This window comes from Stegodyphus dumicola, chromosome 11 (genome assembly GCF_044657685.1).
Source record: "Stegodyphus dumicola isolate Sdum_Otavi_A_Nest chromosome 11, ASM4465768v1".
NCBI lineage: Eukaryota > Metazoa > Arthropoda > Arachnida > Araneae > Eresidae > Stegodyphus > Stegodyphus dumicola.
In genome coordinates, this window is record NC_140778.1 from 116,538,308 (window position 1) to 116,610,396 (window position 72,089).

At 33.7% G+C, this 72,089-nt stretch overlaps 1 protein-coding gene across 1 annotated transcript; it reads right to left on the reverse strand.

Moving 5' to 3' along the window:
* Positions 1-392: 392 nt before the first annotated feature.
* Positions 393-48,389, reverse strand: LOC118183560 (fatty-acid amide hydrolase 2-A-like). The gene is made up of 7 exons (XM_035353154.2): positions 48,067-48,389; positions 13,815-14,034; positions 11,976-12,185; positions 8,773-8,892; positions 7,418-7,575; positions 4,529-4,627; positions 393-1,851 (listed from the first exon to the last, which is right to left on the reverse strand). The coding sequence occupies exons 1-7, from the start codon at positions 48,280-48,282 to the stop codon at positions 1,258-1,260; spliced, it is 1,617 nt and encodes a 538-aa protein (XP_035209045.1). The 5' UTR covers positions 48,283-48,389; the 3' UTR covers positions 393-1,257.
* Between the last annotated feature and the right edge of the window lie 23,700 nt (positions 48,390-72,089).

The following is a 72,089-nucleotide window of genomic DNA, read 5'->3' on the forward strand; positions in this document are numbered from 1 at the left end:
TTTTCCCATGTGTGATATGAAAATGACCCCATTTCCACTTAAGTTCTCCACGAAGGCAGCCCTCTCCCTCGCCTGATTGCCCTCATATGCTTTATTGTATTAGAAAAACTTAGCAAAATCAACACAAGTATATTGAACTCACGCAAAATTTAACCTAAAAGCAAATAATTACGGCTCCTTAACTGAAAATAATTTTTAATGTAGAGATAGTCATAGGGATTTTATTTGTAATGCGTAACGTTTTCCCAATTAATCATTTTCTGCAGTCTTCCCCCCTCCTCCATGAAACTAAAAATATGGTAGCTTGAGTTTCCATGTATTGCAATTACGATATCAATTAAATAACTGAAGACTAACAATACCATGTCTTAAATAAAACTCTAGAGACAATAAAGCATAGCAGAGAGTTTAATAGGAACTTTAGATCACATTACAATATACAAAGAGCAGTGCAAATGAACATTTGAATAAAATCGTTAAAAACATTTGAACTGAACTGTTAAAAAACAAAGCTATAGTCCTTCAGTTCTGAAGGTGTCAAAACAAGACCTAAACGTAACAGTGAATATAACAAGTTATCAAAAAGATAAAAATATTGTCTTAACATAACAAATGTAATGTAGCATTAATTACAACAGAACACAGTCAATTTTACATATTAATGCTATGAAAACTAAATAACAACAGTTCAAAGATAAAACTAGCAGGCGAGTTCACAGTAAATAATGATAGGATATAATATTGTCATTTTGAAATGTCACCATTCTACTAAAATTCAAACAACTAGTCATCCAATAATGTACATGACACCCAATGTTAAATGACTAAAGGGTAAAAGTGAGATGAAAACCTGAGAGATTTATACAACAGTTTATATGACTGACTATAATATTATATCTGAAGAATTTGAGACAAAACCAATAATTATAAGGAGTGTCTAGTCAGAAGATTAGATCAGTTCTATATACAAGCACTGAAACTTTCAGATTCTAGCTATCCTGATGCTAGCATGTATCAAGTGATATTACATTTCCATGGTCTTGCATCAGACTGGAAGAATCTAGCCGTAAGGTAATTCCAACTTCCATCGTTTCAAATCTGACTTGAAATCGTGCTGTTTGCCCATGTTTCGAAAGAGCTGATGAATCCAATCCTTCAGATGGATGATACTGCTCATTTTCCAAGAAGTGAGCAATTAGTGAACCCTCAAATGTTTATGACACAAATTCACAGTTTTGAATAAGATACAACCTGGCGTCAACCTGGTCGTGTCCATCCACCTAGCTTTTGCTCCAAGTGTTCCGCAAGGGAAAGAGAAAACCGATCGTTCCCAGGTGCTGTTACAATCTGCATTCCAAAAGGCATGCCTCGTGATAATCCTAATGGGCATTGAGTAGCAGGCAGTCCCATGGCATTGAATACTACAGCGTATCCAGTGTTGAAAGGGTTGGCTAAAATCTGGCCATGATACGCGGCAACGTGAGGAAAGGTCGGATACAAGAAAACTGCAGGCTCCGGTTCTAACATTTGCTTCAGTTCTTCCTTCAACTTGTCCCCACAGCGGATACAGATATCAAGAGGTTTCTTTAGAACAGGAGCTAAGTGGTCCTGAGCACAAGCATTGAAGATGATGGGGAAGGTGTGTTCAGATTTACCAGAAAACCATTTTAACATTTCTTGTTGAAGTGTTTCGTTCTCGTCCGCAGATTTAGTTAATCCCTTCATTATGTTCGATATGCGCTGCTCTTTAACGGTGGAGAGGTAAGCACACCAGATTAGGAATCCAAGTTTAATATATTCTAGATTTACTTTCTGAACAACTAAACCTTCCAAAGAGAGCATACTAACAACCTGAAAAAAAAAAGGAGGTTAGTATTATATAAAACATTTTCGAATTTTGAAAACTGAGTATAGCATGACCAAAAAATTTACACAGCACAAACATTTTAATCTCGATCTTTGGTCATACTTCAGCTTACTAGAAGCATCTTGTAACATATGTAGCTTTTGAATTCGTAATTATAGCAGTGCTAAAATTTATTAGTTTTAAACAAAAGCGTTTAGTTTAAACACGATTCTGAAGCATTTCCTGGACAAAGACTACTTCTGTAGTTTTGCTTGTACTTTAATCATTCAATCAAAGAAAAGTGTTTCTTAGTACCATACTGCCTCTCATTTTTGTTATTTCCATATTCCAATAAAAAGCAATTTTAATAATTCATGGTTCCAGGACATCAGCTTTTCAACTCTTCTATTAAGCTTTTCTCACACATACAGGCCAGAGTTTAAATTTCAGCTGTTATACGTACGACAGAACAGTGCTTTTAATTATAATTCCACTTCTCCTTTAAGTCGGTATAGATGTATTACTTTCTTTACTTACAACCTTGAAACTTGATTGAAATAATAAGAATCAGAATTTTCATATAGCCACTGTTGCAAGCTACACAATCTGTAAATCGCAGATTGTGGAAAGAACCATGAACAAAGGTGCTTATATAATAAGGGATATTTACCTGTGGCGTGGCTCTAAAAAGTTCACTCTCAAGATTCAAGACTAAATTCATTTGAACACTGCTGGCCATTAAATTGGCAACATCATGAACAAAAGCAAATACAAAAAGATTTAATGTACATAAAACAATACGGCATGAAGACAAAATGATTGAATTTGTAAGCCGCTTGGGGGTTTACAGGGGTGCGAAATTAGTAGAAACAGCTGCCATTCCCGACAGTAAAACGGCCTTTACCCGGTTAGGCATGAAGAACTGGGTTTGGATGACAGAAACGGGCAACTCATTCCATGCACACATTTCATCAACCGTATTAGTTGATGGGTGGTGAGCCTGTCTCTCAGCAAACCATGATCAGATGTTTTCAATGGGTGACAATCGAAAACTCCGTTTATCGAGGAAGGTCGGAACACGTGCAACATGTGGTCTTGCATTATCTTTTTCGAAGATGACATCGGGTAGGCCTCGAAGATAGGGCACGACCACTGGACGTAAAACATTAGAAATGTACCGATCTGTGTTCAAATTACAGTCAATCTGGACTACAGGTGCGAGTGTACTGTACCCAATGACTGCCAAAACCATCACACCAGGTAAAGGTCCCCTATGCCGACATCGAATGCAAGTAGGCGACGCGCTGTCTCTTCGAAGCCTCCAGACACTCGTACGGCCATCAAAATACTGCACGCATAACCGGGACTCGTCTGCAGAGACTACATTATGCCACTCCTGTATCTAGCTTTGTCGTCCGACGCATCACAGTCGCTGTCTCTCTCTATGCTGCATTGTCAAAGGAAGTCGAAGTAATGTTCGCCGTGCTGGATAGTCCACGCTGCTGCAAACATCAACATTCTGTTGGAGCAAATACTGGGCGTGCTGAAACATGCCCATTTTCTGAGTAATGCTCCGTGATATGGTTATAGGGTTTTCATGGCTGACCTCAAAATATGTGTCCTCTTGGGCGTTAGCCATGGGAGGGCGTTGAGATCCCGCATGCCGTTCAATATGATCTTCAGCAACCCATTAATTCCATATTCGCATGGCTATGTTTGGATGTCAACCAGTGCGACGGGCGATATCACGGAACGATAATACAAACTCTGGACAGGTAACGATCCTGCTTATATCGAATTACGACACTTGCTGGTAAGCATTTCGTATTATTTGAGGCATAACACGATAATCTGATCAAACTCCGACCTTACAAAGAGCTTTCCGAATGAGGAATCCACTACACAACTTTTCTTTTATGCAGTGCTTCGGATGTCGTTTTTCCCTTTCGAGTCGTCTAAATGCATTGAAATACTAATCATTTGCATATCCCAACTCCTTCCTTTCTTGTAATTTTGACGTTCGTCAGATCATCCCTTTCTGGTGTTGTAATTTTAATGGCCAACAGCGTATTTAAAGTCAAGTGATATTTCTGATTATTATACAAGCACAATATTCACACAAGAGAGGCAGGACCTGGAAACGTTTTAAATAGTTTAAAAACTCATTTCGTAGTTTCTCAGTAATATTTGTAAGTTAAAAGTCTATGAAAAGGCGATTTCTTGAAATATGAAGAAACCCAGTTAGGTAACTAAATACAGCTTTAATAATTTTTAAATTTTAAACTTTCTTTCCTAAGATTAATTCTGATATATTTTCGCACTGTCTCGTATAATAAAGAAGTTTAAAAAAGACAGTATAATTAAAACTGGCAAAACATTTATTCCGTAAATAGTTTTACTTACGGCATACCTTCTCAATTAAAGTCAATGATGAATGAAAATTACGTTTAATATAAATACATCTTCAATTATATTCAAAATACGTTACTAAGCAATTACAAGTATATGTGTAACAATTTTATTGAATAAGCATTTACAGCATGGCATGCAGTTTTAGCTGTGTCGCCTTGATAAAGCATTTTTCAGCCGCAGTAAGCTCCCATCTGCTCCAGTCTCTCAGCTACTCAATCAGAAAAAGGGATAAAATTGATATTTGGATCGTCTGAATTCCGATACACTTACCTTCTTCATAGCCTCTTGAATTTCCGATGAAACTGGAGTTGGACAAGGAAATCCTCCGTCATCCAACATGTAATAGACTTTCACAGATCGGAGATCAACCTTGAGAAAAGAATTATTTCACCGATTCATATAAATTTAAAGTCTAGATTTAATATAGAAGAAACTGTAAATGTATTTTCTTACTCTAAAAACCAATTTTCTATAAATATAAATTCGTATAAAGAAAAGTTTGACAATCATTTATCTAGATTGGAAAACGTTAATTTTAACTTACACCGAAAGATAAGTAAACGATGATTACTATTGATAGTTAATACTTGTTTGCTAAAGCACCGAATTTATTGCACTTTATTTTGGAATGTTAAAAACATTTGCAACTCTGAAGAGAAATCTATAAAAAAGTGTTTTATATTGTTTCTTCTTTGAAATATTGAAAATTTATGGCATGAAAAAGATTTCGTACCAAGGTTCTGATCTTTTACAAATTTAAAATAACTGGTTTTAACATTAAATTTCACTCCTTAAATATTTACAATTTGCTATCACATTCAAAATACAGGGCGATTAAAATTACTTGGGAAATATGTAAAGGCGGGTAGAGAGGACCAAAAAGAAAATTTTGCAATATAAATGCCAAAATGAGGTAGCACAATCTGTACACAAAGGTGTAAGCGATCTGTTGGCATAAATAGTCATTCGCCGAGTGGAATTTGAATGTTGTATCGCACAGTATTTATGCGAATAGAGTTGCCAGTTTGACAGAGCATGCGCGCTACATCTTAGATCCTGTTTTTAATGCTATGTTCTATCTACAGTAACATCGCCTTGGCGCAGAAAAACCGAGCCATTCATCCTAGAAAATAATGACTCCGCCGCTTTCCAACGCTTAATTCGCTTAACGATATTTCTTCGCTTACCAAAGAGTCGCTTTACTGGAGTCAGATACCTTAAATTATTTTATGTTAGGTATCATTAAGCTCGTCAACATGTATCATTACGCTCGTCAACATGTATTATAGAGCTCGTCAACATGTATCATTACGCTCGTCAACATGTATCATTACGCTCGTCAACATGTATCATTACGCTCGTCAACATGTATCATTACGCTCGTCAACATGTATTATAGAGCTCGTCAACATGTATCATTACGCTCGTCAACATGTATTATAGAGCTCGTCAACATGTATCATTACGCTCGTCAACATGTATTATAGAGCTCGTCAACATGTATTATAGAGCTCGTCAACATGTATCATTACGCTCGTCAACATGTATCATTACGCTCGTCAACATGTATTATAGAGCTCGTCAACATGTATCATTACGCTCGTCAACATGTATTATAGAGCTCGTCAACATGTATCATTACGCTCGTCAACATGTATCATTACGCTCGTCAACATGTATCATTACGCTCGTCAACATGTATTATAAGAGCTCGTCAACATGTATCATTACGCTCGTCAACATGTATCATTACGCTCGTCAACATGTATCATTACGCTCGTCAACATGTATCATTACGCTCGTCAACATGTATCATAGAGCTCGTCAACATGTATCATAGAGCTCGTCAACATGTATCATAGAGCTCGTCAACATGTATCATAGAGCTCGGCAACATGTTATTTTATCTACAGGAACAGACGAAGCGGAAAAAGAGAACTGCAGCTCTAAAATGTATTCGGGAATCCTTTGTATCCATCACCTTTGAGCCAGCTGCTCAGTTTCTTTCCGCAACCCCATAGATAAAACTATATATTCTCAGGACCATATTTCTATGGTTTTGCCCCTTGCTTTCATTTTTCAGCAGTTTAAAAGTGGGCAGCGTATATTTAACCTCAGTAGTGGTGGGCTCACTTATGTCGGAACGGATAAGATAGCTGAACACTGAGTAGCGGCACATTTCAGCACTACGTATCTTTAATAGCTTGTTCATGTTTTTCGAAGAATTATTCAAACTACGCACGAGGCAAACATGGAATTAGGTAGCAAGTCCGTTCAGTAGCTCAGAATGTAATAAGGGATGCAGTACTAGTAGAGTTCAGACTCATCCATCCATTCAGCTATTGATGAAGCCAAGAGTAGAAAAACTAACTTATATTCATTAGCTAAAGCTAAATGAATTCTATGCGGTGAAAGATATGCAGGGATTAACAGAACTACTATTTTTCAGTTCATTTAATTTTAAAGCAATGATATTATGTAGAAGACAAGGAATTATATCGATAATATAACTTTCGGCAGTTTTACGTCCCTATTCACAAGGTGAAGTGAAGGTCTATAGTAGACAGCAACGTAATGAATTTTGTGCAAAGAGAAAAATCACATCTTAATTAGAGGCGTCTTGATGTATATATCCTTTACTTTCCTAAGATAAACCAATTAGCCTTGCTTAAAATTTATTAGACCATCTACAGAATTCATATAAAAAAGTTTGGTAAAACTTTACAATTGGGTGCCCCTTGTTTGGCGATTCCTTTATGACGCCAAGATCGGCGCCAAGAAGGCACAGTTTCAAGGTGGCCGCTACACAAAATCAAAATAAAAAGTCAAAGAATTGCATGAACTCCGTGTCCATGTACACATCGATCTATTTTCACTTAAAAAACAGAGACTTGCACAAACTAGGCACTACCTTAACTTTGTCCACGTACACGTCGATCTATTTTCACTTGAAAAATATCAGGAAGTTAAAACCAAACTATTATATCTGTCATGGTAACCAGAAATGGGGTTTCATTGCCAAAACTGAACAAAATTTGTCGCTAATTGAAGGGGCACCCAATTCAACAGTGGAGCCAAAAGTTTTTATGCTCTCGTATTAGTGCGCAAAATATATAAAAAACACCAAATGCTGAAATAATAAATAAAATATAAGCTCACAGGAGCATTTAACTGAAGCCGTTGAGTTTCTTCTTTACCAATGAGGGCAGAAAGGACAATCTTCAGATCCACAGCATATCTTGTCATTGGTCCGACAACCACGTAAGGTTGAACTTCTTCCAAAGCTGGCGGAAATTGGCCTGCAATTGGGACTACTCCTATACGGGCAAAAAGCATTTAAAATACAAAGGCAAATATTAGAATTAAAACAGATGACTTCACTGACAATTTTAAAACAAGTATGGAAAATATAAAAAATTCAATATCCTAATTATATTCTTGTATGAAAACGTTTGTATATCACCTTTATGATGAAAAAATAAAGCTTATTCTATGCAGGACTTTATTTTGATCTGTGCTGTTACTTTTAGATTACAAATATACCGCACTTTATGTAATTATGAAGTTAAGCGGCTCCTTATTTTCTCCTTTTTAGTCTCCCTACACACTTCAGTTTTTCATATGCACTCGTAAAGGTTATTAGTCTTACCAGGCAATTAGAAGTCCACGGTAATAACATCAAAGATCTGTTGTATTCCCAGAAAGAAATGACAATAAATGAGTCTATGTATGAGCAAATCTTACTAATGAAGAAGCCAATGCCGCTGACACAGGAACATCAGAAAAGCAGACGACAACTGCTAGCTTAAAATACAATCTCAGCTCATTTGAAAAGGAATTTCAAAATTTTAGATAATAGAATAAGAAAAATCGTGCTAGGTACAAGACAAGGAATAAAAATTCTATTAGCCTTGCTTTCACGAAATTTCAAGTTATAAAAAAGTAAAGAGTCGTCAGACCGAAATGTTATATTTTATAAAGTCAGTGGCATCGAAATAACCCCGTTTATATACCATTTTAGCGCTATTTTGTAACGATATGTCTAAAACCTATTTTCTTTATCACAAACTTTTATTAGCCCTTAGTTAAAATTCTTATATTCAAAGTTAGACCCCGTACTTAAGCATTTCGGGGCATTTCTTCCGATACAATGAAGAAATCTTCGCAGAATTCATTGAGAATTCCAGTTTAAGCATTAAAGTTTAAAACCTCCAACTATTAAAATTTCTTGAACGTCCATAATTAATTCTAAAATAGCTGCATGTCAAAGAATCAATGCGCTCAAACTTTTCAAAGCTCTAAATCTTATTTGCGCAGCATAAAATGTCTACTTTAAATTTTTAGCTTATTACACAAAATTTAGATAGACAGATCTATGGTTAATAAAGTTTTAATTCCAGCATCAAAGTTATAGTACCTGGAGAGTCTAACCAACAGACTTACCAGATATTTTTTAAACATGTTATACATCTAGCTACGTACCTTTTAAAAATTAGGGTTTCCTAAATACTTACCTTGAGTTGGTTTATGTCCGAAAATACCGGTAAAGAAAGCAGGCAGGCGAATACTTCCACCTAAGTCTGTGCCCAAACCAATAACTGAACCAGCTGCTGCAATCAAAGCTGCTTCACCACCTAGAAAAACATTGGATCTTATATTTAGGATGAATCGGAAAATAACTTATTCAATCAGATTAAATTCAAGAATATTAAGCAAATGTGTTTTCCCTAAATTTTATGGCCGAATTTGCAGTAAAATAGGTGCTGGCTACATGATTTCACAATTCTAGAAAATGCTTACAACTCATTCCATACATGCAGCCAAATCCAATGATATTCTCAAAAATAAGTCTAATAAAAAAAGATTTAATCCTCCAGTAATAAATACCTTGGTCAATTCATGGTATTCTGAATTCAACTTCTATTCATTCAATTATCCGTTTTAATTAGCAATTCGAAAGTAAGACTGCCAATTAAATTCAATTCTTATAAAATACTGTAAGTAATTAAATAAATAGGAAAACATTTACGTATTCCGTTGACTAAAAAAGTAAACTTGCGACTGAATACAACTACAGATCCACAATACGAGCAGAAGTATTTAACCAGAGATCAAACAGGTTTCGACCATAACTCAAGTTTTAGAATTCAAAAATGCGATACAGAATTAGAGCATATGGCGGAATTTAAACCTTCTTCAATCGACAATTAGTAAAGGTGATTTGCGATCCATTTGGGGTTAGACTCTCATCAAAACAAAATTCATGCATAGGATTTCGAATTTTGTCCCTAATCAAAGATTTTTCGAATTTTATTAAAAAGAGCAAAGTTAATTTGAGGTATACCTCATATTAGGTGAAGTGAAAAAGAAAGAAATTATCAGAAAGAAATCTAATCGAATCTATAGGCTTTTATTAAACGAACCAATTGATAATTAGCACACGAATTTCAGATTTGACGTGGGTTTCGCAAGTTTCAAACTTAAAAACGTTACTTAAATTAACCAGTTATTTATAATTTCAGCCTTTCCTGTAACTTTTCAGTTTCTTCATAAGAAAGTAAATGAAGTTAGTACTTAAACTCAGTAGTTAAAATCGCAATAACAACCTTGTATTTAGAGTACATATGTTAAAACAATCGATTTCGAGGGCAGCTAAAGGTTCCTTCTCATCAGGAGAACGAAATTACTAGAGAGGAGAAAAAGAAAAATAAAGCATTAGCAAAGGAGTCTCAGAAACACGTGGTCGTTATCAGCACACGCGTGGTCGTAAACGGATTTTGAATCGGATTTACACTGGCCGCCTGCTTTTACTGAGCCAGGCTATCTGATCAAACATATAACACAAAGACAAACGCAAACAAATGAAGGAAATCACCAATACTGAACACCTCGAATTATTCGAGGCTCAGTCTTGGGTGCGTGAAGGTGCAGTTGCACCTCACTCCCTATTTTCTGATTTCCTTGATTTGTTTGCGTTTTAGTCTTTGTGTTATATGATCAGATAGCCTGGCTCAGTAAAAGTAGGCGGCCAGTGTAAATCTGATTCACAATCCGGTTACGACCACGTGTGTGCTGATAACGACCACGTGTTTCCGAGACTGCTTTCCCAATGCTGTATTTTTCTTCTTTTTCCCCTTTCTAGTAATTTCGTTCTTCTGATGAGGAGGGACCTTTAGCTGCCCTCGAAATCGATCGAGTGTTTTAACATATGTACGCTAAATACAAGGTTGTTATTGCGATTTCAATTGTCATGGCGTGTTTCTCTTCTATTCTACTTAAACTCAGGTTGTTGAATTGCAAGGCAGTATTTTTCTGTTCTGCGCATGCACTTTACGTTTGGTTCCTGCCATCTTTGATAAGTGGTAATTATTCGGCTTTGCGTTATTGCTGCTGACATTAGAATTTGATACGCCGGTTAGAACTACTGAGTCAACTCAAAAGTAAAATTTAACTGCGTAGTCCGACTACCGTACTACGCTTTAAACTGAAATTTATTATTCCTTTAGTTACAACACCACAAGTTGCGACTGATTTTATTAGCACGAGAATGTACATTTATATTCCAAGTCTTTTTTAAATAAAAAGGTTTACTTAAACCTTAACATTTGTAATTACTTTCAGACACAGCGCATGTTATGGGTTTGGGCCTGCTTAAATTTTATAAATCAAAGGAAACCTCATAAGGTACTAGTTGATTTTGAGGTATCGGACTACAGTAAATTTCACGAAATTCAACACAAACTCTTGACAAAATGGGTCGTTTTTATCGAATAAGATGTTCGATATTATAGCTAAGTAAATAAAAGTTCTAAAAATAAGTAATAAAATGTAAGGGTTGAAAACATGGTTATTTAAATGCTTGAACTACTAAAGCTCATAAGACTAATTTTTACTCTTTAGGGAAAACTATCGGGTGGCTCAAGATAAACTGAATCGGACATGAGAGACTTCAGTTACTTTCGGTTTGGTTTACCTTCACCAGCTAAAATTTTAGCATTGGTAATCCAATATTCAACACCCAGGTTAGGTGAGATTAGTCTTTTCGATTCAAAAAATTTACACCAATTAGTGACATCACCAATTAGCAAATAACTCAGATGCTGTTGAATAGAAGCTTGTCATAAACCTTAAAGCCCATTATGTCATGTCATACATTAGATTACATTATTTGAATATAGATAAGTAAACGAGGGCAGTCCTTCGTGCAAAGCTTTCTAAAGAAAACTGGTTCGTGCCTACGTTAGAGATGAGGAAAAAAGAAAACCAACAAACTAACCAAGCTCGTTTACCTGGGTTCATCCAGGAAAAACTTCCAGTATTCAGTGATTTTAACCAATCGGCCACTGGTGGAGAAAGCACTATTACAGTAAAGCGACATTAAAAATTAGTACAGAAGACACAGCTGAAGATTCTTTCGTAATAACTTATACATTTAAAGGAACAAGAACAAGATGATTCATTGTTTAATATAGTTCTTAGTTTATTTGCGAGGAGAAAAAATTAAGTTCTTAAACCATTTATAAAAATGCGAAAGAAATATTAAAACAAAGACTCAAATTTGATTCAAAGTAAAATACGATTATTTTGTTGAAGATTCTCCCAAAATATTCTCGCAAGCATTTGATATTCGATAACTCGGTGTACTTTCTGAAAAACGTTGAAGTCAATAAGGGAAAAAAATGGTTCTCGCATAAAATATAACAGCAAAGATTCTTACCACTACTACCACCAACAGTTCGCGTGGTATCATAGGGATTGTTAGTTCTCCCATGCAATTTATTGTAAGTTTCCCACCACATGCAGATTTCGCTTGTGTTCGTTAGGGCTAAAGGTATAGCACCAGAAGCTCTCATTCGCTGTACTGGCTCGCTGTCTTCTTCCGCCTTCAGTCCTTTTCTGCAGACTAGACCACATGTGCTAGACAAACCTGCAAAAATAAACATAATAAAATTCGCAATACAGATTTAATTGCAGAACTATAAATAAAATTTCGTTATTAGAACATTTTAGCAGCCGCATTAAATTAAAATTTTTGCAATTTGCCAAACTGCGAAAAGTTTTATAACATAAAAGAAAGTGAAAGAGATTGAATGTGCACAAACTGAACTAAGAAGTCTTTCCATTTATGCTTTAAAATGAATAGATGCAGAACTGAAGGTTCTAAAAATTGGATTTGCAGTTTCAGAATTTTTAGCAAGCGCTGTATCTGCATAAATGTTCTCATAAAACTTTTACATTTTTGCTGAAAAGTTAAGGACTATCAAAGCTCAAAAGCCATTATAAATTTCCACTTTGTCTATTAAACCACATACGACTCTTACTTTTATCTATATAAATTTTAAGAAGCCTTACAAACGGCATCTTCAAGCTTATTTTAATAAGCCTCTCGTTAGAAAGCGAAGCGACTCTTAAAATATGATTAGATGCAGAAGAATCTTATTTCAAGTTTATTAAATCTTACCAATAATGGGATTTAAAAAGTAAGAACTAGTATACAACCCAAAATAAGAGCTAAAATTAGCTAGTAAGAAAAAAAAATTCTCAACCTAAACATTACAACCTGCCGCCCACACGGTATAGTGGTTAGGGATACCTGACTGCGATACCGAAAGGTCCGGTTTCGAATCCCGGAGAAGGCATGGATATAAATTGTCTATCCGTTCATAGGAGGCACAAGTGACCCACCTATTAGGTGCCTCCATAATAAAGAGACCACCACATTCGGCCTTAAGAGTGGCCAATGCCGGCATAGGCAAGTTCCCGCCATTTAAAAAAAACTTCGTGTTCTATTTTCAGCCGCCCAGATGGTATAGTGGTTAGGGAACTGACTGCGATACCGAAGGGTTTGGGTTCGAATTCCGGAGAAGGCATGGTTGTAACTGTCCGTCCCTTCATAGGAGGTAATAGTGGCCCACCTATTAGGTGCCTCCATAATAAAGAGACCACCACATCTGGCCTTAGGATAGATTAATGGACTCTGTTACAAAGTTGTAACAGTTCACAATCTGCCATTGGAAAAAAAAATCAGATTTAGCAATCATTCGCTGGACTAAATATTAAGATACCGCTGAATCCAGATATTGAAATTAACCCAGTGATCTTGAACACTGAAAACGTAATGATCCAAAAGCATCGAATATATTAACTCAGTTGATCAAGGACTTTGTTGCCGATGAGAGTAATTTGAAAACCATTATACCATTTTTGCTTCCGTTTATCGTTTTCAGTATTCGATTTCAGAGACTTCGTTTTGGGGATTTATTGTAAATGAAACGAAGGAAAATTCCCTAAAAGATAATCGCTTGAGTGCTTTTTACTTTATCATTAACATGTCTTTATGCTTCTTCAAGGACTTCATGCGCAATTCTCCATTATAAATTGAACCTTGTTCTTTTTAAAATAGTAAATTATTGATGATGGCCACACAGAATCTTTATTTTAAATTATCGTAGTACTAATCGCTCTTGCTGAAATGACAGGGGTATCCTGGACTCCTTTTTGAATCACTTGATGTGAAAATGTGACGTATATATTTTTTATGAATAAGGAAACTTACCTTTAATAAGTAGGGCTTCTTTAGCGGTGAATGGGACTCCCAAAAGTGGGTATTGTTCTGCAATCTCTGCCTCGGTCATACATCCAGAACGGACAAGCTGATCTGCTAAGCGTGCTTCTGCTATGGCTTCAATATACCGACCCTCTACTACAGCATTGATGAGTCCATTGATTTCACTTATACGATGAATGTAGGCTTTTACAACTTCTTCGCTTGAAATCTGAAGAAAGAATTTAAAGGAAACTTAAGACTTGCTCATCACCTTAAATTTTAATAAAACTGAAATTTTTGTTTTATTTTCAAATAAATTAAGTATTTCTAAGAAACGCAAAATGATTTTTCAGAAGCGAATATTCTGCGCGATTTAGCAGAACAGTTTTCTAATCAAATTCACGAACGAAATACACATCGAAATTCCAATAAAATTTTACAATAATCACCATTTTAAAATATAGTTCAGAAGCGTTAGATCGTTGATTTCAAGGATAAACAGCAAGTATACTAAAACAGATGCAAGAACACATAGTTAAAACTTTATTTAACAACAACCATTCTCCGTTAGAATTTGCGATTTATTTCATTTCGTTGTCTTATGCAAAGAACAGTAGTTAAATTACAAACTAATCCATTGGCTATACGCTGCAACACAATTTATAACATATGTAGAACAATATTTCTGAATGTACAATGCAGTTTCCTTTATTATCAATACATCATTTTCTATGGCTGCTGCATTTTATTAATATTTCAATTTAAAATAAACTTAATTTTATTAGTCCCATTATATTCTATAATCGAACATCAACGATTATGTATCTATCCGCGACTAAACCACTTTAATTAAAACTCGAGAAATACTATAGCTTCCACATGTAAAAGCAAATCACCAGTTTATTACATTATTTCATTATTTAAAGACAAAATCAGCTTTACGTTGTAAATAAATGATGCAAAAGTAGAACCTGAAATTCCTGCTTAGAAAACAAGTCAATTAAAAATTGTACTTAAGTTATTCAAGTAAAATTGTACTGAAAATGAAGTAGGAAAAAATCCCAAATTAAGAAAAATTTTGCTAGAAGATAAATTTTACAGTAATTTATTAACAGTATCATTGATGTTGATAACGGATATTAAAAGGATTTGATATTTTAATAATTTCATGTTTATAATTTGCTTCATTATAAATATATATATATATATTTTTTAACTGTACAACTAATTACTACACGAGTTCCCAGATAGACCGATGGGACGCGAAAATTGGTAATAAATATAGAAAATTTCTGTTGAATAAGAGAGTATGAAAAATATTTCGTCTAAATCTACAGGTAAACCCTATTGATCTACATGTAAAAGTACAACCTGCAAGCATTATTTAGCAGTAGTTTACCATTTTATTCATTCAACCATTAACTTACTAAAACCAACTACAGTAATTCAAGGTGATTCCATTTCATTTATATAATTTATATAAAATAAAAAACAAGGTAGGAAATGCTGAGCTCTAATGCTCAGGCCCTGTTCATGAATTAGCCTGAGAATTTTATCTTCACACTGCAGCTACCGAATATAGTTCAGTAGTTTAAACAAGAATTTATTTGTGCAATAAAAAGCCAAACGATTAAAACCAGGCTTTGCGTAAGAGTAAATTGAGGTTAATTGTAGTCACAGCAAAGCTGCGGGTAAATGCTGGCTAAAACTAACCAATACGCGTTTGCAGTTTGTTCCACTACATATCGAAATGCGAAAGTTCTCTTCAGGCGACTGCCACTGCAATTCAACTTCCAATAGCACGACATGCTTGACTACATCGCATAGAAGTCCAGAGAATTTTCCAAGTTCCAGCTATTGCTTACAGCTTTTCACAGTTTTTTCTCCGAAAACTATCGTATTTTGAAGATATTCCTAGTTACTTTATAGTGGATTATCTGATACGGAAGTTAAAACTGTTTTTAACGTATTCTCGCATTTACTACTGATGTTAATGAAATATTCATTTTTAATCAGCTTAAATCTTACTTTGAATACTGATTCGATAAACCTATATTTGTATCGTAAGTTCCAGTACTTTATCAAATTTCACGATTCATTTTTGAAGGTTGGGTTAAGTAATCGATTAGATGAAAAACTCAAAAGCTAATCTGCCTTACGAGAAAGGTTTAAGAAAGAGGAGTTAAACTGGCTGATATGAAAAGCTTATGCAGCTGTATTATACAGAATCGAAATCGATAAGAAATTTCTTTCAGTCACTTGGCCACTTTTAACACATTGACAGCGGCGCGGATATTCATTGTTCCTTTCGTGCGGCGGAGCTTGAATCAAAGAATCTGTAATCTGAATTAGCGGTCCGTTTCGTGGTTCGTCCGTTTTGTGAATATCTTAGTAAAGTAAAAAAAAAATTTTTTTTTTTTTTTTAAATTTGTACGAAGGATCCGCGAGGAAGACGAGAAAGCGATTCAAAAGAATGCTATAAACGCTTAACAAGCCTAAAAGGTTCGCCACGAATAGAGTAAAGAAAGTAACAACTTAACTGCGATAATTGTGAGGGCAAGCTGGCACATTGTTTAGCCTGCTTTAAAAATTACGAAAAACGTTAATTAAGTTTAATTTATAAGTTACATATTAAGTTATTTGTTTTACATTGAATATTTGATTATAATGTTTAAATGTTAATGCATACTATTGAATAATTAAAATAAAATTTTGTAATATATATTTTTTATATATATAAGCGTGACCCATCGGTGAGTCATGCTGTCCCGCGAAACAATCAAGCATGACCCACAGGTGGGTCAGACCACCATCAACGTGATTGAATTACGAAATTTACTCGATTGCTTCTTAAATAATGCAAAATACACATTTATTCTAAAGGACGTTATAAACGACTTTCACTTAGAAAACTCTTCGCACAACCAGCAGCGCTTACACCAATTGTAATGAAAGTTCGCAATGGTATTGCAGTATTTGGAACTTTGTTCTGTATATTGTATTTTAGAATGAACTGCAAAAATTCAAACGAACCAACCACCATTTCGTTTTCACTAACAATAACGGAAATATTCTAATGTCACCGACATCATAATATAGTAGTTTTAGTAATTTTCGTTCTAAAGTTTCGACGTAATAAAAGTAAGAATAGGTTATGTATCTATTGAAACCTCGTGATTTTTTTATTACTTTTACCTCGAGTAAAAACTTATTTTCCTTCAGTTTAATTCGGAATTCATTTTCATTTCTCAATTCTTCAAAATTTTATTTTTTACGTGCCTCGACGATCCACATCATTAACACTACAAAATGTTTCATGCAAAAAATTGTGTCGCGCCCTCTCTGGCTTGCCACTGCCAGTTTTGTAAGTAGGAAATGCCAATTCATATAAACGCGATGTTGAAGGGGGAGAAAAAAAAGTCACTTATAAAAAGTCTTTCTGAACGTCAAATTCGAAAATCTCGTGGTACATCTGGTAAGTACTCACGGCACAGTTTGGTTTGTCTAATCAATTATGGCAAAACACGCGAAGGCTACCCGTACCGGTTGGGAAACACCTCATTACAGAACAACCAAGAAGGTCAATAGCTTCCGATTTGCTCTTGGGGGTAAATCCAGCACCGCAAGATTACATCAGTACTCTCGAAAGGAAAGTGGCCATGAACCCGTCTCTGAAGTAAGCTGAACCTGCTTAGAAGTTGCTTCAGAATCCAAAGAAAAATGAGTGTGACGACATTCACGAATTTGTTCTTCAGACCCTGTTACCGAATAACATACCAAGTGGCGTACTATGGAAAATCAGAAAAAAATTAGCTTGGGAAAAATTAGCATGGTTTAAAGTTAACGATAATAATGAACATTAATGGAAAGCGAGCGAATTCTTTTAGCATAGATTAGATTTGCCGAAGTGCATTTATAGTAAGTCTGTAGAATTTTTCCTACAGCTACAGTTAAAGTTAATCATCTTTCCAATGCATTTATTCAAGCGAATATTTTCTGTCTGTATTAAGAGTGTTTTAAATTTATCAAATCCGAATTCGATAATTTTAATGGGTACATGACTGAGGTACTAAAAATTTCCTGTCAAAATTTTTCGATATCAGAAATTTTTAATCAGAATCAAAATTGTATAAAGCAGTGGTTCTTAGCCATTTTTTTGCCCTAGCAGCCCTTTCTTTTACCTTTGCTAAACGATAATTACCTCTTTCAAGAAACCAAAAATACAGTTACATCTCTATATTTAGATTAATGTATAAAACACATTAAAAACCAAAAAAGTTTCGAAAGCTTTCGGATTTCAAATTACGCCCCAAAGGGCTTTTTGAACGTTTTGTGTGTTACCTTTATTTATTATATATCATGCTTTTCGCACTTTAACTACACAAAATTCAATTCAACAGCAATATGACAAGCTATTTAAAAACATATCTTTAGAATTTCTGATACGCTGGAGATAAAAATATTTTTCCGCACAGTGTTGCCATTCCTCGCTTTGAAATCGTCGAGTTTGTTTATGAAAAATTCGTTAAAATTGTACAAAATTCGAAATAGATAATAAAACAAATTTGAAATTCAAAATTCGGGCTTCAAGTGCCCATGTTCGGTCGGAGGATTAAGTTATTCAAAATTTGATGGTTCTAGGTACCGTTGTTTTTTCACAATACAAGAAACATTCATGCAAATTCTTCATTATTTAGTTTCTTTAAAACTAATACATGGAGATAATATTTGTTGGCAACAGTCTGAAAAGTGAATCAATGCAGAAAGTGAAACGACGCAAAATAGGCTCAAAGGGCTATTAGTCTCAAAGTAATGACGTAATCCTACCCCTTTGGGCCTAACAAGAAAAAGTAGACGATATTGATAAATATCAAAACTTGAATAAAAACGTTTTTGCAGACAAACTAGAACTGAAATTAAATACTTAAGTAAATAAAAGGCTGACCGCATTCCTCCTGCCTGAAAACTTGAAAAACTTCTGAAGGGGGGATGCTCTCCTGGTTAAGAACCCTGGTATAAAGCATTCGGAGAAAATTTTTAGTGCTTTAAAAATGGAGAAATACAAAGAAAAATATTAGTCTCTCAGAAATTTTGAATATTAAATATATTGGTGCATACCAGGCCAATGATCAATTATTTTTGCTGCAGGAAAAAATTAAGTAAAAGAATTCATCAACTTAAATTTCTGTAGGATAAATTTAAATTATTTTACTTGGCTCCCGCTCAAACTTAAAAATAAACAAATTTCAAAATGCTAGAAAAAATTGGATTCGGTCTTAATACAGAATGAATAAAAAAAATTAGTCATTAAAAATTGATAGAATTTTATCAAAAAGAAAATCTGATTTTAAATTACGTCCAAAGAGCTATTTTGCGCGTAACCTTTATTACATATCATGTTCTTCGCACTTAAACCATAAAAATTCGGTTCAAGAGCAATATCGCAAAATAATTTTAAAATGAGCATATCTTAAGAATTTCCGATACATAATCTCTCGCGCGCCGCAGATAATTTTTTTTTTTTTTTTTTTTCCCTTTTTTTTTTTTTTTTTCTGTACAACGTTGCCATTGCTCGCTTTGAAATCTTAGAGTTTGTTAATCAAAAATTCGTTAAAGTTTTAGAAAATATGAAATCGATAATAAAATTCCAAATTTGGGCTTCCAGATGTCCCTATTCGTAGTAGGATTACGTCATTCAAAATTGGATGGCTCTAGGTACCGTTGTTTTATCACAATGCCAGAAACATACATACATTTATGCAGATTCTTCTTCAATTTCTTAAAATATGATACAAGGCGATAATATTTGGTGGCAACAGTTTGAAAAGTGAAACGCACATTCAGAGTGATTCGGCGCAAAATGAAAACAATAGTTCGTCAGGGACAAAGCTCCTTTGAACTAAAAATGATTTAAAGAAAGATATGAAATGGATTTGCCCACAGAAAACGCAAATCTAGCCCTCAGATTAGCTCCTTAACCCCTTGCCATACAAATAAAATACGCGTCGACGGGTCCGAAGAATACCATTTAATTCGGCTCAACTGTGGAGACTGGTGCGCAAGCTTGGAAACAACGTTTTATTTTTAAATTTACATTACTATACAACAGTAATATACTGCGCGACGTTCGCCGAATACAATTCTTGACGTCTCTGAGACGTCAATGTCTACAATGGACCATGAAATCAATGACGTCTGGCGGACGTCATTTTATGTAAAGGGAAAATGAATCAAGGAGCCAAAAAACAAGAAAGGAAAGTAGGAAGAAAGAAAAGCAGTTGGTTGCTTAAATGGATAGCACCTTTCATTCAGCGTAAGGCAGTTGGATAGGGATTATAAGACTTTAAGGGCCGTAGAAACGTTTTGATGCTGTAGATTAAATCTGAAAATTCTAGGTTACACACTTATTTATACAGATATTAAGCAAAGTATTATCTTGTATGGATGTAGCACATCATCCATATTAGGAAATTATATTACACATGGTTCCTTTACCCAAAATTATTCTCAAAGAATGACTTACAGTAGACTCCGTGCCGATGGCAGTATCACTGCGCAATATATTACAAAAATATATATGTAAAACCATTCTATTCATTTTCAACGGTGACTTAAGTTTTTCAGGTAAATACGGTGTCCAAGAGAAAAGTCTTTGCCGACTCAAATTTGATTACTATATATCTTTTAGCCATTTTGCGGTCATTACTATAAAATAATAAATTAGAGAAACTGACAAAGATTATTTCGATTTAAAGATCTGCAAATTGCCACATTAATTTATATTTAGACTACATCATAGACCATCAAATCATTACACTCACTTGAGAAAGATCTTACGAGATATTTATATTAAACCCATAAAATGGCAACTTTAATGAAAGGCCATCTTGCATTCGGCCAATACGATAATATGAAATCAGTTCATACAATTCTTTATGCATCGGAATCGGTTAGAAAGTGATCAACGATAATCACCCAGGCATGCAAAATATTTTATTTTAAACGCGCACGAAATGCCAAACCACAAGAAGTCAACCGTTCAAGCACGGAACCAACTTTGGATTCGATCTTTTCTAGAATGAATTTCAAATTTTCTAAACAATCCATTTTCTGCGATATAAAAAATTCCAAAATGTGCCAACATGTACTTAAATAAATCGGAACTGCAGAAGTCGTATCTTACCGTCTTTACCTAACGACAGTTAATGACCAAAACATGACATAGTTGGAATTTTGCTCACGGCGTTATATTTTCGTATTCCATCCACGTTATACAAGAGTGCTACCAGCATATTTACATTCAACTATCGCTTCAGAAATTAGTTGGTTCGAAGGCGTATCAAAATGTGCAATAATCATCAGTCCACGCATTTTGTACGCTCTTGCCACAGAAAACTTAGATCCGCAACGGTATTTACGGAAAATCCCATCGACCATTATTTCCTGTTAAGAAAAGACGCCAAAAATGGAAAAGTCTTCAAACACTCTGGGTTTAGTGTAACCTTGATTACATGTGTTAGTTATTATTCTTGAGTAAAGTCCTTTTTTATGCATCACGCATTTTCTAAAAAAAAAATTAAAATTAGGGACCTGCCTTCTACAGAAGAGTATGCTGTTGAATATTTCCAAAGTTATGGAAGCTTACCGGCGATTAAATTAAAACAAAGCGAAAATAATTGCCTTTAAAGTACATCTTCTAAATAAAAATAACGGAAATTTTTAATGAAAATTAAATATAAATAAATTATATAATAAATCTGAAAGAGAATAAGAATAGAGCATTTTTTCTTATATTTAGTAAATGGATTTTTTTGATTTGGCGTGATTGATGCCGTCTCTTGTGGTCGACGGGATTTTCCGCAAGTACCAGAATTTCTTATTCGATAACAAGCCTGAAAATTTTAATCAGTTATGTGGATTACATTTCCTGCTATGGACTTCCGTTTTTCATTAAATACAAAATGCATTCAAAATGTAACTGAATATTAAGCATCCCGAAGACAAGCCCGCTCCACCTAAGAACCTGTTTATCGGGGAGAACATGTGCATCTTAATATTTCATTTTCAAAGAAAATACTAAATATATTATAAAATTAATAGTTTAGATGAACAATTAACTTGTGAAACGTGTATACGAGCCAGTTCCCCTTAGAAAGTCCTCCACGAAGGCATTCCTCCCCTCAGGCAGATAGCCCTCGTGTGCTTTGCCATAATTAAAATACACACACACAAATACACAAACTTGTGAAACAAATATGAAAAGCAATTTATGCGTTTGCAATGCAATCATACCAGTTACGCAGAAACAGAATTAAAAAAGGCTTCAGGTCGTACCATTTTATACTGACTTGCTACCCTTCTTGAAATATGAAGGGTAAAAATATCTTCACTGGGACTGGAATCAAGGATTTTCCAATGCCAACTGGACATGGTAATACAACAGTACGTGCGATTTAGTTTCGTTTATATAATTACGATAAACCACACAAGGATCATTTGCTCAAGGGAAGAGATGCTTTTATGGAGGATTTTCTAAGGCAAACTGGTTTATATCCACGTTACACATGGGAGAAAACCATGAAAATGGCTCATGCAGCCAGTCTATTCGCCTGGAATACAACCCAGTGCTCAGGGACTTTATCGCTTGGCCGATGGTTGGCCAGCACGCCCGGAGGATTCCTGATAATTTAAAGATCAAAGACTTTGTATAATATTATACTCAAGAAATTAAATTGGTGTTATTATTGTTTCAAAATTTTCAATACAACGGACCAATGGACACATGTGTCCATTGGTCTCAATAAGTGCAATTCAAGCACATTATTTGCTATAACTATTAATATGGTACACATTTCAAGCGGAACGGTTTAATGAACTAATAAGGTAGTACACTTAAAGCAGAACAAGTCAATGGAACAGATTTCTTACTCCTATCAGTGTGAGGTATTTTGGTTTCCGATTTGTTGGAAACAGACCGCATAGACTAGCAGAAAATATCGGATTAATACTTGTCTAAAACCAGACATAATTCCTTATGATCACTAACCGTTAAAAATCTGCTTAAACATTCGAAAGTTGAAGCTTTGAAATCTAGAAATTTGATAGCCAAGACGAGATTATAAATTTTTTTAATCGATTAAGAACAAGGTCTTTGCCAATATACAAAGAAACAGTTGAAATTAAAAGCTCATGTAATTTGCTATTAACAATTTCATTTGACCAAAATGTAAGGGCCAAAGTGCAGAATTGCCCACTTATTTGATTGGCGTTTGTTTGGCGCTTTTTACAATAGTAAGACGAATTGGATTTTTATCAATTTTCTTCGACTTTTTAAGTGAAAATAGGTCGATGTGTATATGGATAAAGGGAGTGCGCAATGCCCTTTCTGTGCAATTCTGAGATGTTTTTTAAGTGAAAATAGGTCCAATTCTTAAAAACGCGCCAAGCAGTGTGCGATTCTGCACTTATGTACCAATGTAAGAACGCTTTAATGTGTTCAGTAAATCATACAGACTTTAATCGGCTAAGTATAATCAAATCAGATGGGTTGACATCAATACCAATTCTGTACCAGTTTGATTTAAACTCAGAATTTTCTCAATAGAAATTCTATATAGGAGATTGATAGAATAGACTGTGTAAATCAGCAAGTTCTTTTGTTAAAAGTTATGCATAAGAAAGTAGCAGTTAACAACAATAATTGTATTTATTTTTCCGCTATATAACAAACATTTACCAAAGACATTTCTCGGTAACGAAGAAACTTATTTTGTAACCTAATAATTGCGTTCGAAACGTCATACATTTACAATGCTTGAAATTAGATTATAAATTTGTTAAATTTAAGAAAATATGCAATGGCCGATGCGTATTCTATGAAACACCTAGGCATTCATGTAATTTTTTGTCTAATACGATCTCTAGTCAGTATTTCGAGTTTGTGATGTTTACAAATTACAAAAAATTCGAATTGTGTACAGCGCCTGAATTTTTCTTGCTAATGCTGTCCATTGAAATATTGTGAAAATCTATGCCCCATTTATTTTTGAAAAGTTAACATAAAAGAACACATGTACAGTATATTATTCATATGATTATAAAGTTCGCATGCTTCCATCTTTAAATTCGGATTTTGCTGTACTGATAATTCAGTACAGCAAAAGGTTCTCAACCGGTGGTACGCAAGAGAAAAATAGGTGATACCCAAAGAAGCTAAGTATTTTTAACTATTAAATTCACAAATTAAATACCCAACATCCTAATTAAGTTTTTTTTCTCCAACACTCGTAAATTTAAGCGATCTGAACTTTGTTCAAGAGTGGTTGTGGTACTAACGGTTTTCAATTTTTTTTAGATGGTATGCGTTAGTCAAAAGGTTGAGAACCCCTAATTCATTTTACTTGTATAAAGCCAAGACTAAGATTTTCCCAAGACTTGCAACAGATATAAAAGAATGAGCAATCTTTCAATCCGCGTGGATGTTTAACATTGCAAGTCGTTTAACAGTTCAGTAACGTTACATTACGAGGTGGGAAAAAAATTAAGAACTTGGATATGGAAAATTTTAGCGTCATAAACTAATAGTTGAAACTTTTTTTTATTTCTATTCACTTTTTAAAAATTACTCACAAAAGCTGATTATAGACTTCCTTCAGATTAAACAACGAATAACTTGTGTTTTGTTCAGAAAATTTCTTTAGTGATGCATTTCAAACGTAAAGCATGTTGCACTTGAAAGATGCACTACAAAAACACTACTCAGTTATGTTCATATAATGAGAGAAAAAATAACTATAAATTACCAAGAATCAGCACATGTATTCATAAATTACGCTATAAAATTAAATAAAATTAATTATGGGTAGACTTCGGAAGTCTTGCGAATTATGCAGAAATTCGCTCAGTACTTTTAAAGCTTATTTCAGGTAAGTTTGGTAATCAACTCCAGATAAAATGGAAAAATCGCAAAATTTTGATCCGACGTCAATTAGGTTAAACAGAATGTTCTGTGGATTTGGGTTATTGTAAAATGGCAAAGTACACAAAAGGCTATCGGTCTAAAGAAAGGATGCCTTCGCGGAGAACTCCGAGAAAAAGTGGTTAGAACTCACGTCATAGTGGAACGATAACCATTCATTCACGTCGTTTGCTTGGAATCGAATCTTTGCCAAACTCAGTATTCAGCGGTCTTAATCACTCGGCCACAGGAGGGGGGGGGGCGAATGCTGCGATTCTTTGCAATTATTAGATGAACTTTTTAGCAAAGAAGTATACAGAAGCTTTTAATTAATCAGCACTTGCTTTTGCTACTTGCTTTTTTTATGGGGAGGAGGAGGAGAACCAATTTACTTACCTAAAGTACTCTTTGTATAAAAGTAACAAAGTATACACAATTCGCTTTTATTTAAAAACGTGTTTATGTAAAATTTGAATACTTGTTCTAAAATTCTGAAATCCAAATCAGTTAAAAAAATCAGAATAATTCATCAGTATCGTAAAAAGGTAAACACTGTGCCATACTGCAGTAATACAAATGCAGGAGGAAGTTCTCAACTAAAGCACCTCTGAAACTGCCCTATTTTCGATTTAAATTAATTACCAATTATGGAAAAGCCTTACTTCGCTAAAAGTTCGGCTTTACCCATCAGATTAGATAGGAGAAACCTTCAATGTTATTTCTGTTTAAAATTAATGTTTAAAATTAATTTTAAACAGAAATAACATTGAATTTAAACAGAAATAACATAACGAAGCGCTAAGGGTTAAAAATTAATTTTAAACTTTCATGTTTAAAATTAATTTTTAACCCTTAGCGCTTCGTTGGCTCCGGTACGGGCCATCCGGCATTTGTTCCGCAGCTCTGTAGGCTCCGCTGGAGCCAAATGTTTTTAACATGATTACGCTTAAGGTGGTGTGGTATCGTCGGCTTTGGCAATTGTTATGTATAGTTAAAACGTGCTCAGTCTTCTGTACTGTTACGATTAAACCATTTTTTGACCTTTTTTACGGTTAGCAACATGGAGAAAAATAATTATTATGACGAAAAGCCAAGTTGTCGGGCACACAAAGTCGATGGGTGGTGTTGATCGGGCTGATCAATATGCCTCCAGTTATTGCTTTCTCAGGAAATCACGTAAGTGGTGGCAGAAACTGCTTTTCTGAGGCATAGAGATATCAATAATCAATTCATACATTCTGTATAAAACTGTACAGCACAATAAAAACGAGAAAGCACTGACGCATTTGCGGTACTGGAAAAAGTTAGTCGATCAACTCGTAGGAGATTTTCGTCAGGAGAGAAAAAGAGTTTCTACATCAATTTCTGAAATCAGACTAAACGGAAAACTTCATATAATTAAGAAAAGTCCAAAGAGGGACTGTGTTGTATGCTCTTAAAGGAAACAAAAGGATGGCAGACGTCCAACAAGTGATTAATGTGACACTTGCCCAAGTAAACCCAAGATGCAGATGGGAGAATGTTTCCAAAGATATCACACCATGGTGAATTATGAAATTTAAAATTTATCTTTCATTTGCAAGAAGAAAGTGCATATGTACAAAATAAATAAAATTAAAAACATTCACAAGCACGTGTAATTCTTCTCGCTTAAAATAAGACTCCGTTTCACTCGCTTCGATGCGAAAATGTGCCGGAGTTGCTGGTAGGCAGTGGTCCGGATTTCTTTATGTCAAGTGTCCTTGGGCTTTAATTCTGGAACCGGCAACATTGCTCTTCGCAATAGCTCGGTCAATTTATAGAGTTTAAGTCAAACGAAATGAAAGTGCTCAGAAATGACCAAATTTAGTACTTCCTTTTTCAAATTTTCTAGAGATTCTTGCTGCATTTGGGAGTTTCAGCGGTAGTCGATTTAGAAGTTTTAACGCAGATCCTTTGTTATACCACCTACCAGCGACCGAGTGGTAAAGTCGCTTATTGTCATAGTTCGGTCCGGGGTTTATCTGGGAAAATATTTCCTCACTGTTAAACTAGGACCACATACCTGGGCAAGTACTGGCCATACACTGCCAAGAATACGCTGTCTTCCTTTTCTCGCGAAATCTTCAATCTTCATTAACCCCCTTCCCAAAGCGGTTACAAAGTGGGAGACCGAGTGGACCTTGGCCTCTCAAGAAATGTAGGAAGGCAACAAATCTTTTGATTTAAAAAGAAATTTTAAAAGAAATAATCGAAAAATATTTTCGATCTCAGATCTTTGCATGAATGAAGCTAATACTGTATTTAAAAGGAGAGAGAGATGCTCAAACTCTGCGATTTTGGCAATGAACTAAAAGATTGTTTCCTAAAGTAAAAACAATATTCTTCCAAAACTCTGCATAAAGTTGAGTTATAATAAAATATGTCAGAATAAATATTCGTTCTAAAACTACGTTCTTTCTTCTAAAGCGACTAACTCTTTGGTCTTAATTGCGATTTTGCAGCTTTTAATTCTTGCATTTATGCAAATCCAATAAACTACATTTTCCTTATTTTTATTCTGAATTTGATTCTGATAACCTTTATAAAGAGCTAAAGTTCCCCTCTTTTAGTTCCAATAATGTACAAAACATCCATATTGATTAACATAAGATGTGAAAATAACAGTTAGCTCGTAGGTAATTAATAATCGTAGGGAACTAATTCCCAAAACCTACGATTCCAACCTCCTGAACTAGCGGCCGAGTGTTAAATTAGCTTAACACTGGTAGTTCTGAGTTCGAATTCCAGAGAACAGGCTGGCTGCATGCGCGTTTCCGTTGTTTTCCCCCATGTCCAACATGTATACGAGTCACTTTCCCTTAGAAAGTCATTAGCTTAACACTGGTAGTTCTGAGTTCGAATTCCAGCGAACAGGCTGGCTGCATGCGCGTTTCCGTTGTTTTCCCCCATGTCCAACATGTATACGAGTCACTTTCCCTTAGAAAGTCCTCCACAGAGGTATCCCTCCTATTAGGCAGCTAGCCTTCGAGTGCTTTGCCATAATGAAATAAACCAAATCCTTGTTATATCCACATGATCAATACTGGCGTGAAATAGTATTTTGAATATTAAATGCCAATAACAGGAATACAGCACGTACGGATGGTAAATACAGAAATGTAGATATAGCGGCGAAAAACTTCAATAAAATTCAAGCATGTTTTCAGCATTCGAAAAACAGCTACATAAAAACAAATATTTTATAATACAGTGTTGAAAATTACAATACATTGATGGTATAGATTATATTTCCGAAAGTACTGAAGTGTTTATTGGGTATTCCTATTAAAATTATGCCTCATGCTGAAATTAATTCAATTTATTAATCAGCACATGTACAATGAGATGAACGTGACAACATTTACATATCCTTTTGATATCTTAAACCCATCATGGTCATAAACCAGCCATGCACTTGACAGTCAACCTAAAACTAATATTTCAAACACATCTACTCCCAGGTTATACAACTAAAAACTTCGTAAACCAATGCAAGGAAAACAGAAAAAGCATTCTAAACCACAGAATGCAATTTCGTAAGCAAGCCTCAGGGAATTAAACAGCGGTAACCCAACCTTCGTGACCTAAGCCTATGACGAAACTACAGCGTTTTCCCCACTTAACTGCTGTTCCACGTGCTCGTTCTCATAATAACCAAGCCTTAGAGGGGGGGGGGAACTTTCATTCGTTACGGTACAGAGAGTAAGGATTTTTTATTTCTCCCGAGCGATTAAGGTATAGTATAGTTTAAAATGGACGATTCGAATCCTCAACAAAAGAAATGTTAAAGATGCAGTCGTAGATCACTACAATTTGCGAATTAGTTAAGGCAGGACGTTGCGTGTTAAGATGGCGAGTTCCCTTTAGATTTGTTTTATTACTGTTTACCGATCACTATTCTATGGTTAGTGATTGCGTGAGATTAGTGCTATAGAATCATAAATTGCAGGCAATTCAATTATGAAATTACTAAAATGTTTCGTCTAAAATACTGTTCATACTTTTGACCTAATTTTTTAAAAAGTGTAATCGAGCAGTCTACCCAATTTCACCCACTGATTGTTAATATGAAATTATAATTTTAGTGGTATGAAACGGCAGATCTACTAGTAGAAACCAAACAGAATGTTTACATACAAAAGCCCCTCCCCCCAACCGGGATAGCGGTTACGGTCTGGTTAGAGTCCCGGAGAAGGCATGGATGTTTATAAATGTGTAGCGTCTCTGCGGCATTTGGGATACTAAATATGCGGCGAGCCGAAAGTCCTCTCGAGAGGTTGCTGGTAGGAGACGAGGGGGTGGGAGACCCTCGAAAGCGTCTTCCCAGGTTGCTCACCATCAGAATTGGCGGGCAAACTGAGAAAAGACGTACTGTCACCTATTTGGTGGTCGCTCAACTATATTGCCAACAACAGGAGCAATCTTGCAGTCCTTGCCTCAATGAATTTCGTTGGCTTGTTCTGATGTTATTATCAGACAAGTGAGATAGATATGGCACAACAACTTATAACAGAATAAAATATCGGAAATAGTGCTTTCGAAGTGAACATAGGATACACAAATCAGCTAGAAACGATTTATGCAAAGTTGAAATAAAAAAATTCGCAGTTTTACATTTCGTCAACTCTTTCTGTAATTTTAAACACAGGTACTTTACTAAATGGTGTTGAGATAACTGTGTATTTCCAACTTGAACTAAATCAATTACATTGATCGGTTCTGCTTTTCAAATAAAACTTTAAAAAAGAAAGTAGTTCAAATTTTAAAAATAAAAATGTAGTCCAATAACTTTAAATTTTCATAATAACCTTAAAAATTCAGTTCGAAGAACTTCCAAGACTTCAAGAAATTTAGCTCGATCAAAATACTGCTATTAACGTTATCATAAGGTGGTGGCACTATAAATTTGAGAAACAGCTATGCTGTATTTTACAAAACGTTTGATAAAAAAGATTGAAAAATACATAAGCTATCAAAAGTTGCATTCAAATCTAATTGCAAATCCAAAGACAACGCTACAAGATATTTTTAAAAAATGTCAGCTATAACTTAAAAATTCTACCAATTTCAGCATTCGAATTCAACAAAAAATCTGATGTGTACACCACATGACTTCCTTGTACGGAATATTAAATTATACGCATTTTTTTCTTGAATTTCACTTAAATTGATTGGATTGAATTAAATCTACTTCGTCGACAACGCATAAACCACAATAGAATAAATGCACTCTTTAAAATTCACTATATTTGTTTACTGTAATGACACTCTGAATGCACAAAATTTATATATCATTTGAAGAATTATCGTTGCCACATGTTCTATTCAAATACTATAATAAAGCTAAAACGATGTATGAAAGAAATTAAGCAAACAAAACAGAAAAGACAGTTTTTCAGAGACGATTTAGTATTTCTCATTCAATTAATTCAGTTCTCACTTCGCGACAAGGAAAAATACATAAAAACTCAAAATATCTGCATTAAAAATCACGAAGTAAATCTTAAACTCTTATTTCCTAGAAAAAAATTCCAGAAAGGATTAAGCATGATTTAATTCGCAATAATAAATGAAGGCGTTATTTTTGTGTTGCGAAGCTTAGTCTCTAGATTGGCAACAAATCTACAATTCTGCTGTTTCAAATGTAAACAAATATGCCCGCCATGTTATTTAAAACATAACCGCACTTCAACAGCTTTTGAGTTGTTGATAATTGTACAAATATTGCTTCCAGAATTACGAAAGGCATAAAAACCTTAACCGGAAGATAAAAACAACATAATTCAATCATTTTTAAAGCAAAAAATGTACAATTTACAAACATATAAGAGTAAAGAAACTGAGATTACAGAGTGGATATATATATAAATATATTGTTTCATAAGAATAAATTGAATTTAATTAAATAAATCAAAATACAAATTTAATTAAATAATTCTTTGCGCCATTGCTGCAAGGAATGAAATTTAAATTTAAACAAATTAAATTTAAAATTAATTAAATTTATATAAATATTTATATACGTTTGGTGCGGTCGATTGCAACCAAAATGTTGGTGTTGGTGTATTTAATTATGGCAAAGCACACGAGGGCTATCTGCCTAAAGGGAGGGATGCCTTTCGTGGAGGACTTTCTAAGGGAAACTGGCTCGTATACACGTTACACATGGGGAAAACCACGAAAACGCCCATGCAGCCAGCCCGTTCGCGGGATTCGAACCTCAGACCGAACTACCAGTGTTCAGCGTCTTTACCGCTCGGCCGCTGGTGGGCCCCTCGATTGCAACCAAAATACGAGGTGCACATCTACATGTTATAGCAGTCCTATGTACAAAATTTCAACGTTCTGAGGCTACTCGTTTGAGTTATGTGAGATACGTTCGTACAGACGCCACGAAAAATTCTCTTCAGAATTCATTTTAAAGCAGTTTTATGATTTTTTGGAGGAAAGTCTTATTCTGTCCTTACGTACAGATATCACGCAAAAACATCGTTAAATTGCATTCGATAGCGGTCAAAATGGATATTTTCGTTGAAATATGTTGCCTGAAACTATTCGCGATTAAAATACTTCCTTTTTACTTCGTACAAGGACGTAAAAAGGTAAAATTCAATTAAATTAAAATTAGCTTTTTGAAGAATAATGCAATTTCAATTTTTTTGCTCACTAGAAGAATATCTTTCCCAGATGTACAATTTTTGGAATCATGGCAAAGCATTTGAAGGTTATCTGCCTGAGAATATGCTTTCATAGAGGAATTTTAAGGAAAACTGGTACGTATTTATTTACAAGAAGAACCTCATTAGCCAATTCAGTCACCAAGAATTTACCATATTAAACACGAAGCGTATTTTGCTTGGACTAAGTCTGGTCTTTAGACAACGATGCAGCATTAAAGACTATCAAAGAACTGTTTAGCTGCTTTAACCACTGTCATATTCTTTCACAAGGCGAAGTTTTTATTCAACTTTAAACAGATATTAAATTTTGCCTAGTTTCAAAATTACATCCCCGTTTCTCGACCCTGACCATTAATCTAGTCAAAGAGTCGCTTTTCTTGAAGTAGTGACCAGCATCGATGAATTTCAAGACCAGCCAAGGCGCGTTCAAACGACACGTCGATTAACTATATAATCAAGGTTATGGAATAGTACTAGACACGGATTCCGAGATAGGTAGCCTTCAAGGATAACTTCATGGATAAAGTAAACTAATAATCAAGTTTTTACACCTGCGGAAAACCATGAAAATGCCTAACCACATAGCCCAATCCCTCGGATTTGAACCTGCGTCGAATTATCACAGCTTTAATTCGCTCCACCTCTGATGTGGCTGCAACGATTTATTAGATTATGGAGAAGCAGGAAAGGGCTGTCCGCGTAAGGGGAGGGATGCTTTCGTGGAGGACTTTATTTAGGAAACCGGCTCGTATTGACGTTCCACATGGGGAAACCAAACTAAACACCCTTGCAGACGGTCCGTTTGCCTGGAATCGAACCTAGTTTGAACTCCCAGTATCTGGCGATTTTACCGCTCGAACCGCTGCTGTGGGTGAAATGTTGGTTAATGTTTTATTCAACATACCTGTGACATTCTTCTTTGGACAGTCTGCAAATTCCGCTAACTGCTATAAAAAAGAAGTATTCAAACAGACCTATCATCTCGATTAAAGCAATCCTATTTAAATTTACGGATGTAGTCTTCATTTTGGTATCGTGGTCACTTAACCTTTTGAGGCCAAGGCTTTGGTAGCAGTAAAAGCTACCAAAGGACGGGGAATCTTGAACCGAATGCTTTCCCCCCTTTAAGAAATCACCTCCTATTTGCAACAAAGATTCTCGCGTGTAGTTTAATGGATTCTCAGAGGGGTGTATCTATGTCGCAAAAGAAAGACCTTTGAAAGAGATAAGTGGTTAAAACCCCAGGGACGTCAAATTTGACATTTCAGCCTGGAAAATGGGGGAAAAAGACATGACCACTAAAGTAAACAACCCCGTCTTTACAAAGAGAGGACTCTATGGCCACTATAATGGCCATCCCGTCTTCAAAAGGTTAACAGAAAACTGCCAACGGTTTTACTTCATGTTCCTACAAATAAGGAAGGCATCGCGTTACGACACCAAATATAAGGCAGGTCAGCTAGCGAGATTGATACGTCCAATAGTATGTTGCGAAATTACCCAAGCATCATTTCTTTATTGTTTGCACGGTCACTTGCGATTCTCAGTCTTCGGTACGCTCATTTCTTAAAGAGGTCATGCCATCTAGCTACGTTCTCTGCTAGACGGGACTATTTTGAAAAACGAGATTCTGGTAGCACTGGTTTAAACGGGAGGATTCTAAGAGAAAAGAGTTTCACTCGAAGCGAAATTCCGCCTAGCTACGGAAACGATGTACCGGCTCCGTGCAATTTGTTGAAACTTCGCCGAAAATGTTTCGGCTGGCGCTCTGTCCCGCGTAGAGATCAACTAATCAGACAAAAGTTATCCTTCTGAAAGATCACGTGATCCCAATCAGCGATAATGGATTACTGTTTGGTGTTCAAGTCTTTGTAGTAACTGAAAATGGTAACCTAGCTACGTGGATTTCCTGGAAATGTGCGGATTGTGAGAATTGTCCCTTTCGACGTCAAGTCCCGCGCAGCCGAAATATAATGTGATTGGGTGTTGGTGTTGGTGTATTTAATTATGGCAAAGCACACTAGGGCTATCTGCCTAAGGGGAGGGATGCCTTCGTGGAGGTCTTTCTAAGGGAAACTGGCTCGTATACACGTTACACATGGGGAAACCACGAAAACACCCATGCAGCCAGCCCGTTCGCGGGATTCGAACTAATGTGATTGGGACATTAGGAGAAAGCGCAGTGAGCTCTAGAGTATGCTTATGAAGTTATTCAGCTGATAAACCACTAAAATATTAAATGCTCTCAAAGCCCTCTTCCTCTAATGAACAGCAAATTTAGAGTTCATACTTCTCCATCCAATTTGAAAAATAAGCATTCAGTAATCAGTCGAAAGTTCTCGCGACTAGTTTACGAATTCATTTTAAAAAGCCCACTGAGTATTTTTAGAACCGAAGTGATGAAAAATATGGAATGTAAATTCCAATCAAATACCTTCCACTGCAATGTTGAATCTACTTTTATTTTCAAGTGCTTCAGATTCTAAATATAGTAATAGATTACATTCTGAAGTTGACTTTGTTCCTATTTTTTAGCAAGATAACTCGCAATCACTGACGAAACTTGTGCAAGGATAAACAACCACGACCTTTTCTTTGATATCCAAGTATAAAATGTTTATACGAAAAAAGCGGATTTTATATGTAAAAAATACAAAACAGCGCTTATCTGTTCCATTCCAAATTCCCTTTTGATACAGGAATAGAAAACTTAACAGTAGGTTGCGAAATGGCGGAACTGGTTTACCGCAATGACAAAGTACATATACCCACGCGACATTAGATACTCGGTAAACATCCGAGAGATTATTACGTAAATCTCAAAAAATTAATAAAATTAAATAAAGTTCACACTGTAATGACTACAATACTTTTCGTTTGAATAAAAATTTAAAGCTTGAATTCTTGATCATTATTTGTGTGAAATGCTAAATTTAAGAAATGGCACATGCAGAAAAGTTAAAACAAAGTTTTAACTCAAAAGGCCTTAACAACCAGGGCTGTGGAGCGGTAGGGAAAATAACAGACTCCTGGAATTTTAGACTTCGACTCGGACTTCCTCATATATATATGTAAATATATACACGTGGGTTACAGCGTATTTTTTTAACATAAAAGTAATAAATGCTACAGAAAAAATTGATGGCATAGCAAATTATTTATATTAATTAGCATTTACTGTTAAATTGAAAAACTGGCATTAGTTATTTCTAAGAAACAGTATAGCTTCGGCAAGACCTTTGTTGGAGGGCCATAGATCCGAGTTGATAAACTTCAGAGCTGAGAAGAGTCTTTCCACACTAACTTGAGTAGGAGGAAGAGCTATAACTGTTAGGGTTATTTTAACTTTTCAGGATAGATTTTTATAAGTTCTAAAAGAGGCATCTTGCAAGCGCAATCCTGTTTCTCTATTTCTTCAAAGGCTGTGTAGAAATCTTGTTTCTATTTTTTCATTTTTATATCTAAGGGTTCTTGGTTCTTTATTTTCATTCGCTTAGCCTTAGATTTTTCAATATTATCCCAAAACTATCTCAAAATCCAATTCATTTTTGGAAGAGGATGATAGAGACTCAATTGCAATGTCTGCAGTTTGACTGTCTTGATTCGAATTCTTTAATTGTTCTGAGAATAATTTTGTTCTTAATGAAAGTTCATAGATGGCTTTTTTTGCCTTTTTAATTTTTTCGTCATTCAAGAAAATTTGGTGTTTTGGATCTACATATATTGAACCCAGCAAGATCTCATTGTCTAGCAAACTAGTTTCTATTTTCTTCATTGAAGAAGTAATTTCTTCTGCAATAAATCCTCCATTTCAGAAAGAACAAACATCACATTCTTCCATTCTCGCCTCCTGTCAATTCTTCAGATTGCAGCTTTTTTCTGGCTATATACGGTGTAGAAAGAAGAGTTTCCAATTCTGCAAGATCATTCCACAATCTTTCTGTTAGCAAAACATTAGAGTTATCTACATCTTCTAAAAAAGTTCTTAATTCTAACAACCTCTATCATCAAATATGTACTTCCTTATTGCGTTGCTAGATCAATAATTGCTCCTTTACCTGCTCGCTTCCTAAGAATGGCATCAATTTTGGGAGTTCTTGCTGCTATTGCTGCTTACCTAAATTTACCAGCGAGATTTGTAACTAAATAAATCAGTTTAATCACTAATGACAAATATCACATCCATCCTCCTCCCTTATATTTATTAATATGTCAATAAAATAGAAAGTAACACTTTCGCCGTCCTTCCCTGTCCGCAAAAATTTCTCCCCAGCGGCCCTTTTTCTCAGCGTGTAGTGTTTTGTCTGTACATACATAACTTTCTTAGTGGATGAATTTAAATGAATATTAAGTAAAATTATAAGGAAATAAAGACTAATGGAAAAGTAATATTATCTCTGCTTATTTCTAACAGCAGGATTAATTTGATAACATCTGATCCAGGCTGTCCACTCCTCCCATTTTGTTGTTGTAATCCTTTACAATTATTAATTTTTTTACAGTTCTTTTCCGTGTCTCAACATCAGAGTTATGGACTGTACTCAAACATATACCCTTGTCTTTCCAATTCACAACCTCATTTTTTATCTTTTTGTGCTGAGTAGACGTTGAAGATCTCTCACCGTCTTCACCTTGTGTAAAATGACGCGAATATTCATAAAACCCGGGGAGGGGAAATTCAATTAGAAATAGAATGCCTGATTAGTACTGCCCTATAGGATGTATTAGAACAAAAAAAAAAAAAAAAAAAAAAAAAAAAAAAAAAAAAAAAAAAAAAAAAAAAAACTCAAACAAGTAAACATTTAGAAAGCGTTTTAAACGTTTAAAAGTTTTAAAATGTAGAAGAACGCTTGAAGCGCGTTACAGCCGCCCTGCAGAAGTTTCACTTGAACGCGCGAGACGCGTTACGTACGACGAAGAGGTTAATTTATATAGTCCAAAAATAAAAACTCAGCTTGTCATTAATTTTTTTCCAATTCATTTTAATTTCATTTCAAATTCAAACTGTTCAACAAAAACTGGAGTCGGAGTCGACCTGTTTTTAGCAACTTCAGCTACGATTTCTTATACCCCAAAATCTGCCCGGCTCCGAATCCGACTCCACAGCTCTGCTAACAACTAAAGCGATGAATGAACAGCAGTGGGTTTTAAATTCAAATTTTTAAATTTAAATTAAAATTTTTAAATTTAAATTCTGCTCTCAAATTTAGTTCAAGCTCGAAAATTTTTAATCAAAAGTAATTTGAGAACTGCACAAAATTCAAGGAGTGATTAACACCAGGCGATATCACCCACCCAATTTAACAAAATAAAAATCAGTTTCGAAGTATCTGCACTATAATACTTTATATTTTAAATGTTTTCATCTTGAATTCATCAATTTTAAAACTTACATCTTGCACACACACAAAAAAAAAGGAAAATTTCGTAAGACGACAGTTCTGTCTTTCTATTGGGAGATTGACGAAATTTAACTTTCATTTTTCATGTCTCAAAAGCCCACATAGGATATATACACCATTATTCTAACATAGGTATTCTGATACAAAACTGGACTTCTGAGATGAAAAATATTTTTTCCCATATTTGGATTCTACAATTCAAATTATACCAAACTACCAAGTTCTGTAAAAAATCACACGAGTAGTTTTTAATAAATTTGATGTATATTTATCTCCTTGTTTTATTAAACTTCCTGGATTCCTTCTTTAACAATTCGAAATTTATGTTCAAGGCAAATAAAATTCACAGAAATTTTTTTTAAATTTGCATTTTAGCAATTTTTATAGTTTTCGAAAATTTTTTTGAATTATGACCTACAAAATTTTTCCATCATCTTATAGTAGATGCATTTTCTAGGAATACCTGCAAAAAATTGGAATTTTTTTATTCAAAATTTTTTAAAACATACGTGAATTTATGTATTGGAACGAGGAAATTTGGTGCATTTGTTATAAGCGATAATAACGCTAAATATTGTTTAAGTACTTGTTAAAACTATTGAAAAGAATGAACAATGCACCTTTTTCCGTTCATTCACATTGAAAGGGAAATTGGTTATCAAAAATTAAGAATTTAGCCAAGTGAATTACTTCTGGCACAAATTGAAAAAAGTGCGCCAAGATAAATTTTTAAGTTTCTCGGCAAGTTTCTCAAATTTTACAAAATTTAATACCTGGGCATAATTTGAATCGTTGAATCGAAATATGAAAAAAGGCAATCCATTTCAGAAAAGTCCGATTTTGTATCAAAATATGTTAGGACACTGCTATATATAAATCAAATATATCCTAAGTCGCGCTTTCGAGACATGAAAAATGAAAGTTAAATTTTGTCAATCGGCCGAGTACGACGGGAGATAAAGAACTCGCTTTTTTATGCAAGGTGTACCTACTACACTTTTAATACTTAATATCTTGGGAAAATGTTACGTTTCCGAACAAAAGTTGGATTGAATCGCCTTAATTACATAAAAGTATATAAGGGCCATTTATTTACACGACGTGAGGGATGCCTTCATGGAGATTTCTGGATAAGAGTTAGCTTGCATTTATTATAGATGGGGAGTAAGAATATTCCATACAGTCAGCCCATTCAGTTCTAAGGACTTGAAGAAGAGAACTACCAATAATGGGTGGCTTCTGCCACTATTACTAGTGCACCAGTATAATCAAGCACGTTAAGATCACTTTTGAAATAAGTTTAAATCAAATATATATTTTGCAACGTGCAAGTTACAGTTAACGAAATACTACAGCCCTTTTGATATAGAATACACTTATATTCCACAACTCGTAGAAGAAAGTCTTTGAAAGGTACACGCCGATTTGAAATATGATACTTCCACCGAATTCAGTAAGCAGTTTCGGGATTTTCACGTAAAAATTTCGTTATTCATGTAATACAAATGCAATAAACTATCAGATTTAAGTTAGTCACATTTGTCTAATAAAAAAAAAGTGATCTCATTACATAAGTGTTTCTGAATATAAGTCTTCATAAAAAAGTTTTTGAAACCGGCTTAAAAAATTAAAGATAAATTCAACTTGTAAATGCAAGAATAATTTGCAGAAATTTTAAGAATATTACAATCGGCTGTGTTTCAGTTTCACGCAATACACCATTTCCTCAGTTTCTGAAAAACCCGTTTTTATTTTTACTTAAACATTATGGTATAAAATTTCCTCGACATATGCCCTTTTCATCGACATCTCCCCTTAATGCAAAAACATTCACTTGCGCAACAAGGAAATAACCGTCAGATGTAAAATACAAAAGAAACCATTAAGTCAAATTGAAATGGAAAGGAGAAAAAGTAACATAAAACCTTTTTTTCACGGCCGAAAGAAGGAAACTTAACCAAGTCAAGATAACAGGAATATTGTTATAACAATGAAAAATCCATTTACGAAAGAAAATGAGCACAGTGTGAATAATAGTTTAAGGTATTACTTGAACATCCTTCGTTAAATCATATATAGAAGACTACAGACCATATTCTTTCCTCATAGAAAGGAATATTCCGACTTCCATGGAAAGAATTGCTTTGCCCGTACATTTGAAAACATTTACATAAAAATATTTATTAGACTGCAATTAAAATTAAATTTTATACATAATATTTCAGATTTAGTTCCGTTTTAGTATTCTAAGTTTTTTCAGTTTCTCTTATAGTTAGATTTGCAGTTATAATTGAAAATCCGAAATTTCAAGCCACGTAAATTTAATTATTAAATTATTCGTTCAACAATTTATTAAATATTTAACATGTAACAGGCGATTATCTCTACGGCTTTTGAAAATTTTATATTATTCTTATGAAAATTTTATAGACAAAAGCCTCCAAAAAATTGAGTTTCAATGCGGTGTTAGAAGATACTCAAATTTCTAATATGCGGTAAATATGCAATAATAAATGGACTCATCTAATGAAGCAGGAAAGAAATTTCCCTGTCTCAGCGTTTACTAGTTTTACTTCAGCCAGTACATTGTTAAAATTATTGCGAAAGAATCAAAATGTCCACACTTTAGACTGCTTCAGAATAAATGACTACTCGTCCTACATGTTTACATAAAAGAATCTATATTAATCACTGTAGTTTCTTTTAAAACTAGTTTCCAACACAGCTAACAGAAACTCATTATGTAATAATCAAGTCCAAGGATTCGATTAACGGCATGAATGTTTTTTTCATTCTGATGTAATGTACCCATGAAATAGGTTAAGTGCGTATAGAAGATATAAATGCATTGACTGGTTTAGCTTGATTTGCTTCAATTTCTTGAATACTCTCAATCCAGTACGTCAACAAAAGCCATTGCTGTAATGCGAGTGTTAACATCAGTGGAATTAATAATCCTAATGAGATATCAAGCTAAAGGAATATTTATTAGACTTAGGTAGTTAATGGTTATGCATGACTGATACACTGGAATCAATGTACGCCTAGTTCCAAAATACACACTTTCAATTTTGGCAGTTATATTTACAGGTTCTTTGGGAAACAGCTGAATTAAAAATGGTAAGACTAAATGGCTCTAAAATTATGCTGCGAATGTTTTGCCTTTTCATAATGTAATAACTTTTTATACAAGACTCCTGCGGGATCTTCTTTAGAGAAACTGAACATCTATCTAGATAGTTCAAATCTGTGCGCGGCTGTCCGTGAAATTTCTAGAGGTAACCCCCCCCCCCGGATCTCAAAAATTCCTGGGGAGCCATTTCGACCATTCTCATCTTCGTACGAATTTAATCAGCCGAGATATTAATTAAAAACTCTGAAACGCTAATTTTTCACTTTTCCGAGTGGCAACAGTCTCGTGCGCTAGTGATGAAAATCTGCTTTATTTCGAAAAGTGTTGCCACTGCTCAATTTCATATCATAGAGTTTAATAAAAAAATTTGCAAGTTTATGACAAAAATAGCATTACGAAACATTAAACATTTTTTATATACGGTCATTCTAACGTTGAAGAAAGCACGCGATTGAATGTTTATGTCATTGTATGTCGAAAATATTTCGCTAATGTCAGCATTTTAAATAAATAACTGCTGTTGCCCACTTTTGTTTTAGTTTAGGATAACTGACACGATATGTTACTGCCACGTTAATTCTTTTATTGATATTGAGAAAAAGTTGTTATATTACATTAAATTTAAAGCATGACGTCATATTAACCTGAAGTGTCAGAAGTTTTCGTTTCCTGGTTTGTCAACAAAAAATTATTTACGAATTGGTTATTGCTTGGGGAAAATAAACCGACTTCATTCATATCGAAATGTTTTTATGCATTTTCTTTTCAGGTGTACGCTCATTTGGCGGACTTGTCTGCTAGTGTTTTATATCACGCGCATTTCTTGCTGTGATCTAATTTTATTTGCATTCGGAATACTTTTCATTAAAAATTTTTAGCAATTACAATAATGGGTGTTCCCTGCAAGTGTTGCACTAAATACTTATGTCAAACGCAAGGCGTTTACAAGTTAGTTTTATTTCACCTACTAAGAAGACTTCCGAGTATTACATGCGATTTTAAAATCGGTATCTCTATGGCTGTACATTGTACTATAGATGACGTGAATTTTAGCAAAAAGGTACTATTTTCACATGTATTTAGAGAGATTAATTTTTAAACTTAAAAAATTCTAATACTGCATAACATTTGCTTACTTTGAATTTTAGTGCAAATAAAATTTAACTTATAAGTTTTAAATTTCACCACGATTCATTAATTAATGAATCGTGGGTTAATTGATTTGTGGAATCAAGGGTTGAAATATAGACAATAAATTTGTTCTTGGTGGTGTATGGACGGTACTTGCCCAGATATGTAGCCAGTTTATAGTGAGGGAATTATTTTCCCAGAAATTATAAATATCAATTCTGAATAATTACTAAATGGGGAGAGATAATGACCAACAGCCATAAAAATCCACCACTAAACTCTGCATTTTAATTGTAATGACGTATTTCAGCATAAAACTAGAATGAAAAATCTTTCTGCACATTAGTTCATCATCACAAAGCACACGAGGACTATATTTGCTTAGATGGAAGGACGCCTTCGTACAGAATTTTTTAAACTGGTTCGTATTTATGCTAAACACGAACAGAAAAAGTGCCCATGAAACTAGTCTTCGCCGATATTCGAACCCAGATCAAACTACCAGTGTTCAATAATTTTACTCACTTCCCCATTGACAGATACCTAAAAAGCAAGACACGAGAAATAAGACTCAACTGAATAATGAAAATATGAATTCAAGAGCAATTTCAAATTCTTACAATTTTGCTTGAAGTCATTATGCCAAAGATTTAGCACAAAACGAATTCACTTAAAAGATTTAGGTTGAATAACAGGTTTATCTTAACCTGTTTACTTGTTATGTCACTTTCAACGAAGATTTTTCAAATGAAAAACTGATAATAAAGTTTCGAACTAGTGCCAAGGTCACCAAGATTAATGCCGAAACAGCTTTTCACCCGTGATAGACCGAACAGGTAAATCGTTTGTCTGAAAGCCTGCAGCTTATATGTTGTTCATAAATAATGCATTCTGAATTTCCCTTTATCAAATTATTTAGCAACAGAGCTCGCATGAAATCTTTAATATTAAGAAACGGCAATGTAGTGCCATATTCCCCTCCCCTCAGGTTTCACGAGGTAAATTTATGCAACTCTCGCTGGTATGATTTGCAGCTGAATGGAATCCGCCTTTGGTTTAATTACGGCAAAGCACTGAGGGCTATTTGCTTAAGGGAAGGCATGCTTTCGTGGAGAACTTTGTAAGGGAAAGTGGCTCGTTTGGGTTATAAGATTATAGCAAAGCCTCGAGGGCTATCTGCCTAAGGGGAAAAGATGCCTTCGTGGAGGGCTTTCTAAGGGCACTGCGGTACTCTTCTGTTATTGAGTCCAAATTCCGAAATGTTTCTTTACATATATCGATGTACCTGTCCATGTATGCATGCATTTCTGAATCCGATCCCGATAACAGAAAAGTACCGAAACTGGTTGGTATACACTTTGCACATGGGAAAATCCATGAAAACGCCCATGCAGCCAGTGCATTCGCGGGATTCGCCCGGACCGAACTACCACTGTTCAGCGACTTTAAACGCTCGGGCGCTGGTGAGACCTGAAACCAGGGTTCGGACATGAGTAAACTTTTTGATAGACGCAGGTGTGCACTTAAACCAGTAACTGAATATATACCAGTGCTGCATTAACTAGAAGTTCACTTCGTTTGCTTAAAGATCGCACATATGAATTTATACCACGTCAGTAATAAATATGTGTCATTAAGACCAAAAGCGCCTCCTTCTTTGGGCTACAAGAAATCGAGAAAAACTTTAAGGATTTTGGCTTGATTTGCGATTACGCCACCGCCTTGAGGGCTATGTGCCCAAGGGATGCCTTCGTGGAGAACTTTCTAAGGGATTCTGGCTTGTGTACACGTTACACACGGGAAAACCACGAAAACGCCCATGCAGCTAGCTCGTTCGTGGAATTGAACTACCAGTGTTCAGAGACTTCACCGCTCGGCCGCTGGTAGGCGCCCTTAGCAAAGGAACAAAAAGAAACTAAGTGCAAGAAACAAAGCTCTTTGTGATAAATATTTGAGCAGAATACATGTATGAATGGAGTTTATAAACAGAAAATTCACTTGAAATTGATTTTGGCACTGCAGTAATTGTCGCAAGGAATTAAGAATTCAAAGTTAAGTATCTGACTGTGGGAAAACTCCACAAAGTCTATCTGCTTAACATGAAGGATGCCTTCGTGGAGGATATAGTAAGGAAAACTGCAAAGACTCACACATGCAAGGAAACAAACTACTCATGCAGCCACGGAATTCTGGAAGTCTGCCAGGGAAATATTCGGCAGTCTTAACCCAGTGGTTGAGCATTAAAGATCAATAGTCAAGCATTAAAACCTGCCAATGATTCAGCAAATTAAACACAGTCGACCAATGGTTTAACATTAACATCCTTTTAAGCGTAATGAACTCTACTTAACCAAAATTCAGTTTGGTCAAAACTTCGGAGATTTTAGAGTTTTCAGAAGGTGCACTTTATTCCTTGCCGGAATTTTCCATAAAATTGCCGAAAAATTTTACTTGTTACCAAAGTCACGAGAAATAATTTCGAAATGTTTGTTATCTATGTTAACACACCTAAAATTTCTGAATTAATAAAAAAACGAACATCCGTATCTGCGGTTAGAATAAATTTTTTAAACTATATAAAATTAAGTCTTTTTTGCCATACATTTTCGAACATCACATTCAAGATGCATTTTTATGCATTCCTGACATAACTTCTCAAAAGAACATTGTTTTGTAATAAACATGACGACTGCAGAAAATTCTTTGAGCTGAAAGATAAATAGCTAGAAAGGGTTTCAAGAAATCAGGAGTGCTCATAGTGTTTCGGAAGATGTGTCTCAAATTTTCCCAAAAAATAAGGCTTTTTTTTTCTAAAACTACGAGTCAGCAATATTTGATTAAAAAGATTACCTTACGTATTTTATACCGCTCGTCTGTCGATGTCGTCAGGCTCTGTTATCACAATTGCTTTGCTTCATTTGCAATGAGCAGACGACGGATGAAGTTTTTTTGCTTTCATTCAAAATATAACCAACAAGCACCTTTTTTGAAAACTAACAATATTTTTGAAACAACGAAAATCCAGGATTTACATCAGAATTAACATTTTTCGCTTAAATTCTAAAGCAATGTAACCAGATTCCTTCTCTAGTTCACTTATATAAAAGAATGACGCGCCATAGTATAGTTGACAAATTGCCTTTTATAGTAACAAACTATAAAACTATTCCCCTCAATAAAGATTAATTTCAAGGAAATATCCAGGAGGTAAAAATTCCCTGAGAAGAATATATTACAAAAATAAATTGAAATGAGATATAAGGCACGTCTCGGTATAAGCTACTAACTAAATAGTTCTGCGAAGTAGCTGCTCGTAAACGCTGCAAGAAATTCAAATTATAAATTCAAATGCAATTCAAATGATAAAGTCATTTTAAATAGGCATGCATGTTGCAACATATGCTTTCAGCAATGTGATATGCATTTATTTTCAGCTTTATAAAAATTATTTCCTCAGGGTATCTGATATGAATTTTCAGAAATGGCTTCGAACCAATTTGCAACAAATTGAGCTCTTACTGCGGTCTTAAATTGTATATATATATATGAGGGTATCAGAGATTCTTTACTGTAAGTATACTAAACATGCAATAATGAAATTGGGAGAGCGTAATACAATAAGCAATTTAAGTTGAGAAAAGTTTAAATACAAGTAGTGTCAAAATTGTACATGCATTACTGACTAAGAAAACAAACGTTGACTAATGAGACTATAAATCCGTGTTCCCTTTTGTACAGAAAATTGTTGATAAACCAATGAGAGTAATCAACTTTGGGTCCAAATAATATGTAGCAAACTTTTTCGAAATGTAAATTTTTTCACGTTAAAATTTTCAAACATTGGGCTTCCTATACCTTGTTTTAATTAAATCAAAAACAGAATTTCAAGTACACATGTTAAACTTGTTATGCGTATATTTTTCAATTTGTAAACAGCGTTTACATATTTCGATTTTTTTAATACATTGATAACACCGTTTTGAAAATTTCGAATTATCAGGAAGCTAGGTTCAGCTTGAAAATGCCGAATGATAATGCGAAGTTAACGCAAATTTCGACAAAATGAACTTTAAAGCTGTGAATGTAAAAACCTAAAATGATTAAAATACCTTGAGTACAAGCGTGCAAAGAGAGCCATTATAATGAGCATTTCAGTGAATAATGGTCAATGCCTTGCTATCTTATTTAAATTAGTAAAAATTCAATGTGACGTTCATGAAAATTTAAATTCCTCGTTATTAAATATCAAAATTTATGGAACGCGATCTAAAGCTTCACTTTTAGTGCAGTATAATGCATTTTTTTATTGCAACAAAATTTACTCGTTATTAAATTTACATTACTGTCTGATGATTTTATGTATATTTTACATTTTCACAAAGATTACATTTTTCCAAGAAATTCCATATTCTGTAGCTAATTATACTAAAGATAAACGTGGATTTTTACAGACTTTTTTTTTTTTCATTCGAAAAGATTTGGATTTCGTGATTTGCATTTCTGGCTGTTTTTGTTACATTTTCCGTGTTTTTTAATGTTTTAAATTATATTTTAAAGTTGTACATTTCCTACGAGATAAATATTTATGAATAATTGTCTACAACTAAAATTCTCAAAAAAGCCGTATCGAAATTTTCAACATGTTTTTATTTCACGTGGAAAAGCACTTTACGGGAAAATTAGCCCATAATATTACACACGCGGTTTGGTTTGTTTAATCTCGGGAAAGCACACAAAGGCTACCTGTCCAAGAGGAAGATGCCTTTGTGGACGAAAATAAATTATAGTATATCCACTTTACATATGGCTAAAACGACCATGCAGCTAGCCCGTTCGCCTGGAATTGGACCTCGGTCGAACCACCAGTATTCAGCTACTTTACTACTCGTCCACTAGTAGGTATACGAACACATACGAAAAAACACGAAAATCTCATGCAGCGGGCTTTTGGCCGCTGGTAAACCGAAAAGTAACGAGACCTTAATGAAAACAATTTTTAGATAATATATCATTAGAGGCTGAATTTTACTTAATTATGCATTATCTATTGAATCAGATGGTAGAATATCGAGTTTGTAATACGAGACACACCCTAAATCATCACGCAAAACCTGAACAGGTGTCTGAAGTAGAAAGAGGTGTCTAAAGTAGGCGAGACGGTGAGGAAAGCCACGTTCATGCAGTACACTTTTTGAATAATGGCAGACAACACCTCAGGTATGAACAATGCCATTTCGGAATTTTAAGTCTGTTAGCCTGATATTTTAAATTTAACAGGAAGAAATTTAAAATTGAGTCGAAAATAAAATTTTAAAATTCGGAATTCTTAAAAAGCTTATATAAATACTATTTGAAAATCTAAAGTAAATCATAGTACTATCAGCAGCAATTTATTATTGAGCTGAAGAGTATAAATAGGGTATAAATTCAAGCAAAATTCAACTTAGATTGGTGTCTCAAAACATTAATTTTGAGGGAATATATATACTATATATTATTGATTCTGGAACTGAATACTCGTGACAGATTCCTCCAAAAATTAACTCGCACCGTTTTACAGTCTAGTTTGAGTTATTTTAGAGCTGAAATTTTGGCGCTACCTGAAATTTTATCGAAAACTAAAGACGCTATATGTCAAAATGCATATCACCCCTGCAGCGTTTAACAATGTTCATTAAAAAATTAAACCTTATTTACAAATAAATTAATAGTTTCTAATTTCCTTTGCACGAGACAGCTGCAGCTGTTTTTGCAGCTATTTTATTTACCAGGAAACAATGAAATTTACGGAAGACAGATTTTGGACTTTTGAAGAAATCTGAAGGCAAACAACTATATTATTTGAGTATATTTAACACAAAAAGTATTTCCTTCTTTACAAAAGAAATCTTCGTTCAGTATTTAAAGAAGTTGCGAGGCGTCAACATTATAACAATATTATAAATGCGAACTAGTGAGAGACTTTCCATTTGTCAGAGATTCCTATAAAAATAGCGTTTCGGGGCGTAACCTAACGCAGAAACCTGCATAAATATACGAGATGAGTATAATCAAGGCTAAGTTTTGTCAAAAAAAAAAAAAAAAAAAAAAAAAAAAAAAAAAAAAATTACAATTTCCAGATGAGGTGGAAATTAAACATCAATCTAATACCGACATTTAAAATGCCTTTTTCATTATTTCTTTTAAGAACATTACTGCAATGCAACATGAAAGATACCGCTTACCTACCGGGAAAAAAATTAATTTTTTTATTATTTTCAAAAAATACCTGAAAGTTTTCTATAAAATTAAATATTATGTAACATACATTACAGCAGCCGTACATCATACAATGCAAGTTAGAATTTTCAAGTTGTAAAGAAAAATTAAAAAGCACGAGACGCTAAGATCAGAACTTTGAAATTTCAAACTTTCATTGCATACCTCTTACTAAGAACGCCAATAAAATCAATTTATATTCTTATTTTTCAGCTGTTCGAAGAAAGACAGCTATGGAAATTCAAATACTTAAAATCAAAGCGTCTTTTAGCTGCCTTGATACACTCGCTAAGAGTCCTGAAATTACATTTTAAAGTTATTAGTTTTAATTGAAGCTAATGCGGTTTGCTTCTGTAAAGCTAAAGACAAGATTAAAGCTGCATTCTACGCACCGCAGTCAGAATAGCATCGAATCTTTTACCGTACTGCGACTTCAAATGCGAGTTAGATTTAAACTCTGAAACTTTAATTTTTACTAAGTATATTTAATTTATGTTAGTCATATTTTAAAATGCTAAGATGATAGTATGAACAGAGTTAAAAAAGGAAACGATAAATTCTTCGTTAACATAACGCTCCTAACATGCTAAAAAACACTGCAGTCTGCGAAACCGCAATACGGTGGTTAAGAATCATTATTCATGAAAATAACATAGGAAGGAATTCTAATTCGACTTACCTGAGCTTTGCGAATTTTGGCAGCTAACTCAAACGCAGAATAGAGAAGTAACTCATTTTCTACCGGAGGTACTTGCTTTTTACCACCGATATTCAAAACAGATAAAACTCCATATGTAGAATTGTCTACAATTGTTCGAAAACTTTTAATCATGGTACTTACAACAGTCAGTGTTAAACCTGAAGTACTTGTCTTTTTCGTTTGCACTTGGGCCATCTCTAAAACCAGAAGCAAACCGAATACCAAAACACCAACTTAGCAACAATACGCAGAATACAGCAGACCGGGAGAGTCCAGCGGTGATGGATTTGACACTGGCGGATTTCCGATGGACTTTCTCTTTCGTTTGTTAAAAGGGTTGCTCGGTTGTATCGATCGTGTCGCCAAGCGTGAGTCAGATTCGGCTCGTTTTCGATTTGGCGACAAGCCAGAATCGCGGAAAGTTTATCCTGCCTAATTCATTGTTCATAGAAAGGAATAAGAAAAACTATTGATAAATACAAATTGGCTTGAAATATTATTAATATTAGCTAAAGATTAATTTAGAAATCCATACGAATATAACTACATTTTAAATCTCAGTTGCTTTGAGATTTGAAATACGGAAAAGCAAGAAAATTTTGGAATGAATATGCAAATTTCAGTGATTGTATTTGAGATTCTTTATATTTAAACAATCGAATCATTTTCAAGGTGGTTTCTTTTTCAATTCAAATTCTAAAATTTTTTATATTAAAAAAAAAAAAAAAGAAAAGAAAATCCTCGATTTCCTTTTTGCAACAAATGTGTATTATTTCATATGTAAAACAAATTCATAACTGAAATGTGAACAAAATTACCTTTTAAACAAATTAATTAAAAGCTACTAAAATATATATATATTTGAAAATATTTATAATTAGCAAATACATGTACTATAATTTACAAACCCTATTTCTTAAGACATTTATTAATTTTTAAAGTAAAAAAGATTAAAATCAAATAGTATTATTCAATAATTATTATAAATTAAAGATTATTTCTAGCTTAATAATAATTTCTTCTGTATAATAAAGTTATATTATTTTGGCATTTTATATTCTTTTAAAACGCCATAATGATTCGAATGTAAGACGACCTCAAATAAAGTGATTTCTGCACTTCTGAAAGTATTGTATTAAAAATTTTTAAAAAATTAAATGCAAAATTTTCACTAAATATATTCTATGAAAACCTATTACGTACCACGATTTTTAGAAAGGAATTTTTAGGGAAATATATAAAATTTCAGGAAAAATGAAGAAAAGAATTTTGATGAATAAAAAAGTATCGTTTTATTCGATTCTGTAAAAATAAGATTCATGTCATATATTTTTGAAAAGCTGTTAAACTCAAAAGTGTAAGAAATCAGAATTTGACTAATCACCAACTAAAGAGATTTAGCCGAAGCTAACACAATTCCTAAAACGAGTTGGCCGGTAAAATATTAAATTAGCTAGCCAAGCTATCAAGGGCATAGTACGGCCGAGCGTAGTAGCGAAACGTAGCCCAAGAGCAAACCCGCGCTATTCAGGAAATCTAATTCCTTCTATCGAAGTCAGTGGAACTTCGACTTAAATACAACTCCTTCTCGCTTGCATTTAACGTGATTCTAAAAACTCATTCTGGTAAGGAATTGTAAGCTGAAATTAAAAGAGAATAGGAAAGTGTGACAAACTTAAAATAACCTGTTATAAACTTAGGATAAACCTTACAACTTCGATACAGAATAATTGTTTGTACAGTGCGAGTTTTATTTAATAATAAATCTTATTTTTAAATGTGTAAACTGAAAGATGATGGGAAAAATAGCTATATATATTTGTAATCTAATTTTTCAGATTTCAGCTTAATATCTAAAACCTGAACGTGAAAGACGCTATGAAAAATTCGGAACAGATATTTTAGTAATGGGATTATATACTAGTGTAAGTATATGATATCTCTACATATAATAAAAGAAATAGTCTGCGTGTCTTTCGTTCGTGCTGCGCGTAAGCTAATAGACCCAGGGCTACGAAATTTGGTATATAGGTGCATCTAGATAAGAGCCAGTGCACTTCGAAGCGATTTTTTCAAAATTCGAATAAGATTCTTTTTTTTTTTTTTTTTTATTTTTATTTTATGTCTTCGATATTATCGCGTCATTTTGAATGGTTTCATTCTTTTAGAAATGTGGTTTTGGCAACAGTTTTTCATTCAATTGTACACTGCACTGCTGACTTTTGAAAATCAGCACTGTTGCCACTTGAAAAAGTGAGGGCGATAATTCTGTGCAATTTAAAAATTTATTGTTTCTCTTGGATACTGACGTTTGTTGAGGGAAGTTGGTTAATTTATTTATTTGGATAATTAATATTTGTATTAAGGGATATTGCTTATTTCATTCTAATTTTGTTATATGTAATACTTTTTTTTAAATGTATGGTTTATTATTATTATTATTATTATTTTCAATGAAGTTATTCTGAACAACTTTATCTGTTTTGGATGAAGAGTAAAATTCTGCGCAGTTTTTAAATTTAAAGTTTGGTGTTCCCTTCAGGCAATTTTCCAGTACATTTAAAAGCCAGACGAAGGCTGGCAGCGTAGCTGCTAGTATAAAATAAAAGAAAAACTCAAATTGATGAAAATAGCTCATGGGCAACTGTTATGTTTTAGTTAATAAATAATTGATCGGGTAAAAAAATTCTGATTTGTAAAAGTTATGGCACTAGCACTTCCTATTTCGAAAAGATGCGATTTTGTTCGTATAGTAAAAATAATAAAAACAGAAAATTGTTCTTTCGTTCTAAATAGTGATTGAAGAATGTTATAAATCTGTAAAAATTAAACTTTTCGTTAGGCTTGATATGATAAAAATTTAATCATTGTCAGAGATATGCACAAAGAGTCTTCTGGAAGGATTTGTAATAAATGAAACGAATCTCAGAAATGCGCCCCTTATCCTTTTTATAAATTCCACATTAGTATTCAGTTTATAATACTTTGAATTTGTTCCTTCTCTCATTTTTTGCTTGAGCTCAGTGTCTCATTCGCCTTACTTTCAAGATGGCTGTAAAGTTCCATTATGTTAATCTAACCAGGTTTAATGATTTACCATTTCTCTTTTCCGTTTCCCTACCAGATTGCAAATCAGGTTTGAGAGTATTTAAGGCGAGGTTTTTGGATTGTCAGACAAAACATGTTTCTGACTCTCGTGGCTATGTTGCTGGGTTTCACTAGCTCTGATAGGATTATAATTTTTCGGCTTTGCATTATAATTGCCGATATTTAAAATTGTTACGCCCGTGAGAATTTGAGCCAATTTCGCGTTAAATTCGTTGTGTAGCTTTTGGCTACTAAGTTTTAAATCTCGAAATTGACTGTTACGTTAAGTTATATCATCACAAGTAGTGGTTCATTTGTAAGCACAATACGGAAGTTTATTTTCCAGTTCTGATTTAATGAAAAGGTTCATTAAACCTTCTTAAGACTTTGCAGTTCTTTAAGGACACATCGATAATTCGCTCTGAGTCTATTAAGAGTTAGGACTTAGTTTGTACTACAAAAGAACACCAAACTCTGTATGGCTCTGTTTTAATGTCATTCACGAAGCCAATGTTTCATCTTCATCTAGCAACCAAAGTTTCTTAAAAATACTCTTTGTGTAAAACTTAATACAATAACTGCTAAGATCATTCTCATAAAATATTCAATTAAGGCTACATTCAGGCTCAAGAACATGTTTCTGTGATTAATGTTTAACATGTTTCTGTAATTCCTAAATTAAGGCTACATTTAGGCTCAAGAACATGTTCAACATTGTGATAAAGTGGCATAAGGTTCTTTGTCTAGGATGAGTGATTTCAGAGTGCAATAATTTTCATAACAGTGGTGAAATCCTGTGGCTTTAATGATTCCGGTTGCAGCCTCGAGGGTCTCTCCAGTGGACAAAGTGATAAAAGAAGTCTTTTCATCAGGGTCAGGAGATGGACACTTTGTTATGTATGAGTGAAAAAATCCCCCCTCGGGAGTTCAGCGTAAGTAAACACAGGGAGATATATAAGGTGGTTTCCTGAGAAGAAGGGACAACTTTCCTGCTAGAGCTATGGACATGTTGGCCCATTAGAACTATTTCTCCTCGTGTATAATGCGATAGAGCATTTTTCCTGTAACAAAATTCTGAAATTACGGGACAAAATATATCCACGTCCCATATTATCAGGATATGCAACTGTTAAGGTTTTCATCTCAATAATTCCTGTTATTGTTAAAACTTGAGTTTGAAGTTAATTTCAACCATGTGTCATAACCAGGGTTTGCGTAGCGGTTTCGGCCACTACACCACACTATGCTTTGTACAACAAATAGTCAATCATGAGTTTTGCTTCATGAGAACAAATATTCAGTCATGAATTATTCTTCATTATGATAAATAACCAGTCATGAATTAGACTTCATGCAGGGCTTAAATTCAGCCACATCCCACGGAAGTCTCACTTCGGTACTTTATAGTTTTTAAACGAAATCATAATTCCAGTTGGATACTTAAATAAGATATCAGGAAACTTAATCATTATCATCAGTTTAACTAAATGTGAACTAAACCTAACTACCATAAATGTTAACTCTAGCTTCGTGAAGACAGTCAAGCAACTTACCGCTCCCTATTGAGCTTCCAGGGAAGTAACATTCTTCAGGCACTGTATTAACACAATTTTACACAATCTGTGCATTAATAGAATGGCTTCCGCTACTTGCGGGATTAGCACAAACAAAAGTCAAATTAAAATTTAAGTATTAAAATATCAGATTGGCATGATAGCCTGTACCTATACCATTTTTTCTCAAGCCCTCGATACTAACTCCAGTAAGTACGGCTAGCAAAAGATAAAACTGATTCAAGCAAATTCAGAAGCTGGAAGAAAAATAGTACCAAGACAGTCAACGTTCGCTACCCAAAACTGTTTTAAACTCAAAGACAGTGCTTACCTTTATATATATATTAATTTATTTGGATCTTGGTGGTAGCCGACGAAAGTGACAGTACAAGCAAAAATAAGATAGCGGGTTTCAAGTAAAAATAATAAGGTACTGGTTAGCAAAACATAAATGCTTTTGTTTCTTTACATTTAATCGCTTAATGACGGCGCCTGACATATCTCGAGAATAGACGCCGTTTCGATTTTCCTATCAACGAGTTAACTCGGCCGCTGAAAATTTGACGGGTATTTAGTGGCATCGCCCGTAGTATCGCGTGGCAATCGACTCTCTGCCATGCACATGTTTTCTTAGCTGTGAGAGGGGTCCAAGCGACGTTTGTGATTAGTTCCTCCATGAACCTGAGCTGCAGTCGGCGACGTGGTCGTATTGTAAATGAACTGTAAATTCAGTTTTTCTATTAGGGGTAGGGTCTTAGATCCAGGCACCCTAGTGCTACACCAAATTTTCTCTCGTGGAAATTTGTTTTGTTAGTCGATGCAGATTAGCAGATTATCACGCTGTTGCAGACTGTGATGTGCCGCTATGTGTTACACCATGTTTCAGACTGTAGAATACTACTATTAGTGACATTTATGGATCGTAAAATATATTTACTTGATTTTTACTCTGGCTGTTATTATCTATTATTGACTTGATATCTATTACTTGACTTTTGGCTAGATTATGATTCTTGATTCTTGGATTCATGACTTTTAACCAAAGATCAACCATTGTTACCATCAAGTCATAATTACGGTTAGCAATTAAGAACACTACTAGCTTATCCCTAGCCTAGGCATTAATACATATACTTTCACCATAATAGTGTTAAGTAGCAGAAATCTTCAATTAGTAATTACAACTACAGCAGTCCAATATCATGTGTGAGATGTTTAAAGATGATTTATGAAACTTTATATATTGTACCAATAAAACAACCAAAACAAGATTCACTAAACTTTATACATTGTACTTATTAATTAAGCAGCTGAACTCAGAGACTTATTATCTATCACTTGACTAGTCTAGCCAAAAGTAATACAAAAATTGAGTTTTGTATTACTTTTGGCTAAATTGTGTTTTATTTATTTATTATTATTATTATTTTTTCCTGCTTCAATGAAGACCGAGTTAACTCGGGTAATGTCATGCACCACAATAAATATCTTGTTTTCTCCTCGAAAAAAAAAAAAAAAATTCTCCCCCCCCCGGCCTTACAAAGCTACATCTAGTGAGCTATATTTGAAGATAATAAAAATGTTATACAAAATTCAGGGATTTTCGGCATAATTTTTAATACAAATTCGGTCATTAAACGGTTAATTTTATTTTTAGTTACTCATTATTTATTGTTTCGATTGTTATCATTTTATTTATTTATTTGTGTTCACCGTTTTCTATTAACCTTCCGCAGGATTATGGTACTTTTAATGTTAGAAATTAAGCTCTGGCTTCATGACGACGAATAATCAGTCATGAGTTCTATTTCATGATCGGTCATGAGTTCTACTTCATGACTACAAACATTTAGTTACGAATTATGCTTCACAACAAAAATATGTAGAGATATTAGGTATTTAAGAAGGGGCAAGATGAAAAATGAGCAAACGCCTTCGCCGAGAAGCAAACCACGGACCTCTGGAATACCGGCCCAGCGTGCAGAACCACTGCACCACGACGGCACGCTAGGAAGGAGAGAGAAATATCTTATAAATAATTAATCATGATTATGTTTCATAATGATAACAAGTGATCAACGGTGCTACTTATTTCACATTTCTACTTCCTAAGGCTTTTTCCTTAAACATGTCCAAAGATATCGATTTTCTGTCTTTCTTTCCCGTTTTTTATTTCGAAGAATTTTAGCTTTTCCACTCGATGTATTTTTGGATCTATCTGCGATGAAACACGTTTTCATTAAACTTAGTTTTAGTTAAACTGCATATTTCATGCATCATTAAAGCATTTAATGATAAAAAGTTTAGTTCGCATGCAGAATTTTGTATCAATGAATTTTTAATCTACCAGAAATAGATTTGCCAGAGTCTCATTTAATATGCATTATTTATCTTTGAAAACAGAAACGAGGTTTTTCCCCCCTACCTTTCTATTCTTTTTTTCACCCTTGTGATTTCTTAATTTTAGCGTATGATTTATCATTAGAAAAACTAGGTTCTTAACCCTTTAGCCATTTGTAACAGTTTTTGAAGTTTAAATCATGTAGGTCATAAATTTAAAATTATTACCTAACAACTCAGCGTCACGGTTATAATTTAATCGCTATCTCCAGAGTAGTATATCCTGTTTTGTTCGTCATGAAATCCTTGCTAACTTTACATTTTTCGTTAACCTTCGTAATAAAGACCCTTAGGGAAATATTTTAGAGGTATTTACTGATGTCACTTTCTACATTTGCTTCTACTTTATTTAGAACTGCTTATTGCAAGCCTCGCGAGCGAATAATCCAGTAAAAAAAAAAAAAAAAAAAAAACTGTACTCAGTTACATCTTAAATGACTGAGTCTCATCCTTTATTAAATAAATGTACAGGACTTTGTGTGGTGTTAACTGATGACGGAATAGCATCACAAAAAGTCCCCAAATGATACTGATATTTTGAAAAGCTTGTTTTAAACATACAGTTATAATTTCTGCATATTGAATTTTCGGGACTCCGGAACGGTCTCCCGTGATTGTTTTGTTTTCTGGTGCTATACTGGAGTTTGTGTATGAAGATCAGTTGCCATTTTTTTATTTAAATTTTTTATTTTTTTATTATTAGTTCGAAGGGGCAATTTGCCCAGAAGTACTATTAATTTCGATTCGGCATTTTGCGTTGATTCACTACGAGCGTTGTTTCACTTTTCAAATTGTTGCCACCAAATATTATATCCCAATATTATATTTAAAGAAATTAAATAATGAAGAATCTGCATAAATGTATGTATGTTTCTCGCACTGTGCTAAAACAACGGTACGTAGAGCCATCAAATTTTGAATAACGTAATTCTCCTGCGAATATGGGCGTCTGGAAACCCAAATTTGAAATTTGTTTCATTATCGATTTCATATTTTGTAAAATTTTAACGAATTTTTGATTAACAATTTCAAGGATTTTATAGCGAGTAATGGCAACGTTGTACAGAAAAAACCTTTTTATCTCCAGCGCGCGAGACTGTGTATGGGAAATCCTAAAGATAGGCTCGTTTTAAAATTATTTTGCGATATTCCTCTTGAACTGAGTTTTATTATTTAAGCGCGAAGAACATGATATTTAATAAATAAAGGTAACGCCCAAAATGTTAAAAAAAAAACACCTTTTTGGACGTAATTTAAAATCTGAAACATTTCATATTTTTTTTTAAATTATTATTTTTATTATTTTAAATTTTTGAAATTTTAATGATAAACTCTTTGATGTGTTAGGCTGTAATATAAAGTTTTCAGATTTCAAATTTACCTCCATTTTTTCGACTTCATTATTATAGTTTGCGGTATCAGCGTTAATAGCGCGAATCTACACGCAAGTTGCTTGGAGAACACGGGCTCATATCTATCGTCGTCGCCACCAATGGTCGAGTGTTTTAAACCGCTGAATACTGGTAGTTCCACATAGGTTTGAATCCAGATGAACCAGCTGGCTGCATGTTTTGCTGCATGTTTTTTACCCTTGTGTAACGTGAATACCAGACAGTTTTCCTTAGAAAGTCCTCCACGAATGCATACTTTCTCTTAGGCAGATACATGTGGTTTGCTATCGTCGATTGGATAAGTTCATTGAACGCTGGGAGTTCGTCTTGAGTTCTACTTCCGTTGAATGGAAATATCCATGCAAACTGCATGGATATTCAAAATTTTCCCATGTATAGTGAATACCAGTCTATTCGTATTTTCCTTAGAAGACATCGAAGAAAGCATTTCTACCCTTACGGCAGACAGTCCTTGTAAGTTTTGTCATAACCTGTTAAACAAAGAAATCAGAAACACGTTCAGTATGCGTTTTGTATTAGAAAAAACTCTAGTTTTGACTAACAGGACAGAATATTATATGTCAAATGAAAGCAGTGCATTTCCTTCATATATAGAACGATTTAAAACGTAAATTAAAAACAGAAAAGTTTATAATTACTTAGTTATTTAATTGTCTAAAATTAGTTAATGTTAATTAAATATAATTTATGAATTTAAATTAGTAAATATACTGATCGTAAAATTTAGTTAGTATTAATGACCAAACTACATTTTATTTAATTAAATTTGTCTTACTTATTAAAAATGACTTATGGATAAGAAACAATACCCTATTTTCATTGTTTATGGAAAAAATTGCATTAATATTAGTTATTAATTCCATCATTAAAATTTGTTTTCATTGTCAGGTTTATTTTGCATTAGGTAATATAGAACGCTAAGCTGACTTCCATTTTCTGTGCTTATCCCTTCATTGTCTTTTTCCACTCTCAAAGAACCGGTTTTGAATCTCTCTCTCCTTAGTTTTTGTATCTGTGTCTCTCTTGTTTTTTTTTTACCAGGTGACGAATAAACTTATTTTAATTCTCTGAAATATGAAATAAAGAGGTCAGTGATACGCATGTATAAACAAAACAGATTGCAAAACTGAAAAATTAATGTATTCTTTTAGTCTATCTAAATGTATTGAAAAAAGTATAATACAAGCGGTCGCTGCTTTATTAATGGGATATGTTTCTGATAATTTCCATTATGTGAAATTTATATGTAACTTACTAGATTCCTGATAAACAGCACATGTATACTATTAGTCCTAAATTAATAAAATATCAATGAGAAAACTTCCGAATTACAGCACAGCACTTCGAATATTTTAATTTTCAAAAGTTTATTTATTAGTCCAAAGGGGCAATTTGCCCTGAAGGACTATTAATATCATTTTTGCATTTTGCGTTGATTCACTACAGCGTTGCTTCACTTTTCAAATTGTTGGCCACCAAATATTATCGCCCTGTATTATATTTAAAGAAATTAAATAATGAAGAATCTGCATGAATGTATGTATGTTTCTCGCATTGTGATAAAACAACGGCATTTAAAGCCATCAAACTTTTAATAACGTAATCTTCCATAGAATATGGACATGTGGAAGAGCTAATTTGAATTTCAAATCTGTTTTATTATTCATTTCATATTTTGTAACACTTCAACGAATTTTTGATTAAAAAACTAAACGATTTCAAAGCAAGCAATGGCAACACTGCACAGGGGGAAAAAAAATATCTTCAGCGCGCGAGACTCTGTATCGAAAATTCTAAAGATATGCTCATTTTAAAATTATTTTGGAATATTGCTGTTGAACTGAATTTTATGGTTTGAGTACGTAGAACATGATATTTATTAAATAAAGGTAACACATAAAACGTTAAGAAAACTCACCTTTGAACGTAATTTAAAATCTGAAACCTTTCAGATTTTTTTAAAATTAATTTATTTTTTAAAGTTTAAAGAGTCGTTAGTCCAGAAGGAATATTAGTGTCGAAACGGCCTTTGCGTCGAATCATTTTTCAAATTGTTACCACTAAATAGTATCGCCATGTATTATAACTAAACAAATTAAATAATGAAGAATCTATAAGATCTAGTCTTTTTAGGCCACATAAACTAAATTAGATCTTGCAAATGAACCTGACGAATTCTCGCACATGCGTGAAGTAAATACCAGCACGGCAGAATGGTGAAAATAACCCTTTATTAATTCAACTTAGAACAGAAAGGCACGTCCTTCGTGCTTTACAATAACACGAACCACTTATGGAGGAACTTAAACGTTATAACATAAACCAATTCAAATCTTAACTTTTAAACGTTATAACATAACTTAAACGTTATAACAAACTAATTCAAATAGAATAGTGCTGGATTAGTACGTTAAGTTACGGCTAACTTAGGTTGACTCAACAAAACTTAAGAAGCGTGACAAGTACCCGAGATGGCCAAGGGGCATACTAGCGTAATAGCCAGGTAAGCAACGAACTGTGCGCTGGCTAGCGAAAACACGCTTTGAATAAACTGAGATTCACCCGGTGTTAAATACTCACTTCACTTCACTTTAAATTTACATCCTGGCGAGGAAATGCGAAGGGGAAGTTGAGGAGTTCAGGAACGGTAACAACAATTTGAATAAAATGTTAGTTAACTAAAGGAAACCCTACAAATCTCCATGAATGTTTCATAGATTCTTGGGGGGGGAGTTTACGTAAAGCCGTCAAATTTTGAGTAACGTAGTCCTCCACTCGAACATGGGCACCTGGAAGCCCAAATTCTGAATTTCGAATTTGTTTTATATCTATTTCTTATTTTATAAAACTTTAACGAATTTTTGATTAAAAAAACTCAACGGTTTTAAAGCTAGCAATTGCAACACTGTACGGAACATTTAAACACACTGTAAAACATTTTCATGTCCAGTGCGTGAGACTATCTATCGGAAATTCTAAAGATGTGCTGTTTTAAATTATTTTTAGCCCAAAGGGACGTTAGTCCAATTGCTCTGGAAACATGTGTAAATGAAAAAGGTTCCTTTGAACTTAACACTTAGAAAGGTCCTCCACGAAGGCATCCCTCCCTTTAGGCATATAGCTTTCGTATGCTTTGCCATAATTGAATAATCCAATCCAATCCTTTGAACTTAATGTTCAAAGGAAATATAATATTGTAAAGAATAATAATTTTAAAAATATAATATTGTAAAGAATTTCCAATCTAATCCTGATACGCAGATTTAAATTTTGAGTGATAACCTCTTTGAGACAACTACTTTTGAAAGCAACCAGCATTTTTCAGAACATAATTCATAACGTTAATGAGCATCATCGATAATAATGTCCACTAAGGCGACAGTACAAAGGACCAAAGAGTAGTCTACAACTTTAGTAGCTCATCTTGTAGAGACATTAGCTTATTTTGATGCTGAGGACGTAAAAAATTAGCAATACCCTCGCCGGGACTCGAACCCGGACCTCTCGAATACGCGCCGAGCCTGCTGAGCATTACACCACGAAGGCATGCTAAGAAGGCGGGAGAAATACCTTAAGTTTCGCTGAATGTTTTTCTCAGAGCTTAAATTGCGCCGAAGCCCACTGCAGCACGGCTCTGGTTCTTCTCAATTTTTGTAGTAAATTATAATTCCAGCCGGAGAGCATGGAGTCCTAAATAAAAGGGCTCTGGCTCTTCTTCTATGTAACTTAATAGATCCCAAAACAGATATTTTGGACCGATGTAACCAAATACGGAGTACAGACCTTTATAATAGGGGGACCGGAAAGTAATGTCACTTTCTTACATTAAATTCACACGAATACATTTTTAACACTTTTTTTTTTTTTATTTTTAATCAATAATGTAATCACCCTCGTTATCAACAACCTTTTGCCATCTAGTGTGCAGATTTTCAGTCCCCGGACCGATATAAAGTAATTGGTTTTTGAGTAAAATATCTCAACGGTGTCCGCCGATAACATCGCGGCAAAAACATCGCGGACGAAAACGTCGCGGAGAAAACAACGCAAGGCGAAAACGTCGTGCTACAAAACATCGTGGGTGAAAACATCGCAAAGAGACAACATCGCAGTTCTAAAACATCGCGGTACAAAATATCGTCGTCGAAAATAAAGCGGTTCAAAAACTTCGCAGTTTAAAAACATCGTCGTCGAAAATATCGTGGTAAAAAATAAAGTATCTACAAATCATCGCATGACGATAACATCGCAGACATACTTTTTTCAGGTTTTAATAATTGTAAATGGATATTCCCATAGTGATTTGTGAGCGCAAGATGTAAAGAAGGATAATTTTTACTTTCACACTTTTTTATTAACTAATAAATTTTTGCTGAAAAAGTAAGAAGGAGACTTAAGCATAGAAAATTAAATGCGACTTATAGATTATACTTTTCATGAAAAATTACCAGTAAAAACTTTATAAAAATCATTTATTAATGGCCTTTGTTAGTTAACTATGTCGGTTTAAAATTTTATTAAGTGCTATAAGTTGCATTAATTTTCTATGCTTAAGTTTCCTTATTTTCTCAGCAAAAATTTATTAATTAATAAAAAATATGAAAGTAAAAATTATCCTTCTTTCCATCTTGCGCTCACAAATCATTACGGAAATATCCATTTACAGTTATTAAAACCTGAAAAAAGTATGTCTGCGATGTTATCGTCATGCGATGATTTATAGATACTTTATTTTTTACCACGATATTTTCGACGACGATGTTTTTAAACTGCGAAGTTTTTGAACCGCTTTATTTTCGACGACTATGTTTTGTACCGCGATGTTTTAGAACTGCGATGTTTTCTCCCACGATGTTTTGTAGCACGACGTTTTCGCCTTGCGTTGTTTTCTCTGCGACGTTTTCGTCTGCGATGTTTTTGCCGCGATATTTTCGGCTGTAACCATCTCAAGATGGCATTTTGGACATCATTCAAATTTTCAAATTTTTTTGGCTCTAAGAAAGTGTTGTAGGGATCGGAATTAATGGAATCCGAGTGTATGATATCGGGCGAGTATGGTGGATGATGCAGCACCTCCCATCTCAATTCATTCCTTTTTACCAGTATCCCTCTTGCGCAGTGCAGTCTTGCATTGTCGTGTTGCAGAATGATGCCTTTTCTATTGACAATCGCCGGATATTTTTCGATTAAAGCTTGGTTCACTCGATCCAATTGTTCACAATAAAGATCTGCATTAACAGTTTGTCCACGTTTCAGCAATTCAAAATGAACAATTCCGCGAATACTCCACCAAACACACAGAAGCGCCTTTTTGGGATTTAAACCCTTTGTAACCCCTAAAACTGCCTTTTGCGTTCTGGATTATCATTTAGAACCCATTTTTCGTCTCCAGTAATCAAATGATCAAAAAAGGTTCTTTATGGTGCCGTTGAAACAATACGTTGCATGTGATGGATAGGTTGGTTTTGTTCTTTTCGGACAGATTATGGGGGACTCAAACACCTGCTTTGCTTCTTTTTCCATTTTGCTTTAAATGTTCTTGGATGGTCGACCAAGGTCGGTTAAGAGTGTTTGACATGGATTTGCTTCCACTTCTGTTCTTAGCATGTTGTTGTCGACATGCGCAGAAACGGCATTACTTTCCGATCCCCCTATTGCTTATTTATTCTCATCTTACAGATCATCCTCGGGTTTAGGGGAATTCCCCCCTTTTCACATTCTGCTTGACAGCTAGAATTATACCGGCGGACGAAATTGTTGAACTCTTTGTTTTCATACATATGCGTCCTATTTAAAATTTCCTTTCCTATCCCATACATCTTGCAGCATTCAGTCTATTCTCATCGAGATGCTTTGATCGTTATACCTTCTTTCATTGGTGTGTTGGAGAAAGAATGGTTTTCGTTTCTGTCATTTCTTGAAATAATAAGTTGCTATATTGCATATAGCGGGTATATGTCATAGAGCCACTGTCTTAATTAACTATATATTCAAAGTTTCAATTCTGCTGAATCCTGAATAAGCCATTTCTTAGGTTTTGGGTGTAAAACTAATTTAGGCTTGAGTCCCAATATAATATAAATATGTTTTCATAATACAATGAAGTATGTCATTTTATTATAAAAACTATTTATTATTAATTTAATCATTGATTAAATTTTTAGTCCAAAGCGGCAATCTGCCCTAAAGGATTATTATTTTCATTTTGGCATTTTGCACTGGTTCACTATAAATGTCCCATTCAATTTTCAAATTGTTGCCACCAAATATTATCACCCTGTGTTATATTTAAAGAAATTAAATAATGAAAAATCTCCATAAATGTATGTGTTTCTCGCATTGTTATAAAACAACAGTACCTATAGAACCATCAAATTTTGAAAGACGTAATCCTACTGCGAATATGGGCATGTGGAAGCCCAAGTTTGAAATTTGGAATTTGTTTTATGATCGATTTCATATTTTGTAAAACGTTAATGAATTTTTGATTAACAAACTCAACGATTTAAAAGCGAGCATTGGCAACGTTGTACAGAAAAAACATTTTTATCACCAGCGTGTGAGACTGTGTATCGGAAATTCTAAAGATATGCTCATTTTATAAGCTATTTCTTCCGCCTTCTTGGCATGCCTTCGTGGTGGTTGTCTGCACGTTGAGTACGTATTCCAGAACTTCCAAAAAAATACCCAATGTCTCTACAGTGGCGCCCGAACTAAAAAGGGTGGTGGATGATGATTCTTCCCACCCAGGATTTGGCGATTGGGTCCCCTAAAACCCCAGTCGCCCTTTAAAGGGGGGAGTATATAAGGTATTTCTCCCGCCTTCTTGGCATGCCTTCGTGGTGCGGTGCTCTGCACGCTGGCGCGTATTCCAGAGGTCCGAGGTTCGATTCCCGGCGAAGGCGCTGCTAATTTTTCATCTTGCCAGCTTCCAAAAAGTACCTAATGTCTCTACAATTTTATGATTATTTTGCAGTTGAACTGAATTTCATGGTTTAAGTGCGAAGAACATGATATTTAGTAAATAAAAGTAACACAAAAAACGTTAAACAAACGCAAATTCTCTTTTTCTGAATTTTAATTTATTTCAATCAGTAATTATTAGTCCAAAGGGGCAATTTGCTCCGAAGGACTAATTTTCGACACAAAATGCCAAACCGAAATTAATAGCAAATTTACCTTTGGCAATAATAATGTCAAAAATTGTGGAACAACAAAATTCGAAATCCTTTTTTAAACCAGCCTGATTTTACTATTCTTGCATTAGAAAAATAAAGCGTTAAAGGTTTTAAATAAAGTATCATCATGATGATAAATTTAAATAAGAAGAGCTTACTTTTTCGAAAGCTAAAAAAAATTAAACATGTTATTTATTCATTTACTTTTAATTTTTGATTAATGCTTACGTAAATTACTAATTTACAATTGTTGCGTGCGTACGGGTTCGTTATGAATTGAATGCACACAAGTCCAATGAAAAATGAATAAAATTTTTTATTATCACAACAAATAAAACAAAAATGCTTAAATTTCCTCAGATATTCGTATAATATTCCAATACCTCCCAGTAGTTATCTTTTAAACTACTAAAAACGTTCAACAGAACTAATTCAAAATAGAGAAACGTGGAGAAAGCTAATCCGGTTTCACCGCGAATTCGCTACAGTAAACAACAGCAGTTTTCTAAACAAAACTGAGCTGAGGTGTTCTTTCTCTGGCTTTTACAGCTTTTTAAATCAGCCACACGAGATTGTTCCAGCAATTTCCCGAAATCAAAAAGAGATATTTATTTATTTAAAATGTTAAATGCACATGCTCTTGTATTTTTAATTTTCTGGCTTGGCTTTCTCTTATCACGCGCTGCACTGCAAGGGGAATAAAACAATTTAATTTATAATTCTACTAACATTAGCTATTTAAATACAAAATCCGTAACACTATAAAGGGTGAGCAAAGAAATTCAGTAACTGTTTTTATTACTTTATGTCAATAATAAAACTAATAATTTTATTATGTCAATAATAAAATTATTAGTTTTGATTTTCGTTGAATAGAAAATGATAAATTTTATTTAATACCAATAAATGATGTTTTTTTGTTTACTTCTTAAAAGGAATAAAAGTAAGATCACGTGTTTTATTTCAGTACATTTTGCACGTTTAGACAATATTTTTCTTAAGACCAAAAGGGCTAAAACACGATTTTATCTCGAAGCACAATTTGGCAGTGATTAACTTCAAATGTCGTCCACAGTAAATGCGTTGTTTCACTTCGAGTCTGTTGCCACTCGATAAGATATTTATCTTTCAAATTTAATATTTCTATAAATGTTGGACTCTTTGTTTTCATTTTCGATCTCAACAAATTAAACTACTTAAAAGAAATAGATACAGTAAGAATATTATTATTATTATTATTATTATTATTATTTTATACTTTTTATTCCGATTGACTTAAATATATTACGTCATTATATATATCAAATTTAAAACGCTAAATATTTGTATAGAATTGCGTTAAAGGTCTTTTCACGTTTCAAATATACAGGAGATAATAACTTTCCCAAGTTAACCTAAACGCATATCCATCTAGTACCATATAAAATGTTTTGCTTTTCCATCTGGACCATCTTTACTGATGAAATTACATTAAACTTGAAAACAACCCTTTTGTGCAACCGTTTAAATCTAAAATGTTTCAGATTTTTTTTTTTTTTTTTTTTTTTTTTAAGCTTAAAAGGTGTTAGCCGAGAAGGGCTATTAATTTCGTTTTGGCATTTTGCGTTGCTTCACTATAAATGTCGCTTCACTTTTCAAATTGTTGCCATCAAATATTAGTGCCTTTAAATTACATTTAAAGAAATTAAATAATGAAGAATCTGCATGAATGTATGTATGTTTCTCACACTGCGAAAAAACAGCGGTACCTAGAGACATCAAATATTTAGTGTATTTATGTAAATTTCAAATTACCCGATTTCGAATGGAATGGGAATTTAGTGTATATATGTTATATCATACTTTTTCACAACTCGGTTGAATACATAACAAAGTATTATACACTAAATGGGATACATAACTATTATACACTAAATATTCTCGTATTATACACTAAATGGGGAATCAAAATATTCTAGGAGATGATGGGAAATATAATTCAAAGGAGGTCAGGAAGCAAATGTCCAGCACTGAAGAGGGTAAAACAAAACGAAAAGAACCGTTAAGACAACCTTCAATCCTTTTGACGGCTTCGTAACACGTGATGCATTCTGAAACGAAAACAAGTGGAGAACAAAACGCCAAGGTCTATTGAACTATTACGTGCGCTTCGTATTGCGTCACCGTACTTTCACCAAACTGGTTTGTTACGGTTTCCCATATTTGGCTATTTATCTCAGTACTGGCTAAACTGTTTTGTTTATCAATTTTATATTAGTTACACATGAGCTCTGTATGTTTAGTTAAAATAATTATTACATCAGGTTTTAAACCATTTGTATCGTATAAACCTCAAGCTTAAAATCATTAGCTAGTTTTTAAAAAATAATAAACATTTATAAAATAATAAATATTTTAACACGATGGGCCTCTGGGGATGTTCAGGGTAAGGCGGTCCTCTCATTTCACAAATCCACTATAGTATAAAATTCTCCAAATATCCGAATTATCTAAGACGGATATTAAAAACCCTGGATATCCAGATAGCCGACTATTTTCTGTAGATAAAATATATATTTTGTGCAATGCAAATAAGTAATTTTACTTTTCGCTTTACCGAATTTTATTTTAGCAAAGATTAAAAAATAAATATTTTTATTCTTGTAAACCAAAATATAAAATATTATTATTTTCATGAAAACTTAACCATAAAAAATTAAATTAATTTAATAAATAATAAAAAAATCTGAAAGCTTTCATATTTTATATTAAGCCCAAAGGGGCGGTTTTTTTTAACGTTTTGAGTGTTTTTATTTATTAAATATCATGTTCTTCGCACTTAAATCATAAAATTCATTTCAACAGCAGTATCACAAAATAATTTTAAAAGAGCATATCTTTAGAATTTCCAATAAACACTGTCCCGCGCGTTAGAGATAACATTTCCCCTCCCCATACAGTTTTGCAATTGCTCGCTTTAAAATCGTTGAGTTTGTTAATCAAAAATTCGTTAAAGTTTTACAAAATATAAAATAGGCAATAAAACAAATTCCAAGTTCGGGCTTCCAGATGCCCATATTCCAGTGGAGGAAATTTCACTTACATTGAACAAAATCTAAAATCCTGAATATCTCATTTAAGAAGAAATTATTAAATTTCTTTAATTCGAATTGATTTTCTTATAACTTCTAATAAATCAAGAAGGGAAAATTTATATATATATATTGCTATACTGGTTAAAGCTTTTCTCTTAACTAATTTTCACCTCTAGTTGTCAGAGTATGTTACGTGCTTTTGATGAAATGCTGTTTAGTCGGTTTCAGTTTTGTAATCGTTTATGGAAGAAAAGTGTTTGCCATGCATTATACTTTGTAAAACATGACTCTGATAAATATGCAAAACAAAAAATTAAATACAAAATCATTAAAAAAAAATGCTGCACAGCCAATCTAATTCAGAAAAGAAAACGAAAATAAAATGAAAATGAATGTTTAATCTCACTTATTTTTGAAAATCCGAGAGTTACTAGCTCATGGATTTCTACTAGGCTGGTAGAACTAGGCAGACTTCTAATTGCCACTTTGAGATTTTTGTCACACGCTGGCTGGTAGATGTGATATCTGACAATTTTGCTGTCAAGCAGTGCAGTGACTTGGCGATGAGCGGTAATGGTAAAGACTTTGATGTGGATTTCATTGTCCGCTATCATCTGTGCCTTAAAGTCTTGTAATTTGGCATCGTCAAGGATTTTAGCAATTTGGCTCCATTAGCATAGAGTCCTTAATCACTATAGGGGGAAGTTTCGAGCTCTGCTTTGGGAATTCAAAATTATCATCCCGTGAATCGCATGGGTCCTGGGGAGATTCTTCAATAGCTGGCTGCATGGTATCCGCATCGGACCAGAAGAGATGAAGGCCGAACGAGAAGAGATGAAAGCCGGCCGAGAAAAGGTGCGAAAGCACCTCCAACAGATGAAAGTGGAGCTTGCAGAAGAAACTTAAAGAAAGAAAGCCATAAAAGAAGATGTGGACATGGCATTAGTGGCATCTGAAAGAACAAAAAATCAAGGATGAAACATCTAACGAGATTAAAGACAGAGATCGAAAAGATGAAGAAATGAAAGACGGCAAAGAAGTTCCTGATTATCATGGGCCTGAAGTAGAAATGGAAGAACGTAAAAATGCGATTGTTAAGTTGGTAGAAACTGATAAGGAAGTTATGAAGTCGCTGGCAGCAAGTGTTGAACCATCTGAAAGTGCATGTGATGCAGAGATGGGAGAAGCTGATGTACAGTTTAAGCAGTGTGCTCCAATATTGCAAGAAAATTCACCCACTTCACAAGCTAAGTGTGTGTCTCCTGATACAAGTTGTACGAATGAAAATGAATATTCAGTCTCACTTATTTGAAAAATCAGCACTGTAGAAAATTACAGAAAATTTTCTGAAGGACTAAACATATAAGTAGTAGCATACAAGGAATTAGAGCACACTTGTGGACTCTACGTGCATAGTTGCGGTTTTATGGAGTGGAGGAGGGGTCCATCTCAACTGAACAGCTGGGTGTCCCTTCCAAGCTTATTAAAATCATAAATTCATATCTAATGAGCCGAATTTTTCAAATTCGCATTGACAAGGCACTTTCAGCTAGAAAACTTATTTCAGCCGGAGTTCCACAAGGCTCGGCTTTAAGCTCAATATTTTTAATTTGATTGTCAACGATCATTAAAATTTTTTACGAACATATGTTGCCAAGTGTAGTGAGGATACAGAAATTTCATTTTATGTAACTTATTTACTGATTTTTATTTTTACTTGATTATTTTCGAAACGGTAATTGGCTCGACAATAGTCGTCTGCCATTTGCTACAGTCAGATTTATATACTGTTGGAGTAAAGAATTGGCGAGTGTTAAATTTTGCGTGGAAGAGTTAGAAATGGCCCCTAGCACTGTCGTAGACTGGAATAATTACATACGGAAGCTACCATTTGTAAGTAATTTTATAAATTATTTTTCTGGATAACTATCAAAAAATTAATTGTTTCATAAAAATAAATTGAATTTAATTAAAAAATTAAATTTAAATACAAATTTAATTAAATATAAACAAATTTAAATTTTAACAAACACATATAAAAGTAAAAAAAGCAAATTTAAAGCCTAAAAAAAGAAAAAAAGCCAAAATAATTTTTCTTTAATTTTTTAAAAAATTTTAAAATGTGCAAACATATAAAAGATTTAATTCTCGAACTAATCTACAATATCATTTAAAGTCAGAAGCATAAGCAAATCAAGTGCAAAACCAATCCATGAAAATAAATTCACTAATTTAGCAAATTAAAATTAAACTAAACAATTTTTTTTAAATGCATAAGTGAATGACTGTTGACTAGGCAGGAGACAGAGTTATCAAGGGGAAGTTACCTCCAAACATAACTCTCCAATCATTCAATTCGTGTTTCGTCATTCATGCAGGCAAGGGTAAAAGTCAAAACCAAAAGTAAAAAGAAATACCAATAAAATGGTACCCTTAGAAATTAACATTTAAGAATTAAATTTAAGAATAAAGTTCTAAAAGGAAAATACTAATGAAGTCTTTTGAGAAACAAGCAAGTAAAGTCAAGTATTAAATTAAACTTTTTTTTAAAAATTAAATTTTTTAAAAATTTAATTTTTTATAAAAAATAAAAAATAATCTAGAAACCAATGTATTTTAGAAACCCTTGTCTACAGAAACCTATCAAAAAATTAAAATATGTACCCAATAACATGTATGATATGAAATAAATAACTTTCTCCGATTTTGAAATTACTATTCTTTTTCTTCTTTAGAAAATCGCCAAATTACGCCAGAGGGTTTGTGATAATACCGAAGTACCAAAACGAAGTTAGCTGTCAGTTATTTTCTTACACAGAATGATCAAAATGTTTATTAAACAGTGACTTTAAAGAAGTACTGTCTTTGTCGTAAACTGATGCAATAACACGATTCAAGAATTGCTCAAGATTTATAACGAGTAAAAGATTCCATGCTTGTTTAGAATTCTAATCTTTACAGAAGTAAAGATGACCATATTAGCATAAATAATTCCGTAACGAAAAACGATTATTTTCAGTTTCTGATGTTAAAAAAATAAGAATTGCTGGGCTGTACGAATAGAAATGTGCTAGGTTCCTTTTCAGTCCAAAGGTGCAATATGCCCAGAAGTTTAGGGTACGAACTGCGCGAAATTTGATGGAAGATCCCCTTTCCCCTCTTATCTAATCCACGAACTGCGCAACGTTTCCTGTCCCCTCTTTCTTTATCAAGAAGATTGGGCGCTACAAAAAGTCATTTATCGTCATTAATGGGACATTTTTATTGAGACTGCAAGCCTCTATTTTTGTTTATAAATATTGTAAAAATTGTGCATACAAATAAAATACTAATTTAAAATCTGGCGTGTGCTAAAGTAAAAATGAATTTCTTTTACACTCATTTTAAAGTTTTATGATGCTTAAAAGAATGATGAGCCAGATCTTTTTTATTCTCTGTAAGAATTAAAAACTTTCCAAATTGTAGATTTTAGTCGCTGATATATATATATATCTATATATTAGTTTTGAATAATAAAATTGATAGATAATTGACATACACAAAACTGATACATAATCAACCTATCAAATATCGGATTTGTAGAGCACCTTAAATAAGTTTCTTGTCTAAATAAATATTTACAAATCATCTTAGATAGCAGAAGGGTTTTAACTATCAAATTTACCATTTTAGGTAAACAGTTCTAATTTAATTTAAACAATTCTCTTTATTAAATCTAAAAATTGGATTTTTTAAGTGGTTCTAAATTCACACTAATATTATTGCAACATATTGAAGTATTAAGCTTTCCATTTTTAGTCATTGCAGTTATTTAACTATTTATGGTTATTTTAAGTTTATTTAACTTTCTTAAAAATTCCATATTTTAATACTAGAAACGTTTAAATATTTATTCTGTTTTCCAGTTACTCTACCTGATGTACTTTGACATACATTTAATTTCTAATGCAATTTAATTAATAAATTGATAATTATGAGCGTCTGCAGAATTTTCATGATTAACAAAAAAAAAAAAAAAAAAAAAAAAAAACCTTATATCCATATCTTGGGATTTTCAGTTCCCTTGTAATCCTTTCCTTTTTCACATATTGTTGCACTGTATTCAAGTTTAATATGCATGTGATATGTTATAATAATTAAAATTTATTTACAATTTATAGGTCAGAGTTCCAAACGCATACTAATGTTGTTATAATAGATTTCATGCTAAGCTTTTTTTAAATTTAACTATTAATTTCTGCAAACATTTACATGATTATTTTAATTAACAAAAAATATTTCTAGCACACTTTGATACGGAATAATTTTTTGCACGCCAGTGAGCTATACTAAATATTCTAGTCTAGTTCAGACATCATGACTATTATTGATGTCATTGTAGTTAATAAAAGATGTTTGTAATGCTAATATGTATGTTTACTAATACCTTTTATTTTCTTTGTTAGCTCTCGCATTTATTACTATTATTCAAGTAATTAACCTGCTTGTTAAATATTCTTTACTTGTTCTTGTGATTGTGATATATAATTATATTTCTTTATTTTAATTTTCCTCTTGGCTGCAATTGGCTTCGAAAAGTAAAACTGAAACCCTGTAGGTAACGGGGGGGGGGGAGAAGAAATTTAGATTCGCACAGTTGGACTATAGCAAGACGAGGGGGATTTTCATTCGCGCAGTTGGAGTACACCTCCCCCAGAAGGACTATTAATTTCGTTTTACCATTTTGCGTTGGTTCACTATAAAAGGCATTTCACTTTTCAAATTGTTGACACCAAATAGTACAGCCCTGCATTATATTTAAAGAAATAATCTGCAAGAATGTATGTATGTTTCTCGCACTGTGAAAAAACAACGATACCTAGAAATACCAAATTTTGAATAACTTGAATATAGGCATCTGAAAGCCGAAATTTGGAATTTGTTTTATTATCTATTTCATATTTTGTAAAACTTTTAACGAATTAACAAACTCAACGATTTCAAAGCGAGCAATGGTAACACTGTACGGGAAGGTGGGAAAAAAAAAAAAAAAAAAAAAAAAACTTTATCTTCAGCGAGCAAGACTGTGTATCGCAAATTCTAAAGGGGATATGCTCATCTTAAAATTATTTTGTGATATTGCTATTGAACTAAATTTTATGGTTTAAGTGCAAAGAACGTGATATTTAATAAATAAAGGTAACACACGAAACGTTAAAAAAACACCCCTTTGGGCGTAATATAAAATCTGAAAGCTTTCACATTTTTTTAGTCCAAAGGGATTTGAATCCCGAAGGACTATTAGTTTCGTTTTGGCAT

What these genes read in the sequence shown, in the direction of transcription:
- LOC118183560 (XM_035353154.2), bottom strand. Translation starts at nt 48,282, where the DNA reads ATGGCCCAAGTGCAAACGAAAAAGACAAGTACTTCAGGTTTAACACTG. An exon ending in AGAAGCCCTACTTATTAAAG is followed by an intron (nt 12,186 to 13,814) that starts GTAAGTTTCCTT and finishes TTATTTTTGCAG; the next exon opens with GTTTGTCTAGCACATGTGGT. An exon ending in GGCTTCAGTTAAATGCTCCT is followed by an intron (nt 4,628 to 7,417) that starts GTGAGCTTATAT and finishes TCTTTTCTCAAG; the next exon opens with GTTGATCTCCGATCTGTGAA.